The sequence below is a fragment of the Zea mays genome, chromosome 7, assembly GCF_902167145.1.
Source record: "Zea mays cultivar B73 chromosome 7, Zm-B73-REFERENCE-NAM-5.0, whole genome shotgun sequence".
Classification (NCBI taxonomy): domain Eukaryota; kingdom Viridiplantae; phylum Streptophyta; class Magnoliopsida; order Poales; family Poaceae; genus Zea; species Zea mays.
This window is the reverse complement of record NC_050102.1, coordinates 15,685,356-15,756,781: the sequence shown is the minus strand read 5'-3', so window position 1 is coordinate 15,756,781 and position 71,426 is coordinate 15,685,356. Positions and strand designations below refer to the sequence as shown.

Below are 71,426 nucleotides of genomic sequence, written 5' to 3'. Positions count from 1 at the left end.
GAGAAAAGGTAAGGGTATTCCTTCCTCAGAGAGTCCTCACTTTCCCAGGTGGCTTCCTCTTCTCCATCTCTGCTCCACTGAACCTTACAGAGTTTCACTTCTAAGTTGCGGGTCCTTCTGACTGCTGAGTCGAGAATCTTTACTAGCTTTTCCCGGTACTGGAGATCTTTTTGAATCTGAATTGCATCTGCCTCGATGCGGGTTTCTGGTACCTTTAGGCATTTGCGGAGTTGAGACACATGGAACACATTGTGAATATCTGACATGGATTCTGGTAGCTCAAGACGGTATGTCGCGGGCCCTATTCGGGAAATGACGGGGTAGGGACCGACGAAACGTGGTGCCAGTTTTCCTTTCATTTGGAACCTTTTGACACCACGCATCGGGGAGACCTTGAGATAGACGAAATCTCCTTCCTCAAATCTGAGTTCCCTTCGTCTATTGTCTGCGTAACTCTTCTGTCGACTCTGAGCTTCAAGTAGCCTCCTGCGGATTAAAGCGACTTTCTCTTCGGCCTCTTTGACAAAGTCGGGTCCTTCTAGCGTCCTTTCCCCCACATTGGACCACATTAGGGGAGTCTGACATTTTCTTCCGTACAGTGCTTCGAATGGTGACATCTTGATGCTGGCCTGATGGCTGTTGTTGTACGAGAATTCGGCGTACGCCAAACTGGACTCCCAATCTCTGTCGAAAGTTAACACGCAGGCTCTCAGTAAATCTTCAAGGACCTTGTTGACTCTTTCGGTTTGACCATCTGACTGGGGATGATAAGCGGTGCTGAAATCTAGCTTGGTGCCCATTGCTTGCTGAAGGCTCTTCCAAAATTTTGAAGTGAACTGCGTTCCTCTATCTGATACTATCTTCCGTGGAATGCCATGTAGCCTGACTATCTCTTTAAGGTATATTCGGGCAAGGGCGGCTCCTCCAAAAGTGGTCTTTACTGGAACGAAGTGGGCCACCTTGGTGAGACGATCGATTATTACCCGTATGGAATCATTTCCTTTCTGTGATCTGGGCAGTCCGATTACGAAATCCATGCCTATTTTTTCCCACTTCCATTCGGGTATTGGGAGGGGTTGAAGTAGGCCTGCAGGCTTCTGATGTTCGGCCTTTGTTCGCTGACAGGTGTCACATCGGGCCACATACTGTGCTATTTCCTTCTTCATCCCTTTCCACTAGTATCTGGCCTTGAGGTCTAGGTACATTTTGGTGGTCCCTGGGTGGATAGAGTAAGCTGAGTTGTGGGCTTCATTGAGCAGGGTTTCTCGTGCCTCTCCCACTGGCACACATAAGCGGTTCTTGAACCAGAGGACCCCTTGCTCGTCTGTCCTAAGGTCCCGGGAGTTGCTCCTTGCGAGCTCTTCCCATAAGCCTGGCTGTCTCTGCGTCCAGGCGTTGAGCCTTGCATATGAGATCTTCTAGATTTGGCTTGACTTCCAGGCTACCGTTGTCTCCCAGACATGCATTCAGCTGAGCTGATTCTTTCTTCCAATCTTCCAGAAAGTTTGTTCCTTTAACCCCGAAAGGTTTTCAGCTGAGGGCGTCTGCTACCACGTTGGCCTTTCCGGGGTGGTAGTGGATTTCGAGGTCATAATCCTTGATCAATTCAAGCCACCTTCTTTGACGGAGCTTGAGGTCCGGTTGCGTGAAGATATACTTTAGACTCTTGTGATCAGTGAAGATGTGGCATTTGTTCCCGATCAGATAATGCCTCCATATTTTTAGGGCGTGCACTATGGCTGCCAATTCCAGATCGTGGGTAGGGTAGTTCTGCTCGTGCGGCTTGAGTAAGCGGGATGCATAAGCAATGACTTTCTCATTTTGCATTAAGACACACCCTAAGCCTTGCTTGGAAGCATCACAGAAGATGACAAAATCCTGGTGTATATCTGGCAGAGTCAGAACTGGTGCGGTTGTAAGCTTCTCCTTGATGATTTGGAAACTTTCCTCACATTTGGGGGTCCACACAAACTTATTGTCCTTTTTGAGAAGTTCGGTCATGGGTTTTGCTATGCTGGAGAATCCCTTGATAAAGCGGCGGTAATACCCTGCCATTCCCAGAAAGCTTCGTACTTCACTGACGTTGGATGGTTGCTTCCAATTTGAAACAACTTCTACCTTGGATGGGTCCACTTATATCCCTTCTGCAGTCAAGATATGCCCCAGGAAAGCTATCTTCTCTAACCAGAACTCACACTTGTTGAGTTTAGCATAAAGTTGATGTGCTCTGAGTCTTCCGAGGACGATTCGAAGGTGATGCTCATGGTCCTTGCGACTCTTGGAATATATGAGGATGTCGTCGATAAAGACCACGACAAACTTATCCAATTCTTCCATAAATACCTTATTCATGAGGTTCATGAAAAAGGCGGGTGCGTTCGTTAGCCCAAATGGCATCACTGTGAATTCATATTGCCCGTATCTGGTGACGAATGCAGTTTTTTGAATGTCTGCTTCCTTAATCCTTAGTTGGTGATACCCTGACCTGAGGTCTATCTTGGAGAAGTATTTGGCTCCCTGTAGTTGGTCGAAGAGGTCATCGATTCGAGGGAGAGGGTACTTATTCTTGATTGTAACTTCGTTCAAGGATCGATAATCAATACACATCCTCATACTTCCATCCTTTTTGGTAACGAAAAGAATGGGTGCTCCCCAGGGAGACGAACTGGGACGGATGTACCCTTTTTGCTGTAGTTCTGAAATCTGAAGTTTCAATTCTGCCAATTCAGTGGGGGCCATGCGGTATGGTCTCTTTGCGATGGGCGCAGTGCCGGGAATGAGGTCTATATAGAACTCTACTCCTCTTTCTGGTGGCATCCCGGGCAACTCTTCCGGAAATACATCCTCAAACTCCTTGATTACAGACATGCTCTCTGCTGTTAGATTAAACATCATTGGATCGTTTGCGGGCGGTTGGGCTTGACAGGAAACTGCCTTTCCTTGGTGATCTGTGAGGAGAACAGTCTTGCTTGCGCAGCTGATGATACCCTTGTGCTTAGCTAGCCAGTCCATCCCTAGGATTACATCAATTCCTTGGGATGGCAAGATGGTTAAGTCTGCCAGGAACACTACCCCACTTAAGAGAATTCTGACTTGGGAGCACCTGAGTTTGCACAGGAGGTCTGATCCCGGGGTCCGGGTGACCAAAGGGATAGCCAGGGGTGTAGAGGGGATGCCATGCTTTTCCACAAACTTAGCGGCTATAAAAGAATGGGATGCTCCCGAATCAAAAAGCACAGTAGCGGGAGTAAATTCAACAAGGAACTTACCGAGCACTACTCCCGGGGCTTGCTGAGCTTCTTGAGCGTCGACGTGGTTGACCCGGGCTCTGCCCTGATACTGAGTCCTGCTCTGCTGGCTGTTTGAAGGAAGTGCCTTGGAGGTAGGTGTCGATGGAATCTTGGGGCCATTCACCGAGTTGGAGTAGGTTGGTCCGGGTGCCTTCAACTGAGGGCAGTTGTTCTTGAAGTGACTGGGGTCTCCGTAGTGCCAACAGGCGTTTGCTGGTGGCTGGTTGCTTGCAACGGAAGGTGCCTGAAGGGAGCTCTGACTCTGTTGACTGTAGCGTGATGGAGTGGGTCCAGATGGTTTATTGAAGCTTGGTCCCCTGGGTGGAAGCCCAAAGGGTCGAGCTCTCTGGTGACGTTCTTGCTGTTGCGCTCGGAGGACTTGGAATTTCCTCTTGATGTGCCCTTTTTCTTCCTCTTTTGCCCTTTCCACTTGGATAGCTTTGTTGGAGAGGTGAGAGAAGCTGTGGAAGTCTTGACTGGCGAGGATGGTCTTAAGCTCGGGTCTTAATCCTTTTAGAAAACGGGCCATTTTTCTGGCCTCGGTGCTGACATCCTCGGGCGCGTAGCGGGCCAGCTCTGTGAACTTGTGCACATACTCACTGACTGTCCTTCCGCCTTGAGTTAACTCCCGGAATTCATCCTCCTTGAGTTGAACTATCCCCTAGGGTACGTGGTGTTCACGGAAAGCTGCTTCGAATTCTGCCCAGGTAGCATCTCTGACGGCTTCACTGAAAGTGTCCCACCATGCTAAAGCCATTCCTGAAAGCTGATAAGCTGCCAGTTGAACACGCTGATTCTCGGGACAAGCGATGGCTTCCAACTTCCTCTTGATCGTGCGAAGCGAGTCATCTGCATCGAGGGGATTGCTGGACCCCGCGAACGTGGGAGGCTTGAGTCTCAAAAATTCTCCCATCCTGTCCTGTGGCCTTCCACCGCCTGGGCGCTGGTTTTCCAGACTTCGAGTGAGGACTTCAATGAGTCGGGTTTGATTGGCTAGAACTTGGGCTAGGTCTAGTGGTAGTTCCGGAGGTGCGGGGAGGTGGGTTTCACCCCCTTCTCCGCCAGCCTCTCCTTCAGCTCCTAGAGGAAGTCTTGCTCCAATCCCGGAGGCGGTAGGTGTGGTTCTATCTGAAGCCATCTGCCATGGGAAGAGAGTTACTATTATGCACATGCCATTTTTTTACTAGTTATTTTATTCATTACATCAAGCCATTACATAACACAACACCCTGCTACCACAAGCTCATCACACACGAGTGCTATCTAGGGTACTCCCGAACTCCTTCTCTAAGGTGTCCCCAAATTCCTTGAGAAGGTCATCAAGGCTGGCCAGGGACATCTCTTCGGTGTCGGACGGGTTCCTTGGAGGGTTTTCTTCCTTCTGCTCAGTCTGACATCCTTGACTTTTTGTCTTCTTGCGGATTTTCCTTGGGGGGCGAGCTTCTTCAGTTTCTTGTCATAGTCCATTTTTAGGGTGCGGTAGGCTTCCCGGGTATTGGTTTCTTCGCCTTCAGCTATTGAGAGGCTCTCTTGAAGGGACGCCTTTTCTTCTGAAAGTTCCCTGACTTTTTGCTCCAGGCTTTCCACCCGGGAGGTTAGGGAGGTGCAGTGGAGGGCGAGGTCATTATATTGGTTGTCAAGGGTGTGAAGGTATCCGGCCATGTAGACAATGGTGGGATCATTCTCAATAGGATCTCCTCCTGATAGGGCCTGAAGTCTTTTCCTCCAGGTGGGGGTATTCTTGTTGCTGGGTGGAAAGTAGCGAAGGGGGGTTTCAAAGATCACTTTGTTGTAGTTCTGACATAGTTGTCGGAGGGCTTTTCGGGCAACATTTTGGCAAGTATCGGGGAAACGGTATCCGGTAACAGTGACTTGGAAGGAAGGATGGTATGGATAGTTTCGGCTTTCTCCCAGGTAGACTGCCATAGAGCATTTCTCTATTCCGCCTTCGATATGCTCCGTCCAGACGTATTCCGGCTTTTTGCGGATTCCCATGCGAAGCGCACAACTTCGCAAGAGATGCGGGAACCCTTCCACCTCTGAGAAGTAGGATGTCCTAATGGCCAGAGAGTCTTCCATCTGGAATAGGAAAAGAAGGGTCTTGTTAAAATCGGGGAAGAGAAGAGAAAACTTTTCTTGGGGTAAGAGGTATTTTCTTTTTAGGGCAAGTTTTTCAAGGTCAGGGCTGCATCCTACGACCAGTCCTATGGCTCTGATACCACCTGAAGCGTCCCAATCCTTTGGGACTCAAATGTGATACAATTACTAGTCCCAGGAGGCTAGTAAACACATTCCTTACTTCAAATAGCACAGAGTTTAGATAAAAATTATTACAATACCGGGGTACAAGCTCGAGAGAGCCAAATTAAGAAACGCAGTAGGAAAATATACTAGCCCAAGCCACAGGCAGAACTGGGTGCAGACACAGCCCTCTTAATCAAGCATAGCAGAAAAGAAGTCCTCGGCTGCTGAAAAACATAAATAAATCTGGGTGAATACACTAGGTATTCCGCAAGCCCAGCCCGCTCCCGTAGAGAGAAAGAGACCTATGATATACATGCTCAATTCGGTGGAGTTGTGGTCACTCATTTTCTTAGAGAAAGGCAGTTACTTGAAGGTTTTTCCCATAGTCTTAAAAATAACCAAAAACTCAACTGCCACTGAGCTTCCCGCTCCCATGGCCTCAGTTTCTTTCTTAACACCTATTTATTCACACATTCCCCTTTTCATGAAACTCATAGAAAAAGTTCTAATTGCCATACCATACCAGACTCGTCCATACCAGTGGACACGGACTATTCGAATAGGTTTCAACTCTGCGCAGAGGGGTACACTTTACCCACTAGCCCGGTTTCTGCGATCTCACCGTCGCGAGACCCGAATGCCGGATCTCTTTCCTTACTCGTACGTCCTAACCTTAACGGTTATCCGGAAGGAGTCAGGCCACCACCATGTCCAAACCGGACAAAACTTTCCCCCTCCTTATCCTCCCGGTGCTCCCCAGCCTTCTTAACCCTGGGGTTGGACCGCACGAGTTCAGATTGAGTGACTGCCCACACAGTCTCGAGTGGTTGTACGATAAAGGAGTACAGGTAGTGAAAATGACAAGCCGGTCCTTATATGAGGGGACAATCCTTCTGCTCACGCCTAAACCAGCTGAGCCAACACCTTAGGCCCTCCCCTAAACCAGGGAGTCCCTGATCATCCCACTCCCAGGGTGATGAGGGTGAGTACCCTTCATCGCAAAACTTTTCAAAAAGAGACTTTATTTGGAGAAACACATTGCCCTTCTTCCCAATCCACATTTCATATCCAGAATGTATATGTTAATGCGGGCCATCTCTCACTCACAATGCAATATTCCCCCATAGTTCCCGGCCTAGGCAGTGGTAGAGAGAATAGGTAATTTATGCATCAAGGGAAGGATGGACTTGCCTTCGTTGAAGCTCTCCTGGCACAGAAGATCTACTTCCGGAAGTTCGGGCTCCGGCCCTTCTTCCGGAGCTACGGGATCCGGATCTGCGGTCCCCGCTTCTTCTAGGAAACAGGCAATAAAACAATACATCAACAGTGGTTTACCAATTATAGTGTGTCATTTTCTAACATCATTATTGTATGTAACCTTGGAAATCCTTTTTGATAATTTTTGGTGCATAAAATATTGAGAAAACTATTTAAATGGGAAAAAGGGTGGAAAAGGAAAAAGAAAAGGGATTTCTCCTTTCCTGGGCTGGGGACAAGGTTTTTGGCCCACCCTGGGCGCGAGCGCGCGCGCGGGAGCGCTTACGGCCCAGCGGCGGCCCAAGAGCGAGGGGGAGATGGCGCTGCGCGCGAGGGTGACGGCGTCGCTGCGGGCCCACTTGCCAGCGAGAGCGGGGGGGGGGGGGGAACGGCGTTGCGGCCAGACGGCGTGGCGAACCGGCCGAGCGAGGGAGAAGGGCCGGTCGCCGGTGAGCTTGACGGCGGCTTGCCGCCGGTGGCCCGGTTCTTGGTCCAAGGGAGGGTGGTTTAGCACGGGCGGAGGCTGGTAATTCTAAGGGTAGGTTCAATTCGGCTGGAGAGGGTTGGGAGGGGGCTGCCCACGGGGAGGGGGCGGAGTTCCGCGGCGGGGATCGCCGCCGGTGGGCTCTGGGTGGGGAACGGGGGCTGGGAAGTGGTGCTTCGGGTTCGTGGCCTCGTGAGGGAGCTGCTCGGCTCACATAATTTCTCGCTGGACCAACGGAGAGGGAGAGGGAGGAGGGGGAAAGGACTCACCGGAGAGGAGGACGACGACGGTGCTTCGCGAATTGTGCTCGGGGGAGGGGAGGAGAGGGATGGCCGAGGCTGGTGCGAGGGAGAAGGAGCTTGGGGCGAGCCTTTTATAGGCGCGCGAGGGAAGGGGGGGCGGTGGAGCTTCTTGGCTCCGGCGAGCAACACAGTGCCGCCCATAAATGCCGCACAGCGCCGCCGAGGGGACACCACGGCGGGGCGGTACCAGCGAGGATGCTGGTCAAGGGGAGGGGGGGACGGAGCGGTGCCAAACTTCCCTGTGCGGCGAGAAGACGGAGGGGAGGACGGAGGCGATGGCCGGAGGTGACTGCGGTGAAGGGACGGCGGAAGGACGACGAAGCAGCTGACAAGCGGGGCCACTCTGCCAGAGGGAGCGAGCGCGCGAGAGAGAGGGCGGCTGACGGGTGGGGATGCTTTGCCAGAGAGAGGGAGGCGGGGTGCGGAGCGGGCTGGCACGCGCGCGAGGAGGCAGGCCGGAGATGGGCCGAGAGAGGGGGAGCGCGGGCTCGAGGGGGGGAGAGGCCGCGGGTTTGGGCCGGGAGTCGGCCCAGCAGGGGGAGGGGAGGGGTTTTCTCTTTTTCTTTTTACTTTCTAATTCCTATTTCTTTTTTTGCATCTTTTTCTTTTGAACAATTTATTTTGTAGATAGTCTAGGTGTTAGAAAATAGAATCTAAGTGAGGTGCTTGTGATCAAACAAAGTGTATGCATATGATGAAAGAAAATCTAGGGGAGTTCTTGGAATTAGAGGATGAAAAGAGGGGAAAGGGTAGATTAGGGTTTCAAACCTGGGTTAGGATTTTTGGGATGCTACATCCGCACCATTCCATCCTGAACCATCACATGCGTTGACTTTGGCTGAGCGTCTGTTTGGTTATCTGTATGCGAGGAACGGTGGCTGCATGGCATTAGTGGATCCAAAATAAGTCATTCTGAGGCCATTTAACTACATCTGCACATATGCCAGAAATGGTCGTACCTGGTCATTCAGGCTCACGTGGGACTAGGTGTGCGGGCGCAATAAACCAATCAGGCGCTTAGCAAATAAGTTAGTCCAGAGTGATGTGTTGGACATTCAATCACCAAAACAGATATAAATGGCTATCTAGATCATTTTCCTTTCAATCTCCCCCTTTTTGGTGATTTATGCCAACACACCTAAAGCAACTAGTAAATGACTAACTTAAAGCAATATGAGATAAAAGTTGCAATTTGAGACTCATATTCAAACACTCAAAGTATTCAAATAAATTAGCATATTTGGATCATTTAGCCACCACTTTATTTTTATTTTGTAAAACAAAATATTTTTCTTACTTTTTCTTACTACTCAGTCAAAACACTCGAGTTTTGCAAATCAAACCAGCTTGAAAGAAATCCCCTTTTTTCACAAGAATAATTTGTCCCTCCCTTTCTTGTAAGAGAACATTTTTTTCACAATAAGAGGGCTCCTCTTTGCTATCAAGAGACAAGTTTGAAGCTTAAAACTTAAGTGGTGGTTGATCCAATTTTTTTGGCCTCTAATTTCTCCTCTTTTGGCATTAAATACCAAAACGGAGAAACTAAGTGGCCTAACTCCATTGCCTCACTAAAAATAGCGATCGAAAGCCAAAAGAAATGAGAAACCAAGGGAATTTGAATCAAAGAACATTGATACTTTATACAATAGAAGTGTCTCCTTTGTCCAAATTCACCTTTTCCCTTTTAATCCACCTTTGAGACTACACGTCATCAACTCAAGCAAATTGTTAGTCTCAAAAGGTCAAGTTGTAGCATATCCTCCCCCTAAATATGTGCATCATCGCACTTGGACTTGTAAGGTCTTGGGATGACATTCTACAACTTGAACACTAAGGTATGTGTTGTCTCGTGGTTAGCCCCAAAATTTTGGAGCGGGGGGGGGCATGTGTTTGAGTGCTCGCTCTACACTATTTTTTACGAGGTGTGGTAGCTGCGCGAGCGGGGTCGGGTGTTGGGCAGACGTGGTAGCTAGCTGCGCGGGCGCTAGGGGTCCACATGGCAATAACTGAGTGAGCGTTGCACAGGCGCTGGGCGTGGGGCCCTGTAACACCTTAATACCCTATTTTTGGTATTTGGGGAAAATATTTCTATAAGATTTTAAATAGATGACCCTCTTAAAAAGAATTATTAAGATATCCCTTTTTGATAATAAATTTGGAGATATTGTTGAAAAGGAAAACTTAAATTAAAATACCTTTTAATAAGGATTAAACATCAAGAATTATCTTCTTAAAGTGAATAGGTGTCAAATGATTGATTTGTTGAATTATATTCTTATTAGGTCATACATTCAAAGAGTAATTTCATTTACAAGAATTTTTATGTGTGTGCATCACCAATTTGAAGCATCTACTTAAATAAAGAAAATAAGAAAAATATCTCAAACAAGAATATCAATAATAAATATTCATATACTTTACACCATGTTGGACTTTTTGGTATGAGCATATTAGATTTAAATTCAAACTTGAAATTTGGACTTTGAAAATAGAAAATAGGAAAGGAAAAAGGGAACCCTACCTGCGTCACGGGTCGATTCCTCCTTCCCGGTCTAGCTCCCCTTCGCTTCATCTGGCCCAATCTGCATGCGTCGCTCGCCTGATCCGAAGACTGGTGCGTGGGGCCCATCTCTCAGCCACCCGCGTGCGGCCGGCCTAACTTACCTGGGTTCGCTGACATGTGGGCCCCTCTGGTCGGCTTCACGGATACATGCCGCGTCTACCTTGGTTACCGGCCGGTGGGCCCTCGCGGTCAGATTCTTCCCCAACCAAGCTTCGCAACAACCTCCACAGCTTACACTGATTCAGCGTGGGTGTTTCACCAGATCACCGCAGATCTCGCGGCTTGCTCTGTCTTAGACTTTGGGCGCCACCTGGGGTATATAACTGGACCTCCCCCCACACAAGCCAGCGCCAGGGAACTTTACTCCACCACCGGGAGCACCTTGCCACCACGATTCACGCCGTCGCCGCAGTGAGATAGTGTCCTCGTCGTCGCCTCAACCTCGGCTTGTGGCATATGAGCATCACTCGTGTGCACAACACCAATCTGTGGCCTCATCGTGTCCGGATGTGGTTAATCATAAACGAAATTTCTCGCCGGAGCTCTCGCCCAACCTATCACCCTCCCCCTCGCCGTGGCCAGCGTCCGACCCTGCGACAAGACCGGTAAGAAGACTCCCTAGTCATTCGCCTCTACCTGTGCATCGTTTAGCACCGATTGGATTCGAGTTCGAGCGACAGATTCATCGTGCCGCCGCGTGCTGGCAATGGCATTGTCGCGGTGGGCCTGTGCGCCGCCACCGCTGTGCGTTGGGGAGGAGATGAGTGCATGGGCGTAGGATCATGAATGGACGTGCCAGATCGTACGACTCTTACCGGTTTGGGCTAGATGCATTTGATCCGTTGGTTCTCAGATGAACGGCTACGACTGGAACATAGCATCCCAGCTGGGGTGTGGGATGGTGGCCGTCGATCTCGAGATCCGCGGCTCGAGTGTGTTGGCGGGTTTGGATCTAATCCCGACCTTCAATATCTGATCGTGCGGCCAGAATACGAAGATACCCCTTCGCCATGGCATTTTTCCTTAAGAGCCCCTGGTGTATTTGCAATTTGACTCGCACTCCAGTCATAGGTATGGGGGCTCGCGGATTCTGGCAAGACAACCTGATCTTCTTATAAATAATGCCCACCATCTCTGGCTACGGGATAACTAAATAAAATGAATTATATAATCTAAAAAATCCCTAAAAATGAATGGATAATTTTTAGAATAATCCTAGAATCATTGAAAATTCATATATCCTAAGTTTTAGCTCTGATTTGATCCATTCCAGTTGCATTAATCTCATATTAATATTTTTTATCATCTAGTAACTTTATTTTGTCATGGAATCTAGGAAAAATATATGCGCTTAATTTCTTTTGTACTCCCACACTTAAAACCTTCCGAAAATTATAACTTGTCCATTTTAGCTCCGAATGGACCCGTTCAAGTTGCATCAGTTTCATATAAATATTTACTATGCATTAACACACATTAATTAGACATACCACATGGTTTATAATTAGATACTTATTTATCCTATGTATAGTAGGTTAATCCATCTAATTAAAGTAACATGTTGATAATGTGAATAAAAGATAATCTTTAACTAAGATATGACTTATAATTAAAGATTATCCTTAAGGTATATCTCACATGATCTATAAAACCAATATAAGGCCCACTTTTAATTACTTAATCACTAAAATCTTCCGAAAATCATATCATCTTAACCGTAACTCCGATTTTAGTGGTTCTCGAACCTAGGATCTCGTAGCAACGCGTAGAATACTATTATGCAGTTTGTGCTTATGTTTGGTGTGATGTTAATTTTGCATATACCATGTTTGTTTGTATTGCTACGAATAGCAGTGAGGTCCCGAGAATCTGAAGATTATCTTGGTACCTGGAATCTCGAGTCCCGGGCAAGTTGTGCCCTTGATCACTTCTTTTTACCTAATAATGTTCGTTGTTAATCACTATGACATGTTCAGTTTAATTTGATGGGACGTAATAGGTTTCTCTAGCATCATTTATCCCTTGCCTTGCAGACAGATGAATTATTGGGTAGATTTGATATTGCTCTACCTGGTTTTGGGAAGCTACTGGTTTATTATGATCAAGTTCCAATTATGTTGTTGTTTAATTATTATTCATGATAAAATCATATTGTTAATTGGAACATGGAGCGACCACCCAGGAAAACAGTGCTACCATAAGGGTGGTATGGGACGCCTTGGCTGACTAATTAGGAAAGCTAGTGGAGGACTACCTTACCCAAAAGGGGCAAGGGCAGTAGGGAAGTAGTCAGTGTAGGGAGGTTCTCGGACTGATTTTGCTGCGATGGCGGTCAGACGAGGGATCCCTGCATTGGAGCTTCCTAGAAACTGTAGCGAGTTTTATGAAGCTAGTGGAACTTTGTAAATGCCTCGTAATGGTACCCTGTCTCGCTTCCTTGGTAGAGGTGTATGGGGTCCGATCAATCCCGTGGCAAATGGGTAACACGACTTATGGGTATAGATGCACAACCTCTGCAAAGTGTAAAACTTGTATATCAGTCGTGCTCATGGTCATGAGCAGCTCGGATCCTCACATGATTAATTTATAGAATTAAACATAATTTGTCATATGCATTGCATTGTGAGTGTTGTTATCAATTTTGATCTATTACTTATTTGGGTTGGTATCTACTTATACTTAGTAACTGCTAATAAAATTTTGACCAAATTTAAAAGCAATGCTCAACTTTAGCCATCCTCTTTGGTAAGCCTTACACTTCATATGAGCTCCCACCTTTGGTGAGTTCATTCACATTATTCCCCACAACTTTTTGAGCGATGAACGTATGTGAGCTCACCCTTGCTGTCTCACACCCCCCATAGGTCAAGAACAGCTACCTGAAAGGGAAATAGGGTCAAACCTTTTCCTAAATGATTTTGGTGGTTGAATTACCCAACACAAATAATTGGACTAACTAGTTTGCTCTAGATCATAAGTTCTACACGTGCCAAAGGTTCACCACAGACCAATAAAAAGTCCAAGAAAGGGTTCAAAAAGAAAGGAACAAAAGAAACTGAAGGCTGCCCTGGTCTGGCGCACCGGACTGTCCGGTGTGCCACCAGACAGTGTCCGGTGCACCAGGGTGGATCAACTCCAACTCGCTAGCTTCGAGTTTTTGGGGAGCCACTTCACTATAATTCACCGAACTGTCCTGTGTGGCACCGGACTGTCCGGTGTGCCAAGCGGAGCAACGGTCGCCAGTGCAACAGTCGAGTTCAACTGTCGGCTGACAACGCTACAGTGCGCGGACAGAGCGCGCAGAGTCAGAGCAGCGCCATAAGGCGCACCGGACAGTGAACAGTAACTGTCTGGTGGCCCCACCTGTTAGAGCTCCAACGGTCGAACCCTAACGGTTGGGTGACGTGGCTGGCGCACCGAACAGTGTCCGGTGGCACACCGGACTGTCCGGTGCGCCCATCGACAGCAGCCCCTCCCAACGACAATTTTGGTGGTTGGGGCTATAAATACCCCCAACCACCACACTTCAAGGCATCCAAGCTTTTCAGACTTCACATTCAATACAAGAGCTAGTGTAATCAATACAAGACACAAATCAAATAGAATCAAAGCCTCTCCAAGTCCCATTTCCACTCCAAGCAAATAGTGACTAGAGAGAGTTTTTGCTCGTGTTCTTTGAGCTCTTGTTCTTGGATCGCTTTTCTTCTTCCCCATTCTTGTTCTCAACACCTTTGTAATCAAAGCAAGAGACACCAAGTTGTGGTGGTCCTTGTGGGGTCTAAGTGACCCATTTGATTGAGGAGAAAAGCTCACTCAGTCTAGGTGATCATTTGAGAGAGGGAAAGGGTTGAAAAGACCCGGTCTTTGTGACCACCTCAACGGGGAGTAGGTTTGCAAGAACCGAACCTCGGTAAAACAAATCATCGTGTCATCTGCTTTATTTGCTTGTGATTTGTTTTCGCCCTCTCTTTCGGACTCGACTTATTTTCTAACGCTAACCCGACTTGTAGATTGTGCTTAAAGTTTATAAATTTTAGATTTGCATATTCACCCCCTCTAGGCGACTTTCAATTGGTATCGGAGCCCGGTACTTCATTAGAACCTAACTGTTCGGATGCCGGGAGATCACGCCAAGAGGGAGATGGTGACCGGCGAGAAGCCCGCCACAAGCCACGGGAAGGATCCATCAAAGGAGTCTGGCAACAAGAAGAGGGAGGAATCACCTCCCCGCGTGAAGTCACACCGAAGTGGCGACAAGAAGAAGAAAATGAAGAAAGTGGTCTACTACGAGACCGATTCTTCGTCGCCCTCCACCTCCGGCTCCGACACGCCATCTGTCACTTCTAAGCGTCATGAGCGCAAGAAGTTTAATAAGATCCCCTTACGCTATCCTCGCATTTCCAAACGCACTCCTTTACTTTCCATCCCACTAGGCAAACCACCGGTTTTGACGGTGAAGATTATTGTATGTGGAGTAATAAAATGAGGCACCATCTAACCCCACTCCACGCTAGCATTTGGGACATTGTTGAGTTTGGAGCGCAGGAACCATCCGTGGGGGATGAAGACTATGACTCGGGCGAGGTAGCCCAAATCCGGCACTTCAACTCCCAAGCCACTACTATACTCCTCGCCTCTCTAAGTCGAGAGGAGTATAATAAGGTGCAAGGGTTGAATAGTGCCAAAAAGATTTGGGACGTGCTCAAGACCGCACACGAAGGAGATGAGGTGACCAAGATCACCAAGCGGGAAACGATCGAGGGGGAGCTCGGTCGATTCATGCTCAACCAAGGGGAGGAGCCACAAGCCATGTACAACCGGCTCAAGACCTTGGTGAATCAAGTGTGCAACCTCGGGAGCACAAAATGGGATGACCATGAAATTGTCAAGGTTATTCTAAGGTCACTTGTTTTCTTAACCCTACACAAGTTCAATTAATTCGTGGTGATCCTAGATACAAGCTAATGTCTCCCGAGAAGGTTATAGGAAAGTTTGTGAGCTTTGAGTTGATGATCAAAGGCTCAAAACAAATCATCGAGCGAGGCGCCACCTCCACACCCGAGGTGCAACCCGTCGCATTCAAAGCGACGGAGGAGAAGAAAGAAGAGTCTACATCAAGTAGGCTCCCCATCGACGCCTCCAAGCTCGACAACGAGGAGATGGCGCTAATCATCAGAAGCTTTCGCCAAATCCTCAAGCAAAGGAGGGGGAAAGATTACAAGTCCCGCTCCAAGAAAATTTGCTACAAGTGTGGTAAGCCCGTTCATTTTATTGCTAAATGTTCATTATCTAGTGATAGTGACAGGGGCGACGACAAGAAGGGAAAGAGGAAGGAAAAGAAGAGATACTACAAGAAGAAGGGCGGCGATGCCCACGTGTATCGGGAATGGGACTCCGATGAGAGCTTCACTGACTCCTCCTTCGACGAGGACGCCGCCAACATCGCCGTCAACAAAGGCCTCCTCTTCCCCAACATCGACCACAAGTGCCTCATGGCAAAGGACGACAAAAAGAAGAAGGTAAAATCTAGAGCTTCTACTAAATATGCAACATCTAGTGATGAGGCTAGCTCTAGTGATGATGAGGATGATTTGCCTACTCTTTTTGCCAACCTAAACATGCAACAAAAAGAAAAATTGAATGAATTAATTAGTGTTATTCATGAGAAGGATGAACTCTTGGATAGCCAAGATGACTTCCTTATTAAGGAAAACAAGAAGCATGTTAAGGTTAAAAATGCTTATGCTCAGGAGATAGAAAAAATGTGAAAAATTAACTAGTGAGCTAAGCACTTGCCATGACACTATTTCCAACCTTAGATTTGAGAATGCTAAATTGATTGCTAAGGTTGAGAAGTTAAATGTTTGTGATGACTCTTTTTCCAATCTTAAAAATGATAATGCTAGTTTACTTGCTAAGATTGACAAATTGAATGAATCACTCTCTAGCCTTAAGATTGAGAATGATAATTTAATTGCTAAGGCTAAAGATTTAAATGTTTGCAATGATTCTATTTCCAATCTTAGAAATGAGAATGACATGTTACATGCTAAGATTGATGAACTAAATGCTTACAAACCCTCTACATCTACTGTTAGCCCTGTTTCCATTTGTACTAGATGTAGAGACATTAATGTTGATGCTATCCATGATCACCTAGCTTTAATTAAACAACAAAATGATCACATAGCACAACTAACTAGCAAAATTAATGAGTATGAAATGGAAAATGAAAAATTTTAAATTTGCTAGAAGTATGCTTTATAATGGGAGACGCCCTGGGATTAAGGATGGCATTGGCTTCCAACAGGGAGACAATGTCAAGCTTAATGCCCCTAAGAAATTGTCTAACTTTGTTAAGGGCAAAGCTCCCATGGCTCAGGATAACGAGGGCTATATTTTATATCCTGCTGGTTATCCCGAGCACAAAATTAGGAGAATTCATTCTAGGAAGTCTCACTCTGGCTCTCATCATGCTTTTGTGTATAAGAGTGAGGCATCTAGTTCTAGGCAATTCACTCATGTTAAATTGCCTAAGAAGAAAACTCCTATTGCATCAAATGAACCCAATGTTTCATTTAAGACTTTTGATGCATCATATGTTTTAACTATCAAATCAGGCAAAGTAATTGCCAAATATGTTGGGGGCAAACACAAGGGCTCCGAGACTTGTGTTTGGGTACCCAAGGTGCTTGTTTCTAATGTCAAAGGACCCAAGACCGTTTGGGTACCTAAGAACAAGGTCTAAACTTGTTTTGTAGGTTTATGCATCCAGAGGCTCAAGTTGGATCATTGATAGCGAGTGCACAAACCACATGACTGGGGAGAAAAAGGATGTTCTCCTCCTACGAGAAAAATGATGATCCCCAAAGAGCTATCACATTCGGGGATGGAAATCAAGGTTTGGTCAAAGGACTTGGTAAAATTGCTATATCACCTGACCATTCTATTTTCAATGTTTTTCTTGTAGATTCTTTAGATTACAACTTGCTTTCAGTTTCTCAATTATGCAAAATGGGCTACAATTGTCTTTTTACGGATATAGGTGTTACTGTCTTTAGAAGAAGTGATGATTCAGTAGCATTTAAGGGAGTATTAGAGGGTTAGCTATACTTAGTTGATTTTAATAGAGCTGAACTTGATACTTGCTTGATTGCTAAGACTTATATGGGTTGGCTCTGGCATCATCGACTAGCCCACGTTGGGATGAAGAATCTTCACAAGCTTCTAAAGGGAGAATACATTTTGGGACTAACAAAAGTTCATTTTGAGAAAGACAGGGTTTGTAGCGCATGTCAAGCAGGGAAGCAAGTTGGTGTTCATCATCCACACAAGAACATCATGACGACCGACATGCCACTTGAGCTACTCCACATGGACCTATTCGGCCCGATAGCTTACATAAGCATCGACGGGAGTAAGTACTGTCTAGTTATTGTGGATGATTATTCTCGCTTCACTTGGGTGTTCTTTTTGCAGGATAAATCTCAAACCCAAGAGACCTTAAAGGGATTCTTGAGATGGGCTCAAAATGAGTTCGGCTTAAGGATAAAAAAGATTAGAAGCGACAATGGAACGGAGTTCAAGAACTCTCAAATTAAAGGCTTTCTTGAGGACGAGGGCATCAAGCATGAGTTCTCTTCTCCTTACACACCTCAACAAAATGGTGTAGTGGAGAGGAAGAATAGAACTCTACTTGACATGGCGAGGACCATGCTTGATGAGTACAAGACTTCGGACCGGTTTTGGGCGGAAGCAATCAACATCGTTTGCTACGCCATCAACCGTCTCTACCTTCACCGAATCCTCAAGAAGACATCCTATGAACTCCTCACCGGTAAAAAGCCCAATGTTTCATATTTTAGAGTCTTTGGTAGCAAATGTTTTATTCTTGTTAAAAGAGGTAGAAAATCTAAATTTGCTCCTAAGGCTGTAGAAGGCTTTTTACTAGGATATGATTCAAACACAAGGGCATATAGAGTCTTTAACAAATCCACTGGACTAGTTGAAGTTTCTTGTGACATTGTGTTTGATGAGACTAATGGCTCTCAAGTACAGCAAGTTGATCTTGATGAATTAGATGATGAAGAGGCTCTATGCGTTGCGCTAAGGAACATGTCCATTGGGGATATGTGTCCTAAGAAATCCGAAGAACCTCCACAAGCACAAGATCAACCTTCATTTTCCATACAAGCATCTCCACCAACTCGAGATGAGGATCAAGCTCAAGATGATGAAAATGAAGATCAAGAGGAGCCACCTCAAGAGGAGGACAATGATCAAGAGGGAGATGCCAATGATCAAGACAAGGAAGATGATCAGGGTCCAAGACCGCCACACCCAAGAGTCCACCAAGCGATACAACGAGATCACCCCGTGAACTCCATCCTCGGCGATATTCATAAGGGGGTAACCACTCGATCTCGTGTCGCTCATTTTGTGAACATTACTCCTTTATGTCTTCTATTGAGCCATACAGGGTGGAAGACGCATTAAGGGATTCAGATTGGGTGTTGGCAATGCAAGAGGAACTCAACAACTTCACGAGGAATGAGGTATGGCATCTTGTTCCACGTCCTAACCAAAATGTTGTAGGAACCAAGTGGGTCTTCCGCAACAAGCAAGATAAGCATGGTGTGGTGACAAGGAACAAAGCCTGACTTGTAGCCAAGGGATACCCACAAGTCGAAGGTTTGGATTTCGGTGAAACCTATGCACCCGTAGCTAGGCTTGAGTCAATTCGCATATTACTTGCCTATGCTACTTACCATGGCTTTCAGCTTTACCAAATGGACGTGAAAAGTGCCTTCCTCAATGGACCAATCAAGGAGGAGGTCTATGTTGAGCAACCTCCCGGCTTTGAAGATAGTGAGTACCCTAACCATGTGTATAAACTCTTTAAGGCGCTTTATGGGCTCAAGCAAGCCCCAAGAGCATGGTATGAATGTCTAAGAGATTTTCTTATCACTAATGGCTTCAAAGTCGGCAAAGCCGATCGTACTCTCTTTACTAAGACTATTGCAAATGATTTGTTTGCCAAATTTATGTTGATGATATCATATTTGGGTCTACTAATAAATCTACTTGTGAAGAGTTTAGTAGGATTATGATTCAGAAATTCGAGATGTCTATGATGGGGGAGTTGAAGTATTTTCTAGGATTTCAAGTCAAGCAACTCCAAGAGGGCACCTTCATCAGCCAAACTAAGTACATTCAAGACATACTCACCAAGTTTGGAATGAAGGATGCCAAACCCATCAAGACACCCATGGGAACCAATGGGCATCTCGACCTCGACACGGGAGGTCAATCCATAGATCAAAAGGTATACTGGTCGATGATAGGATCTTTACTTTACTTATGTGCATCTCGACCGGATATTATGCTTTCCGTATGCATGTGTGCAAGATTTAAAGTCGATCCCAAGGAAGTTCACCTTAGAGTCATGAAACGAATCTTGAGATATTTAGTTCATACACCTAAGTTTGGTCTTTGGTACCCCAAGGGATCCACCTTTGATTTGATAGGATATTCAGATGCTGATTGGGCAGGGTGTAAGATTGATAGAAAGAGCACATCAGGGACTTGTCAGTTCTTGGGAAGATCCCTGGTGTCTTGGGCTTGAAAGAAACAGAACTCAATAGCTCTTTCCACCGCCGAAGCCGAGTACATTGCCGCAGGCCATTGTTGCGCGCAATTGCTTTGGATGAGGCAAACCCTTCGGGATTATGGTTACAAATTAACCAAAGTCCCTCTCCTATGTGATAATGAGAGTGCAATCCTCATGGCGGATAATCCCGTTGAGCACAGCCACACTAAGCACATAGCTATTCGGTATCACTTTTTGAGGGATCACCAACAAAGGGGGATATCGAGATTGCTTATGTTAGCACCAAAGAACAATTAGCCGATATCTTTACCAAGCCACTAGATGAGAAAACCTTTACCAAACTTAGGCATGAGCTAAACATTCTTGATTCTAAGAACTTTGATTGATTCCTTGCACACATAGCTCATTTATACCTTTGATCATATCTCTTTCATGTGTTATGACTAATGTGTTTTTAAGTGTATTTCATGCTAAGTCATAGATTGAAAGGGAAATGGAGTCTTCGGCGAAGACAAGGCTTCCACTCCACTCCATCGTATTATTTACCCTTCGCCATCACTCCGCATCGCTCTTCACTTTGGTATAATCCTTCACTCATATATTGTTTGCCAAAGGGGGAGAGAATTTACTAAGGGCTCTAAAGACTCCGTTTTTGCGATTAATGCCAAAGGGGGAGAGAGTATTAGCCCAAAGCAAAAGGACCGCACCACCACGCCAATTTGAAAATGTTTCGAAAAGTTGTTTTCAATTGGTATTTTTCAAATTAGTATTTCTCAAAGAAATTCTATCTCATTGGCATATTTTAAAGAAGAGGTTTTCAAAAATTGGTATCTAAAATATTTGATCATTCTTTCAATTTTAAAGAAGAGGAGAATTTCATTAAGGGGAGTTTTGTTTAGTCAAAGGAAAAGCATTTGAAACAGGGGGAGAAAATTTCAAATCTTGAAAATGCTTCTCGAAATCTTATTCATTTACCTTTGACTATTTGCAAAAAGACTTTGAAAAGAATTTCCAAAAGATTTTGCAAAAACAAAACATGTGGTGCAAGCGTGGTCCAAAATGTTAAAAGAAAGAAAGTAATCCATGCATATCTTATGAAAATGTAAATTGGTTTAATTCCAAGCAACCTTTGCACTTACCTTAGGCAAACTAGTTCAATTCTGCACTTATATATTTGTTTTGGTTTGTGTTGGCATCAATCACCAAAAAGGGGGAGATTGAAAGGGAAATAGGGTCAAACCTTTTCCTAAATGATTTTGGTGGTTGAATTGCCCAACACAAATAATTGGACTAACTAGTTTACTCTAGATCATAAGTTCTACAGGTGCCAAAGGTTCAACACAAACCAATAAAAAGTCCAAGATAGGGTTCAAAAAGAAAGGAGCAAAAGAAACCGAAGGCTGCCCTGGTCTCGCGCACCGGACTGTCTGGTGTGCCACCGGACCATCGGACAGTCCGGTGCACCAGGGTGGATCAACTCCAACTCGCTAGCTTCGGGTTTTTGGGGAGCCACTCCGCTATAATTCACCGAACTGTCCAGTGTGGCATCGGACTGTCCAGTGTGCCAAGCGGAGCAACGGTCACCAGCGCAACAGTCAAGTTCAACGGTCGGCTGGCAACGCTACAATGCGCGGACAGAGCGCGCAGACTCAGAGCAGCGCCAGAAGACGCACCAGACAGTGAACAGTAACTGTCCGGTGCACCACCGGACTGTCCGATGGCCCCACCTATCAGAGCTCCAACGGTCGAACCCTAACGGTTGGGTGACGTGGCTGGCGCACCGGACTGTCCGGTGCGCCCATCGACAGCAGCCCCTCCCAACGACCATTTTGGTGGTTGGGGCTATAAATACCCCCCAACCACCACACTTCAAGGCATCCAAGCTTTTCAGACTTCACATTCAATACAAGAGCTAGTGCAATCAATACAAGACACAAATCAAATAGAATCAAAGCCTCTCCAAGTCCCATTTCCACTCCAAGCAAATAGTGACTAGAGAGAGAGTTTTTGCTCGTGTTCTTTGAGCTCTTGTTCTTGGATCGCTTTTCTTCTTCCCCATTCTTGTTCTCAACACCTTTGTAATCAAAGCAAGAGACACCAAGTTGTGGTGGTCCTTGTGGGGTCTAAGTGACCCATTTGATTGATGAGAAAAGCTCACTCGGTCTAGGTGACCGTTTGAGAGAGGGAAATGGTTGAAAGAGACCTGGTCTTTGTGACCACCTCAACAGGGAGTAGGTTTGCAAGAACCGAACCTTGGTAAAATAAATCACCGTGTCATCTGCTTTATTTGCTTGTGATTTGTTTTCGTCCTCTCTTTCGGACTCGACTTTATTTCTAACGCTAACCCGGCTTGTAGATTGTGCTTATAGTTTATAAATTTCAGATTTGTCTATTCACCCCTCTAGGCGACTTTCAGTACCGCAAGATGAGACGCATGAATGATGATGTGATGAGTTCGTGAGAGGTCTAGGCCGTCTTCTCCCAATCAACTTTGGGTTGCTGGATCATTGTCTTCATGTGATGTAATTATTTAATTATTTACAGAACTCCGTTATATATTAATGTTGTGACATTCGTTTCTATACTGTGAGTCATCATATATATAAGACTTGATCCTAGCACACTTGGTGTTTATGTTCGTGCCCGGGTCTTGGTGCCCTGAAACCCGGGTGTGACAGGCCCATAGGGCACGACGCCGAGGCGAGGCGCGTGGGACGGGTCCAAAGTGTCAGGACGGAGGTTGAAGTCGTAGTAGCATAAGACACCATATTAGGTTTTTAATAGAGTAGTATATATATAGATTATATTAAGCCTAAGAAAATCCGTCACTATAGGTTATGCGAAATTTAATAATATTATTTTTTTAATAGATATCAATATCGTTAAAAGCTTCTTTGGAACACGGGATTTCAGAAACACGGGAATAGGAAAACACACAGGAAATATAATGCATGTATTCTCCGATCCTATGGAATTCAAAACCAAAGGAAGTGGATGGAAAATTTGTTTGGCTATGCCACAGGAAAAGTAAAGGAAATAAAAAAATTGATATATAATTTGTAAAGTTTCAAACTAACCTTCGGTCACGTGTGTTCAAGAGGCTGTCTAGCTGTTTTATAATGCTCATCATCTTGTTGCCTCTCACTTATTTTCACAACAGCAAGCACGATCCGTATGGTGGAGAAAGCCAACAAGCAAAGCGGGAGAGCGACAAACAAAGCGTGGGAATTTTTCCATGAGGTCCAACCTCCTTGGAAATAAATCCTACTAGAACATGGGGCACCCCTTCGTGCGCCTTGTCGGACAGTAAATAACACCTAATTATACGACAATAGTCACACACATAAGGCATAATCCAACCATCAAGACTTCTGTCTAAGCACATGCTACACTAACCGTTTGGGGTTCATGGCTGATAGAGCACCATTGCTGCCATTTTTTGAGACAACAGATGCAAAAGCAGCATACACACATAATTCATTTAGAATTTGAACGGATCCAAAAGCAGCATACACACATAGTTCATTAGGAATCTAAGAAACACATAAGCAAGAACTGCTTGCAAACAAAAGCACTGTTTGTCGGGCAGTGATATTAGTACCACAAGTGACATTTTCGTTGTTCACTAAAGCACCAAGTTTTCTCTTTTCTGACTAAACGTCATCTTCGCTAGACCTGCGAAGAAAAGAAGATCTTTAGGAATCCTTTAAAAATGACATACAAACGATAGCTTGGTGATAGTGTGAACATGGTCCACTATTGAAAGAATCAAGAATAAATTACACATATGGCATGTCTAGTGATTTTACATTGCAGAAGTTCATTTTGAAACCTATACTTGTCTCTATAGCTTAACTAATGCAGGACGCGATGAATTTTTGCTTGTTAGAGGCAATTCGGCAATCCAAAATTCACATACACTTGATCTAGGTCTAATACTTGACTACAGAAAATGGCCCTTCTTTTGCAAATAACACTATGTTGGAAATAAATTGGTTTCTGGTTGCATAGGACATAAACATGCACAAGTGAAATATTTCCCATAGTTCGATGTCATAGGGGCAGTTCGGCAATCCAAAATTCACATACACTTGATCTAGGTCTAATACTCGACTACAGAAAATGGCCCTTCTTTTGCAAATAGCACTATGTTGGAAATAAATTGGTTTCTGGTTGCATAGGACATAAACATGCACAAGTGAAATATTTCCCATAGTTCCATGTCATAGGAAGCTGTAAAGAAACAAACAGATAGTTCCAACCATGTTGAATGGGGCAGATTTTGTTTTCAAGAGATCAGGGCACACCTGCATTCAGGAACATTGAACACATCAAGCGCGATTTGATCTATTAATGGTTTTAATTATCCCTTGTCGCATCGATTTCATTAACGCCCAACATGTTTACTTTGGTTGCTGGTGTTTGTTTTAGCAGCGTGAACTGCAGTGGGTGTATACTAATTGCTGGGAGAGAATTAAGGAACATGACAAGCCATTCCCATCCCTCAGCTAAGCCATAAGGATGATGTACACCCTTGATTTTTGTCTGTAAATGAAGTTAGGGAGTTAGTTTTTTATTCAACTGCAATGGACCAATATACTGGGCAAAGGCTTATATCTCATGAAAATTCATCAATTCAGATAGAAGGTATAAAACAAGCACGGAACAAGTTTGTCACGAGCATGTATAAGCTCATTAAGAACACCAATATTTTCATGAGGCTCAAAGTTCCCAATGATATATACTTGTTTTCTAACCTTTAGAAATTTTAAAATAGTTAGATTTACACTTGCACTGGACTAATAATATACAAACGTACTCATTCAATAAATCCAGACAAAAAGTTAGCGGTGACATAAGAAATATAAGAATTGTTCGATGCTATAGAGACATCTTTATCCAATATACAAACTTTGGTACTATGAATATAAGAGACGTTCTGCAAGTGGGAGAAAACTTACTTCCTCATCAGAAATCCATCTTAGTGTTGATGACAGACTTCCTGATTCTGTTACAATCCTCAGGTCCTTTTGCTTCTCAGTGTTCATCTATTTGCTAGTATTAAAATGGGGAGTAGACTTGAAATAATGTTGTATATTCATTGGAATCCATGAAGTTGGATATACAAGCATAGACAATTATTAAGAGCAACATGTAAGATTGTGTTCTTACCATAGGAAGCTAAAGTAAGGTAATTTCAAGCTGTATGTTATGTGTTAATCATCTAGTTGTAATAATAGTTCGAGTGGATAAATAGAGCACCGGCTGTTGGCACAAACGGATGATTACAAAATATTTACACCAGTATATCACGGTTCCTCATGATGCGTATCACAAACAATAGTTATCTATTTTACAAATAGGACTTCAGATAAAGTTAATAGGCACAAAAAATGTAAGTAAGCCAACCTAGGTTGACTGCTACAGAAACCCATTAAACGCTAAGTGCAGTTATCGGTATTACTCTTAGTGAATTGTTTTTTTTCTGATAGTACGCTCATGCTGCTAGCAGCTATTTCCTAACAACAACAAGAAGAAGACGAATAGAAGTTTGCTGCCAATAAGATTAGTTTACAGTGGGTGTGGTAGCCTGATTACGTATTGTCAAACATGAGACTAAAGAGAACAGAAAGAAAATTGTACCTTTTCCTATTCGCGCTTTCAAAAAACTCTAGTGCTCTTGCCTATTGGTTTGCCTAGGGTATTTTAACTTTCCCACAAAACTTATAAGTTACAACTAACATTATATAACTAAGACATAAATCAAAATTAAGCTAGCAACTTACAGGGAAAAGTTTTGTGACTTGTCCACAACAAAGAAACGGAAAAGAGACGCACCAAGTAAGCTAGAGCCCAATACATACATTAGTCAATCACTGCAGCAGGAGATAACTAAATTTCCTTAGCTGTCACTTCCAAAATATAAAGTTCTGACTTGAATGTAACAGGTTTGAGATACTAACCTGTGGCCATCTTGACAGACAATAAGAAAGATGCCACAAAAAATGCAAGTGCAGTGGATGATGTCTGTGCCACACAACAAGTGGAACAGAATACTTTGCACAACTACTGCAAACTGAACCTTATGGCCTTGTCCACCCAGCCATGTCAAACAAAGATAATAATAGGTTCTTTGCAAGTGCCTTTTGTTTTCCACCACGATCCCTGGAAAATGTAAGAATTGCATGTTTAGCTGTTCATGGGAAGCTTATGACATTCAATGTAGAATTGATTGTCTGTTCATACGGTCGATGTGTTTCTATGTTTTTTTCGTATATACAGTATACCATGGTAAATAGGAAGTCTGAATAATCCATAAGACTAAGGAACATCAAGTAATAAGGCCTGGTTCTTTGGATTGAGTCCATGATTCATTTTGAATTTTGAGCTTAATAGTAAATAATGTATATTATTAGCTTTGTCGAGGAAGCAACCCCCATTGTTCTCCAAACACTCATTTGTTTGAACCTCTATATGAGATGAAAATAAGAAAATAAAAGAGTAAGCACGACATCAGATAAGATCTACTAAGACATCTGCAATAAAATGAAAGCTTACAGACCTTGGCTCAAACAAATAGCAGGTTCAGTTGTCTACTCAAATCCTAGACATCGCTTTTGGGACAACTTTAGGGTTGTGCTAATAGCATTCATTGAAGCAGAAAAAGGAGAAGCTTGCCAGTATACCTATAAAAACAACAGGAAAACAACAAGGTGGGGGTGTAAAACAACAGAAAACGTCATCGGGGAAGGGATCAGAGCCGTAGCTGAGGAACTGGTGGGGTATCCAGCTCGCCGTCCCCATACTTCAAACAATTTAAGGCGTATTTATTTTTTAAAAATTGTACAGGAATCTAACAAATAGTTAATCTATGGAGTTTGCATCAACTGATTCACACTTAAGATGATGTTAAGCTGTAGCATTGACAGTGATATAAGAAAATTGAATACAAGCAACAAGAAGGTACATTTGTGTGCTAGATTGTTTCCTCCTCCGTTGTTTTATATTTTCTTTAAAGCTCCTAATAATTCAGTTATGTAAGTAGTTGATCAGAAGGAAGCAACTTCGCTACAAAAGAAGTCTTCCCTGCTTGAGTTCTCTGTTCTGTACACTATACTAATGTTGTCCACTGTTTTGTACACTGTACTGATGTTGTCCATGTGCCAGTGTACGAACCATATTACTCAGATATCACAAGCCAATCTTGAAAATAACCAAAAGGGGCTGCATCTAGGTGTTCAGATCTAGAATTGAAATCCCTTTCTAAAATGGTTATACATTGGTAATTATGGCAATAACTTGGTCATGAACCCATGGGTCTCAAAGGCAAAAAAGTGCAAAACTTCTCTAATGACAGCTAGGTTCGAGGCGCAAAACTTCTCTAATGACGGCTAGGTTCGAGTTTTGCTACTACCGAACAACCGTTGCATAAATCAAAACCGAAATGGATTTATATTATGTGAAGCAGCAGTACGCACCTAGGGACAGCACCGCAACAGCAACAACATTGACATCGAACCTGTCGATGTACGAGCAACTGAATGTCTAAATATATGTTTCAATGACCAAAAATCCAGAGAGATGGTTGAGATGTTAGCATCCCCAAATATATACTACTATACCTAATTTGAGGGTCGTACTCCCACCTGTCCTCGCCACCGGGATCGTCCTCTGGCACCTACAACGACGGTGAGTTGGAGTCCTCCTCCGCGTCACGTTCCCCAGCACCTGATCCGGCGGCGCCCGCCTCCTGCCGCCGCTCAGATCCGGCTCCCACCTGTCCCCGCCGACGGAGCCGTCCCCCGACATATGCGACAGCGACGAGTCAGAGTTAGATTCGGGGCCGTCCTTCGATATCCTCGACGACGACAACGAGTCGGAGTCGGGGCCGTCCTTCGACATCTACGACGACGGCGGCTCCCACCTGTCCAGCTTGTGGGAGCGGAGAAGTTGTGGGGCGAGTGGGGAGCGTGAGGGGACGAGTGATGTGACGAAGAGGGAGAGGCGGACGTGATGAAGGTCGACGCGCACGGCGAACGAAAATTTTGGGTCCAAGCTGCTGGGCACACGAACGCGGAGCGCGTGATATTGAATAAAAACATCGGGTCCGGAGCAGCCGCACGTGTCGCGATGCTGGCTGTCCGTAGACCGGAAACGCGGGCAGCATCCCAAACGCCTTCAGGGTTTAGGCCTCCTTTGGAATGGAGGATTAGTAAAACATAGGGATGGAAAAAATGTAGGAATAGAGTTGCATGTCACCTTCAATTCCACAGGAAAATTTTCAAGAGGTTGGACCTCATGTTAAAAAACCTCCAAAATCTCACTACAATGCTCAATTCCATAGAAATTTTATAGGATTTATTGCAACTCAATCATTTGTTCTAAAGGACCACATAGGAAAACTTTCCATAGGGTTTTAATCCTTTAAAATTCCTTCACTTTTCCCTTGTTCCAAAGGAGGCCTTAAGGAACCAGATGAAAATTTTCCTATCAACCAAAGGAGTCTTATACGATTTTTTCCTGATTCCGTTACAATCCTTTAAAATTCCTATAAAACTCCCTCAATCCAAATGAGGCCGAAACTCATTACGGTCTCTATACCCAACTGATCCCAAACGGGCCTGCCAACTCCCCGGGCCGGACTTCAATGCCTCTCACGTTGACGGCTTGACGCCACGGCCCCGCTGGTCGCCTTTCCCATCCTGCCCCTCTCCTCTCACCTCTACCACGCGGAATCCCATCTTTGCCCTTCTCACCTCCTCCGCTGCCTCCCATGGCCTCCGCCTCCCTGCACCCCGCTTCTCCCTCCCACCCAAACCCTAACCATAGCCCCGACGCAGATCTCCGATCTGATCGCCCCATGCCCGACGCCGACGCCGTAAGCGGAGGCGCCTCGCCCACTTCCCCGGAGAAGCGGGAGGAGGAGGAAGAGGAGGCGCCGGGGAAGGAGGCGAAGCCGGCGGCGGCGGCGGAGGAGCAGCCGACCCCACGGAAGACGCGCCTTCCGCGCGCTTGCAACAATAAGCCCAAACCCCCGCCGCCGCCGCCGTCCGAGCGTCCGCGCCGCCGTGCCGCGGCGGCGTCGGGCGCCGGCGGCGCGGACGAGACGCCACAATGCCGCGTGGTCACGCCTCTCGTGTCGGAGCCCGAGGCGCCTGCTGAGCTTCCCCGCTGGCGGCTCCGCTGCATGTGGGAGCTCGGCTCCGTGCTCAACTTCCTCCACGTGCGTGCTCTGCCCTTAACACTCTCGCGCTCCGGCGGTGGACGGTCGCCGTGCCCTGGAGTTCGGGGGTTTAGGCTTCTGTGTCGTGGTTTGGACTTGGCAGCTAGGGTTTCAGTTTGACGCCGCCGTTGCACTGTCTTTTTGGTGGGCGCAGGTGTTCCGACCTCTGCTGAACATCACTGGGGAGTTCACGGCTGAGGACGTCGAGGCGGCGCTTATCACTCCCAACGAGATTCTAGATGATGTGCATATGCCACTGCTAAAGGTGGGCTCCTTGGTTGTTCGGCTTGAGCTTGTTTTCCCTTTCCTTCATCTCGCTGTGGTGTGGAACGAGGTGTATGTGTGTGTGCTCTTCCTCTTAGTCTACTTTTTTTATTTGCTGCATGGTGCATGCTGTTAATTGCTTCATGAACAAATACTGAAATGTGTTTAATTTTTTTTTCTGCAATGACCAAATTTGTTCATTTTTTAGGCTTGCCTGTATTGTGTTACCAAGTTTGGAATGGGATGCTGCCTTCAGTTTATAGAAGCTTGCGGTTGTTTTTTCTGCTTAACTGGCCACATGCAATATTGGTATCATGTACCATTATTATTGTTTTGTGATTTTGTCACTCAATAAATTCATGACCCCAAATTACATCTTTGTAACTGATCATACATACTAGCTGCTTGCTTAGAGCCCTTTAGACAGTTTTGTACAGTACATTTTTTGCCATGCAAACATTTTCCTTGATTCTCATGCTTATTGGTCATATCTGCAGTCAATTCCTCCTGTAACTCGCATGGCTATGGGACGTGGAACCTGGGTGACCGTCCTATGCAGAAAGCTGAAGGATTGGTGGCATTGGGTACACAATATATCTCATATTGCAAACAACTTTAGATAGATATGAATAACAGTATTCCATTTGGTTTGGACCTAATAAGATCCTAAACTGCAGGTTGCAGAAGGTGATCTGCCAATTGTTGCATCTCATGGGTTAGCCTCGCACATAGGACATTCTTGAGTAAAGCTTGCACTGCAGCTTCACATTGATAAAAATTTCCAATCGTTTCATCTTGCAGAACTGAAATTGAGACATACAAAACACTAGAACCAGCTATTCGTTTATTAATTTTGAAAGCGATATGTGATATCCGTGTTGAGGTATGTACTGATTTTATTTTAATTTAACGATGAACCAAAAGAACTTTGGCAGAATGGATACTTCAGCCTTTCCATCTGTATACTCTTGTCTCATTTCTTGAAGTGTAGTACAGTCATAATTGTGTATATCAATTTTGATTGAGTCTCAGCCTCCCAGTGTCTCATATTCAGTTTTTCGGGAAGCTTATTTCTATATAATGGGTAAATATCAACATGGTGAATATCCATACGTTTTCATTGTTTTCAAAATTATTTAACAGTTTAGCCTAAACAACAACAGCAACAACAAAGCCTTTAGTCCCAAGATAAGTTGGGGTAGGCTAGAGTTGAAACCCAACAGGAGCCACAAATCAAGGTTCAGGCATGTGCATAGCTGTTTTTTATTTATTGGAATTTCAACAATATTTGCTGTCTATTGCTGTTTGTGCCTGTGTTACGAACTTGTGTTTGAAGAGAAGATGTCTTTAGAAAGTGTTTATAGCAAGCATAAATTTTGAAGCATGTGTATTAAGTGCGTTTGACATTAGCTGATTGATATGTGTATGAACATAGGAAAATTTATATTTGACATTACCTGCACGTTGAATTTGGCAACATTACTTATTATGAATGGATTTTGCAGCAAGAGGATATTCGGAACTTCATTGACAGTTCCCTTAAGCATGGTCATGACCTTTCTACTTTTCGTAAAGAACGGATTGGAGGGGATTCCCTTGGAATCTCATACTGGTACTACTTTATTTATCTTGAATGTAAAGAATTTCCATTATTTCATTTTCATGCAAGGCCATGCAAAACAGGTATGAAGATGATGAGATTCTCGGGCATAGATTGTATCGTGAAATTAGACGAGTAGAACAGGTTAAGAAGGAGCCTGGAAAGAGGTCCAGGGGAAAAGGAGGATCTTCAGCTATTTCAGTTGTGTCCTACCAATGGGAAACTGTTGCGTCCACCTTTGATGAGTTTGATGATGTGGCAGTAAGTTTTGCCATTTGAGTTCCTCATATCTGCTCCCGTAGAGTGCTATTTGTTTTTCTGCTTAATACAGTATTACTACTACTGTGGAAATCTTGGAGGTGACCAATATAGAGGAACAATAGTGGAGGTAGACCTTGCTGTGTTAGCCAAAATTCACATTTTAGAGTTAGTCTGCATGAACACTAATAAAGCAATTCAGAGGGCAGACTCAATGTGGGAGGCTCCCACATGAGGATCTGGGGAAGGGATAAACTGAGGCAAGCCTTCCCCTGCAAATGTTGAGAGGCTGCTTCAAAGACAGCTCTCACCACTGCACTAGGGCTGCCTTCTAATAAAACAATTCATAGGAAATACAATAATTGACTAAAATATGCGAGTATTTATCTTGCTGGAGTGTTCATTTGTTCTATTTCTTTCTTGTATTGAACTAGAGCAGTTCTTTTCTATTGTGCTTAGATCTTATCAATGCCCACTTGACCACTTCAGCTGGTTGACATCTCTGTATTATTCACATGCAGCATTTTTTAGCACAAATGGATTACATATGCTCCAACCATTATTTATATGCAAGTAAAAATGGGAATTTTTTTGGTTGTGACTGATTTATAACACATTTTAGTAGCGCATGGAAATGGTACATGCATGACTATTTTGTGAAACTGCTACCTTAATAGTTGACCTTATTGGAACCATTTCTCATGGTGCCATCAAGTGTTTCACTGTCTACACAACACTTATTTTTAAGACTTCATGCCAGCTACATTATAACCATGTCCTGCAGCCCATCCATCCACATATATGATGTGTCAATAACTCGGTCGGGGAGGGTAAGACCACCCTCGCGGTATTTTTTTTTCGAACACGCAGGAGAGCTGTGTATCATTGGATTAAGAAAAGAAGGGTCTAAAAATAGACCAAATACAAACACAACAAAGAAAAGAAATAAAGAAAGAAAAAGAAGAAAAAATAAACAGGGCCATCCGGCCACAACAAAACAAGAAGACCACCTAAAAAGGGCACCACATCCAGCCCCAGACTAAAAAAACATCCTTCCTTTATGAAGCTAACAACTGAACTCTCAACTAGATCACTAAAGGACACCTGGAATGGGAGCTGTAATAAGGGCAAGGTGTTTGGCCCCCGCAAACTTCCATATAATAATTTCTTCTTCAGCTCTTCTAATAGCACCCTCCAGACTGGGTTTTACTTTGTCAAAAACGCACCCATTTCTATGGTTCTAGAGAGTCCAAAGCCCAAGGGTAATCAAGGAATTGAGCCCTTTTTAGCAATCCCCTGCAGCTGCTCACTGATTCTGCTCCACCATTCCATCGTTTTAGCTTCTCCCACGTTAGGAGCAAAGGCAGACAGGTTGACCTGTCTCAGCAGCTGAAACCAAAAGCTCCTAGCGAAGACACAACCCACCAAAATGTGGTCTATGGTTTCTTGATCTTGGTCACACACAACACATTTGTCAGGATGGCTTAAGCCTCTCTTCTGCAGACGGTCTGCTGTCCAGCATCTTCCAAGATCAGCAAGCCATAAAAAGAATTTACATTTGGGAGGGGACCAAGTTTTCCAAATTAATTCCCAATACTGAGCCATGGTCGACCCGATGAAGAGGCCATCATAAGCTGCTTTAGCTGAATAAATTCCATCAGTAGCGAACCTGAAAATATGCTTGTCCTCCCAGCTGGATATTTTGAAGTTCGTCCCAAAGATCAAGGAGGTCGGAAAAGACACCTACTGTCAAGGCCCCTTTAATATCAATTAACCATTTTCTGTCTGCCCACCCTCGCGGTATTATCTCAATAGAAGGCCGTGGCAATGGTCCTAGCCGAGAAACCCCTAAACTCTGTCCTCCCATCACTAACGGGCTGGTTCAAGCTGCCCACTCTGCAAAGGTCCACCCAGGCTCGAGGTTGGCACACAACCGAGCTGTAACCCGAGACCGGGCGAGGAACAGCAAGGTTTTTTTGGGTGCAGAGCCAGGGGTTGAACCCGTGACCTGGTGAAAGGGATCCTGCCACCTTCATTATTGGGGTATTACCCCATCTGCTAAATGATGTGTCAATAACACACCAACTTCTAGTTTTAAGCTTCAATCAACTAACAATAGGTTGGCTACTGAATATAATGTGCTTGGAAGAAAATGCTGGTGTGGAATGTTACTCGGTTGTTTGCATTCTTATCTGTTTTTTATTAAATAGCTACTTTTATGTCCTTTGCTGTGTAGGAAAAACTCTTTTCAAGTCGGAACAGGACAGAGGTTTCTCTTGGAAAGAAGTTGAAGATTGAATATCTTCCAGAGATAGAAAAGCTCCATAAAGTGTGTAACTCTATTGCACAGCCTGATAGATTTGTTTTGCCAGAGAATTAATTGTTTTGAGCTTCTTAATCAACCGTTTCTGATTCATGCAGAAGAAAGAGAGGTTGCTCAAAAAGCAACAGAGAGAAGCTCTTCTTCTTGATAGCTACTTGGCATCAGATGGACTTACCACCGGCCGCTCTCTCCGTGATAGAAAGCCCGTGACTTATACATTTGGTAAGCTTAAATACTGAATTAAGCATTTTTTTTTGGGGGGGGGGGGCAAATTGCTAAGTATTGCCATGGGCTATCGTGTGGGAAATAACATAAATGCTTCACTGGCATGTGACTCTAGGTCTTATTTCAGCCTCACAATGGATGACATTTTTTATGTAGCATCTTGGTGGTGGCACTGATATCTTTCTTCCTTGTGTTAAACACAATGTCACCTAAGTTCTTATCATCGATCAACCTCTGTTTCTTAATTAATAATAATTTATTGTTATATCAAATGCTCTTATCAGCACCTTAAGCATAGTTACTTGTTAGTATGAGACTATGAGTCATTGATCCTTACAGCAGATTGATCTCTGAATTGTAATTTAACCTTTGTGGTTCTTGGTAGTATAAAAAGGTTGTGCTTCTCTAATCAGAAGGCTGCAATTTAAAGTTAGGCACTTCTGAGTACAAATTTAATAGTGAATCTATGTTGGCCCAACATCCAAATCCAACTGAATTCTGGTTATGGTCAAATACAAACTTATCTACATAGTAAAGAGAAGTGCTTTTTGTACTACTCAAGTACTGCCATGTATCTAAATCATCGGTTACAATTATGATCATTCTGTCCAAGTGATTTCAAGTTTCAACCGTTAGATTATTGTGTTAAGAAGAAAAAGAGTATAAATACAATGCAGTCACGCCACACACATCCTCAGCTACGTGTAGCAGCACTCATAAAGTGAACTTCAAAACTTTTTGCTGTAACTTATTGGAAAGATAATACAACAATTGTATAAGTATGGTGGAATGATCCTAAATTTTCCTGGTTCTGAACCCTTTTCCGCTGGTATCTGAAATCTAGTGTGAGCATACACTTCAGTTTGTGATGATTGGAATATGTCTTTTTGTTTTTATCATTTTGATTATTTGGTCAATTTCATCATCTGTTATAATTACAAGGATTGAATTTGTTTACAATGCAGATGACTATGATCGCTCAATAAATGAAGCCATCAAAATTACGAAGTATGCTAGCCATTCCTTTCTTGACAATCCTTATTCAGAAGGAATATACTATAATGTAATCATCTCTTTAACATTTTTGTATAGGAAAAGAGAGAACTCAGCTGAGCCTGTTGCTACTACTGCCAATAGAAGGGTGCTTCCTCCAAGATCGGAGGCACCAAGCAATGGGAAGTTAAATAATGGTCCCTCACCAACAACCAATGACTCATCTGATGGAAATTCTTCAAAGTCAGATGACTACCGAGACAGCGATGGTGAACAAGAAAATGAGGCACTTGATCGCAGGTACTCTTAGCGTGTGGTTTTTATCATTACCCTACTCAAGGTAGCAGGTGGCTCATGTGCATTTGTGTTTTGTGTGGTTGTGTCACAGCAACCGGCGGAGGAAAAGATCTCAGAGATACACACAAGACTTTGTTGAGGCTGTCTCAGATGTTGATCCTAACTTTGACAGTGACGACGATATCATGGGAGAGGCAGTGTATGATGACGAATACCTGAGAAGTCGCAAACAGAATAAGCCATCAAGTGCTTCTGAAGAGGATGAAGAGTTCCGGTTGGAAGAAGATGCCGAAGATGATGATGAAGAGGAATATTCATTGAGTACCAGTGAAGATCTAGAGGAGCCACAACGGCATAAAAAGCTGGAAACTCGTGGCCGGCGAGGTACGAAGCTGAGATCAGTTGGTGAAATCCAAGCAGGTCTTAGACGCAGCAAGCGTTCTTCTCGTCCTCGTATTAACTATCGCCAATATGATTTTTCGGACTCGGATACGGAGCCTCGAAAGGCAAGGAAATCTGACGCATCAGATCCTGATGCTGGCTCCGATGCCGAGAATGATATGGAGCTCTCGACATCGAGTCAAGAGCAAGAGGAGGAAGAGGATGATAGTCATGATGAAGAAAATGGTAATAATGCGAATGATAAAATGGAGGAGGACCACACTGCAGAAGAAAATAAAATAGAACCAGAGGAGGAGAAGGAGCAGCCACAGCAGCAGCCTGTAGAGAAGATGGATGCTCCCAGCAGGGAAAGTAAAAGTGTAGGAAGAACATTCCTAGATCTAAACGAGCTTGCACCTGGAGGTGGCTTTGATGATGGCCCAAGCTTGACAGTGAGAGATGACATGGACAACATCTAGGGAATAAAGTTTTGTTTTGATACATTTCGGGTGCTGTTGGCCAGTTTTCTGACTTCCAGGCAAGGGCAGATCCATGGTCCTGATGGCCTGTGATGAATGGTGCAACTATGGTTTGGCGGTGTGAGCTTATGGTTATGGCTGCTTCACTGATTTGCAGCAGCAGGACAGGCGATGTTCCACTTGAAGCGACTTTGAGCTTCTCCGGTGCTTATGTTATACGTGGAGACCATGAGGAGGTAGTTTTATGTATACTACATGAAGGTCGCAATCGATCATAGCTGTATTGCGGCCAGGCTGCTGCTGCGTTGCGGCCGGTCTCTAGGATATAAATTTATTGCCTCCATTTATTTAGTCTTAGGCATTGTGATGTCAATGAGAACATGGAGGGAAACCTGTACACCGAGTGCGGTCCGTCGGCATTCGCCCGACCTTTTCCACTTGTAGATTGTAGGTTTTTTAAAGTCCGGGCGGGATTAGTTCTGTATCTATACCTGACAGTCTGTTTTTTTCTGTCACACCTGTGTAGCTGACATTGAGCTTGTCCCTGAATGCACACCGGCAATGCCTCTCGTTCGCTCTATATGGAGAAGATGCTGCATGTATTCAGCTGATGTTGTAGCCTATGGACATGTCCATTACTCAGAGTGGCTGGCCTGGTGATTGCTAATTTGATGTATGGTTTATAAAACCAAATTCCTGTGTGCGTATTGGTTAGTTGCAAAACTTTGCAAAGATAAATAATTTGGGGGTGTTCTGTTCCATTAAACATTGCAAAATTATGTGAAATGTTTGGTGAATTGGGCTTCATGTCCCCAGTTGTGCTTCGGAGAGGCTACTCATTTCTTACAAAGTAGCCTCATGGTGGATGTTTGATGACTTGTAGTGTTCCTGTAAAATAAAAGGGAAAGTACCAACATTTTATAACGATATATACGTATTTTGGTGAAATTTACTCCCAACTCAAATAGCTGTAGTTTTGTGGAATTTGCTCCCAGCTGTTAATCGTTGTTTCCCTCTTGAACTGGGACAAAGATTGTCAAAGAATTACCAGAACAAATCAAATGCTATTTGCTGCACATTTAATTATGATACATTCATACGCACGTACATGTCTCAGCAGGACCATCTGAAAATCAACAAATCGCTGTCAACCCCCAAAACAGAACACGCTCCTCAAAAGCTGAAGCAGAGGAAGCCGAGCAGCACGCCCGCGAGCAGCGTGGCCAACGCCGGCGCGCGTGCCCTGAGCGCCGAACTCGGGGCAGCACCGGGCGGCGGCGTGCCGGCGCCCGGGGCCGAGCTCTTGACGGGGCACGCGTAGTCGCACTCGGCAGGGTCGACCACCCGGTACACGCCCTTGCTGGTGAGCAGGTAGACGTCCTTGGCGTTGTCCTCGCCGAAGGAGAAGATGTAGCCCAGCGACGGCAGCGAGCTCCCGGCGGCGAAGTCGCACGGGATGGGCGAGCTCTTGGAGCAGCCGAACGCCATCGTCGACACGTTGTACACGCCGCTGCCCTCCGGCGTCTCGGTCCCCGCCCACATCGACTTGGCGTACAGGTCGGCGTACAGGTACCTGCCGTTGAGGCATGGGTCCGTCATGGAGCGGTAGACGTAGCCGCCGGTGATGGAGGCGGAGCCGACGTTGCTGTTGACGGAGCTGTGGGCGTAGCCCATGACGGGGGCGATGGCGTCGATGGAGTCGGCGGAGGTGTTGCCGCCGGGGGTGGACGGCGGGTTGAACGGCAGGGGGCCCTCGAACACGCGCCACCCGTAGTTGCCGCCCTTCATCACCAGGTCCACCTCCTCGTACGCCGCCTGGAAATCCACACGGATGGCCGCGATCAGACGCTTCAGTCGATCAAATGAGCGGGAACTTTCTTGCCGGTGAGGGAGGATTCGTGGATTTCGTGAGAAATCGTCAGGGATTTTGCACTGAATGAATCGAATGCACAAGAGTTGCCTACCTGGCCGACATCGGCGCAGTACATGTAGGACGGCTTGCCGGAGTCGAAGCTGCACCGCCAGGGGTTCTTGAAGCCGAGAGCGAAGACCTCCGGCGCGAAGCTAGGATCAGCGGAGGCGGGGTTGTCCTTGGGGATGGCGTAGTTGCCCCAGCCAGCCGTGGTGTTGCCACCTGCAGATGACATGGCACGCCTCTCTCGTCAGATCCAGATTCAGAGCTTGCCACCACATCATTCATGTCATTGCACAATAGACTAGATTGTAGATTCTTCAGGGCTTGAATATGCATGATGATCTACTTACTTTAGGATTGGTCAGTGCTACCAAAAACTGATTTCAAAGTACTGCGTCACTCTTTTGAACCATTTCCTTTATTTTATCGTCAGTTTCGTGTCTTTATTAGTTGTTGGGTCTACTGTGATTTGTCACTGCGAACCAAACACTTGATGCAGTAGTAAGTCGAGTGGATTTACTCGGCATGGTGTTGACGTCGACCCGGAGGATCTTGCCGAGCAGCGACTTCTTGTTCTGCGCGAAGTTCCAGGGGTCGCCGACGCTGCCGCCGTCGCCCATGGCGAAGTACATGTAGCCGTCGGCCGGGCTGAAGAGGATCTGCCCGCCGTGGTGCGTCGTGAACGGCAGCCCCAGCGTGATGATCCTCTTCACCTCCGCCGGGTTCGCCGAGGTCGCCTGAGTGATCGCCAGCAGATCAAACAAAAGTGGCACGTTAGCGCGCGGTGGTGGTGGTGCCGGCCGGCGGCGATGGTTTAGCAGTCAGTGGACAAGAAGTCGGCCAGCCGAGGATAGATACCGTCGCCGGCGTTCCGGAGGTGGAGTTGGCGCTGTACTCGGCGACGACGCTGTGGTACTGGCACGGCTGCTTGCCGTTGTCGGCGCCGAGCTTGGACGGGTCGCAGCCGACGTCGGAGTTGCAGGCGCAGCGGCCGGCGCACGTGGCCTGCTGCGTCTTGTCGCAATTGTAGGAGACGAAGAAGCGGCCGTTGGCAGCGAAATCCGGGTGGAAGGCGAGGCCCATGAGGCCGAACTCGTTGTCCATGTGCACCTCGTCGGTGATGTCGAGGAACGGGTTGGCCGCGTCCATCTGCAGTGCCCGCCCGGAGCCCTGCGGCGGCACGGCGGCCAGGAAGACCTTGCCGGCCTGGGTGCTGAGGAACACGCGGGCGGACCCGTCCGGGTGCGCCGCCATGTTGAGGTAGGAGCCGTTGCCGACGCGCTCCAGGCACATGCCGCGGAGCGGCAGCGCCGCCGGGCGGGTGGAGTTGAACGCCGCGCCGCCGCCGTCCAGGCACGGCGACCTGCCGGCGCCGCCCAGCGAGCCGCAGAACTCGCCCGCGGACTGCCACAGGTCGGTCAGCCGCGGCGCCGGGGACGGCGCCGTGCCCCTGGGCGCCTGGAACGGCGACCCCGGCACGCGCACGTCCTTGCAGGTGTCCCACACCTGCGTGCAGTAGTCCGTCGTTGCCGTTGCCGCCGCCGCCGCGGGCTTGGCGGCGCTGCTCAGGCGGCTCGACGCGCCGGTGGTGCTGCACAGCAGCGGCACCGTCCGCGGGGCCGTCGTCACGGTGAACAGCTCGCCGGCGTACGGGCTGCATCTCTGTACGTGCGCGCAGGGAACCTTAGCGGCCGGCAGAGCACTCCCTCAAAGAAGCCGTCCGAAAACAACAAACCGGCCGTACGTACCGCGCAGAGGACGTTCTTGACGACGTCGCCGCACGGCGTGCCGGAGATGTTCATGGCCGCGAACTGCTTCTGGACGGCGGCGTCGTCCGTGGCGTTGCAGCAGGAGGTGCCGTTGTAGCCGCAGAAGGAGAGGGACGCGTTGGTCGCCCGCGGGAACGCTGCTCCATCACCATGACCACACACACACAACGACAGATGAACACATCAATTAGGAGAGACTGTCAGACCGACTGCAAATGCAATAGATTCCAAGAAGTGTAGCGTGCTCTACTTGAGTCCATGCACAGTTGCGCGCAGTGGCCGTCCCGGACGGCGACGACGAGCAGCAGCGTGGCGGCGACGAGGATCGCCCCAGCCATCGTCGACGCCCTCATGGCGCCTCACACAGGAGGAGGAGGAAGAAGAGAAGAGGTGTGGAATCGTTGAGAGGCAGGAAAATGGCGTGCGACAAGTTGGCCCTTTATGCAATGGCGGGCAAGCTGCAAGCAGCTAGCAGGCGTTGACCAAGGATTGGGATCATCAACAAGGGTACAAGACAACCGAGTGGCTGTTTGAGTAAGATTAAAAATTTGAGCTACACATGCCGGGTGGCGACAACTACTGCGTGTACATGTATATATAATGCCATCTCTGAGATGGCCCAGATGGGCATTGGTGTATGCTCAACCACGTGATTAAACAAACCCGAAAGAGTCCCGTGCATCAGAGGGGGAGGAGGCGAACAATGTACTACGTGTGCAGATTGCGAAAGCGACAAGGGTGAAAGTGAAACCGATGGCAGGATTGTCAACGGGTGAACCGAACTTTCGGTTAGGAGTGGATTGGAGGAATTTAATCCCGTTTAAATTGACCACAATCCATGTCTGTTGGGGTAGATTGGAGTGTAAATTAGTTTAAGTTATTTCTTAAATCTCAATACATATGGATTGAGTTCAATACTAGAGTATTCAAGAACTCAAACTTTGTTTGGATACTTTAGTATTGGTCCCGATCCACGTATAGATTGAGATATAAATTAGTTTAAGTTACATCCCTAATCCATCTTAGTATATATGGATTGAGCTCAATAAATACTAAACTAGGCGTCAGGCTTTGTTTGGTTACTTTAGTATTGATCTCAACCCTGTGTTGAGTTACATCTCGATACATATGGATTGAGATCAATATTAAGCATCAATGCATTCAAAGCGAACCAGCCCTCACTGTTCTCCACATCTTAAACGCCGGATCCGAAGGATTTTTAACTCGCCAATGTGCGACACAAAAGACGTGAGTATTGCCGTTTGCGGAAGTTTCGTGCTGTGCATGCAAGTGTATACAAATAATGTGCTTACCCTAAACCTGTCAGTTTCTTCAGGTCGCCGCACTCCATGCCCTGATTTGGACCAGCGGATTACTGGGGCGTCCAGAACACTCACACGGGTGGTTGATCTGCTGATCCAGCTCAGCTGCACTAGTTGACCTTGGGAGAGAAAAAAAGATAGCTTGAAGTCGTCGCGTTGTAGATTGCTGGATTAATTGAAGGAACAAAAGGTGGTGGTTACTTTGGATACTGCATGCATCCTGTGCTCTTTTATTAATTTAGGGCGTCAAGGGAGGTTTGTTTATTTTTTTAAGAAACATTTAAGTACATGGGAAATGCTCAAGTCAACGAGGATGCTAATATAGGTGCTAAAGAAAAGTAAGCGATAATGTGCTGTTATATGTGCCAATTACTGCCCACATAAGTGTAAGACTCATAGTCTATCATTCTCCTACATAAGTATCGTGTGACACCTAGGTCAAGACAAACTTATTGTCTACCCTAAGCTCCACCGCTTTAGCGTCTCCACCAAAGAGATTACCTAGTAGTTGAGCCAGCCAAAGAATCTGAGTAGAGGCAAAAGTGACGGCGATATATTTTGCCTCGCAACCGGACAGAGCCATCACATGTTGCTTGATCGACTGTCAGCTAATCAAGCACTTGCTGAGGAAGAATGGGGTCCTGCTCGTGTAAATATCGTCAGTGTGATCCTCCATCAGAGTGTAGGATGAGGTTGTAGACTCTTGTAGTTGATGAGCCCGCCTAGCTCGACGATATGCTAGGTATAGGCGGCCTGGTAGAGCGAGATGGCAGAGCTGTCCTGGTGGACCTCGATCCCTAGGTAGGACAGTGACCCTAGGTCACACATCTAGAAAGCGACCTTCATCTCAGCCTTGAACACCTTCACCTCTTCTTCCTTGGTGCCAATGAACACCAAATTATCAACGTAGACACCACCAGCAGGGCACAACCTTCCTTGTTCCATTGACAGATAGCAACCACGTGAGCTCTCTGTTGGAACCGGGAACCCCATTTGTTTATGGGTTCTAGCTTGGTGTTCAAAGCTTGTGGTGCCTGCCACAGGCTATAGAAGGCCTTGCGTATACGTAGATGAAGAACCTTGTTCTCATTGCCAAAAGAATGACAAATCATGTCGACTGGTAGATGCAGACCTTCCTATTCAAATCACCTTTTAGGAAGGGAGACTTTGACATCCATGTGATGGATGCACTAGCCCTCCTAGGCTACTAGTCCAAGGAGGACACAGACATACTCCATTTGTGCAACTAGTGCAAAGCGTCATCAAATCAACTCCCTCGTATTGAATGAACCCACACGCCACTAGACATGCCTTGTGGTTGATCACCACCCTAGACTAATCCTTCTTGAGCTTGAAGACCCACTTAAGAGTGATGGCATGATGGCCAAGAGGAAGATCATTCAGCTTCGATGTCCAATTTCACTCCACGACATGCATCTCCTGCTGCATCATGACACGTCGGACCTTATCTCCCTCTACCTCAATGAAGGAATGAGGTTCATTGTTGTCGTGCTTGAGGTGGAGCTTTTCTTATAGTCACGGTGCACTAGCCTAGGGACGGACTGCTCGCTAAGGATTTTTTTCCATTATGCGGAAGCATAGAGCTCATCGAATCATCATAGTAGGCTTCAATGTGGTCCTCATTGACCATACACTTCTCATCATGGACCAAAATTTCTGGTGCTGACCCCGGAGGTGTGAGCACCATTGCAGGAGTGGGATGTGGTCGACGGCGTTGGTGGTGGACTCATCGAAGTTGGTTCCAAACTAAGTGCTAGGGTAGGCGAGCTCGGTGAAGAAGATCTGCTAGTTCACTTCTTCCTCAAAGTGGACATAGTCGATGATGAGGTCTTTGGTCGTTGAAGTCAAGCCATCATGTACCATCCTGCCCCATGTCTAGCCTTGCTCTTCGTCGAACACGATGTCGTGCATGATGCACACGCAATGTGTTGCAGGGTTGAGGATGCGGTAGGCCTTGATGTTGTCAACGTACCCGATGAATACTCCTAACGTACTCCAATAGTCTAGTTGTACTCCAATAGTCTAGCTTGTTGGCGTGGTTGAGCAGGTGGATGGTTTGGAGACAAAGTACCAAGAGATATTATATGGTGGGCTTATGACAAAATGGCAAAGAATATTATATGGCGAGTTTTCATTGACTTGGAGAAGACTTATAATAAAATACCAAGAAATGTTATATTATGGGCTTTGGACAAACATAAAGTTCCAATAAAATACCTTTCTTAGAAAATAAAATGGACAATTATGATTATACCCTTCGTTGGCCTTGCAATTATGATTTTACCATCCACTTTTCAACTTTGTGATTTTACCCTCTATTTTGATAACGAAGCTCAGTCATACACTTGTGATGTTATGTGCAGTTGACTGTGTTAAATCTGATGTGAAAAGACAAATATGTGCATTCAAATTATTTTGATTTTACCCTTCATTTAGATGACAAGATAAAAGTAGGGGTAAAATCACAATTACATAATATAACGAGGAATAAAATCACATTTTTTTTGTGTTTTAGCATCGGATTTAGCACTATCAACTGCACATAACGGCGCAAAGGTATGATAGACCTTCGTTTTTAAAATGGAGGGGTAAAATCACAAAGTTGAAAAACAAGGAGTAAAATCACAAAGTTAAAAAACAAGGAGTAAAATCACAATTGCAAGATCCAAGAGTGGTATAAGCACAATTGCACCCCACCCACCCCAAAAGAAGTCCTAAACTAAAAAATAAGCGACTTCTATATCTCACAAATTGGAAATGCAGTTGTAAACTGCTTACAGCACAGCTCTCTTGCTGTCCCATCCCATGAGCGTTTCGCCCGGTGGCTGTAAAATACCTAGCAACTTTGCGACACAAATATGTTATGGATTGACTTGTCTAGGTTCAATTCATATGAAGGTGCCTAGAAAAATTTAATCATGCAATGCAGGAGCTCTGTCTATCTCCATGCTCCCTTGCACAAGGTTAGGGAACCAAGGAATATTTTTCGGTTGCTCGTGGTCTAGATAAAGTCAAACTGGTGTACAGAACGTGAGTGAAAAAGATCAGTCTGGATATGCTCGGTTCAAACTTCAAATCGTCCTTGTGGCGCGATATAAAAGTCAACTGATCGGATGCCTTCTGCTGCTGGTGTTGTTGTTTAGCAATGTCAACCCGGCTTTGTTCGTTTCAACTTATAGATTATATAATTTAGATTATATAATCTGGATTATTTACTCTGAATTAAACAAGCTAGGTGTTGCTGTTTGTTAGCTCAGATTATTTGGACTTGGCTTATTATTCATATGCATACAAATACAACAATACTCTTGACTGTTTTACTTGTCTCGTGGGTGGGAACGTCTACGGATAGGTGGATGGCAATTGAAAGTAATTTTAATCAACTTGCCATGAGTAGTGAGTCTTTCATAAAAAATAAGCTAAAATAAACACCTTTTGATGAGCTTATAGGATTATCATAATCTCAAGTGCTAGATTATATAATCTTATCAGATAAGTTGTTTTTTTGTTTTCTCACTAGCTTATTTACATTGGATTATATAATCTACATAGATTATAATCTCAAATAAACAGGGCCTATGACTACCATTTGCACCCTAAATCATGCAACCAGAGCTCCCCCTTTTTACATTGCAGTTGCAGCATTTCAATATCAGGAAATTGCGACATTGTGACTATACTCGTGGAAATAAGGGAGTGTTTGGTTTATAGAGACTAATTTTTAGTCCATTTATTTTATTCTATTTTATTCACTAAATTATTAAATATGAAAACTAAAATAGAGTTTTCGTTTCCATATTTGATAATTTAGGAAATAAAATAAAATAAATGAAGGGACTGAAAATTAGTCCCAAGAAACAAAACACCCCCTAAGTTGTTACCTCCGTCCAGAAAAAGGTGCAATTCTAGCTCTAGCCTTAGCCAAATTTTCTGAAGCTTAACCAATATCATATATAAAAAGGATATCAAGATTTACAGCACAAAATATGTGAGTGCTTGAAAGCCAAGCTGTTTGATTGTTGATAAGGAATTGAATCGTAATAATGTACTATAGGTTAAGTTAGCGATGGCCTAATCTGCCCAGATTCATGCCAGCCCGAGTTTAGTTGATTGTGATATTCCCACACAGTTAAGACGATAATGTTTGAACTGACAAATTCTTCGACGATTCCTTCAGAAGACGTGGAGGCCTGAAACATGAATCTGCCATAGACTCATCATATGTTAGTGCGACTCACGTACAAAGATGGCCAGATGAGGCCACTTTGCAGGCATATCGCATCATACGTTACACAGTTTGCAAACAGATATTCCCATCTGGCCAAATAAAAAACTGTTAATTTCAGATTTCAGCACAGAAAGCACGAAACTTTTATATAGAAGCCGTGGCTCGTATCCAGTAATGTCGCCGGACTATAGTCTATAGAACCAATACCGACATTTGTGAATGTCACAAGTTTACATGGGGTCCCAGGACAGCAACTCCGTCATGGTTTTCAAGGCAAATGCACCATACAAAAATTAAGGCACAACAGTAGTCCTCCCCACGACTGGTGTAATGGTATTATCTGCAAATCAGCCAGTGCAATCATGAATCATAAAGAGCACCTGTAAGATATCCTTCGCTAGAGCCAGCAGCTATTCAAGTTCCAAATATCTCAAACGTGTACAGTTGGGCCACAAAGAGCCTTTAGGTCTCCAGCTTGTACAGCTATTCAAGTGTGCAAAAGGTCTCCAGCTATTCAAGTTGGGCCACAAATATCTCCCAGCTTGAGCTTGTACAGCTTGTTCAGACATCTCCAGCCAGACTACAATCGTTTTCCCGGGTTTTCAATTAAACTACTGCATGATTTTCTTTCTCCGCGGCAGCTCCGGTTGACTGAGCAGAGACTATCCATTTACCACATTGCAAAAAAAAAAGGTCCCATGTCCAGGTTTTCCATGAATTAAGCTGTTAAGTGCACTCAGGCAGTTACTCTATGAGTTACCCATCAAGTGCCCCTAGTTCCTTCATATCTTCCAAGAATGCCAAGTAGGAGTCGTCCATACTTGGCGGCTTGGGTGCCGCTGAAGAAGGCCGAGCATCACTTCTTATGAGGGTCACTGAAGGCCTTGAAATGGATGCTGTTGATAGCTGCTGCTGCTGCTGCACCTTTGGTTTTGGTTTGGGGAGCGCAGATTCTCTCTTGACACGAACTGATGCAGGAACCTGTAATGATTCAAGGCAGAATGAGCAATCCTACTACAGATATGTGGGAAAAAAACAGGCAAAAACATGAAGGCAGCTGGCATACCATAGCCGTCAGCTCAGGAGTGTGCTGTGCTAATGGTCTCTTAACAACTGTTGGGGCAGCCGACTTTACATATGATGGCTGCTGAGGTAACTGAGGCCTTGGGGCAAAGGCAGCAAGCTCATCTAGTTGCATAGAGGGTCCTAGCAAAAATGGAGGCCTAAGCATCGGTGGCGGACCAGGGAGGACACCATGTCCCTGTTTGTTTCGGTTTTTCGCAGCTTCTGACCACCAAAAGCTGCTGCGGACTGCTAAACACTCAGCTTTTCAGCCAGCTTCTATAAAATTCGTTTGGGTAAAAACCATTCAAAATCAACATAAACATATAATCGGTTGAGTCGTCGCAATAGTAGTAATCTGTCACTGTATAGATCCTGAGCCACATGGACAACTTTATCTTCCTCCGCACATAATCCTAATAATACTCAGATTCTCTACACAGCCAGATTCTCCCCACAGCTAGATTCTCGGAAAAGCTAGTCAAAAAAAAAGCTGAACCAAACAGGATGCATATGGTGGTATTGGCATTTGAGACGGGGGAATCCTGGAGGAGGTGGAGGGGGCCTGCTAACACCAGGAGCCATAAGCGATGGCCTTGAATCTGGTGGTGGCGGAGGTGGTGGTAATCTCATGACTCCAGGAGATAGCATATCAGATTGCATTGGAGGTAAAGGCGGCAAACTAGGTGGAGGCGGTGGTGGTAAGACTCTCGCTGCAGTATCTTCTTTAAGTCCAGGAGTGTCCTTTGAAGTGCCAGCAGCCTCCATGTCATATGATTTTGGTGACAACCCAGGTGGCGGGGGTGGTGGAGGCAACACAACTAAGGGCTGCAAACAAGGTTACATCAGACAAAGTCACAAAGGCCAGTATCCAAACATTTGAACAATAGGGAAAGGGGTTTGATGCATTAACAAATGGATTAGAAGCACTAGTAAATATGCAAAAGAGATCCAAAGTAGATACCCAAGCAGAATCTGTTTTGCTTTCATTCGCACTAGATGCTGGTGGTGGATTTGAAGACCTCTGTGATGGAGGCAGTGGCGGCGGAAGTACTGTATGACCTGATACAGATTCTCTCAGAGGTGGACCAGGAGGAGGCAGAGGTAAGCCTGGCAATGCTGCGTCACTGTTAGGTTTAGGTGGTGGTGGGGGCAGTGGCGGGAGTGGAGGCAAAGGGAAAGGAGGAGCAGGTGGATCAATGGACTCTGAGGTGTCTGGCAATGGCGGTGGTGGTGGAGGGGGTGGCAGGGTCGTTGGACCTGCTTCAGACTCTGACATGGAAGATGAGGCCCCAGTGCTGGATGAGGAAGGCGGTGGGATCCTTGGCCCTGCATGTCAACCAAGAAATGAAACTGAGAAAAAGCTAGTGATGATTACTAACTGTAACTGTAAAGAGATAATTTATGTGAACTTGAACTTTTTAAAAGAATAACATATTTACAAGCAAAAGAGAGATGAATATAGGAACCTATAGATGATTTGTACATCGGAGGTTTTCCAGGTGGCGGTGCTCCAGATGGATTTAAGGTTGGATGATAGTAAACAGAGTCCTGTAGTATAAACATGAGAAGTATCTGTTCAAATATGCAATAACCTTTACAAATAATTCTACGTCTTATAAACAACATACCATACCTCGGGCTTAGGATTAGCTCTACCATCTTCATCTCCTGTAGGCCGCCTCTTTGGTGGTGCAAGATGGCTACGAGGAAAAAAACATATTGGCTGAGAAGGTCAGTAACATATCAATCTAATAGAATCAAAGCATAGTATATCAGTAAACCTCACCTGAACATAATCGGTTGTTCACCCTTCTCTTTCATTTTCTGTTCATATTCCTGGAGAAGATCGTGATTAAGTTATGAAGTTCTATGCCTGAATAAGAATCAAAATTTATGGCTACGTTGCCTACACAGAAGTTTCCTACAAATTATAGAACTCCAAAATAGACTTTAGTGCATAACTTGTGTCGAACTCAAATCCAACAGTTAATAAATCACTCACTTTTATTATGCAACAGTGTGTAATTAGTCGACAATTGCTTCACCATGAGTGCAAAACAGATTCGGGGCAAATAACTTCAGACTTATAATCAAAATCCTTCGAGTTTCAAATCATCCAATGTTGTCGAATCAAAACATTCGGTCAAGATAATTGAAAGCATAAAGTGGAACAAAATCCTTATCATAGTTCATAGCAAAAGAGTGTATTTTACTAAAATCATTCAAGATACCACTTTCCTATATCATGGCAAACTTTTACATAGAAAATTGTATGGCACAAAAAGTCAGAGTGGGTAGCTGCCTTATAGGTTGGGATAAAATTGTTAGACCCTTTGAGCTTGGAGGTCTGGGCGTTCCTGATCTTCTCACCATGAGTTGGGCTCTACAGTTAAGATGGTTGTGGCTCCAGAAGACGGAGCCTTCTAAAGCTTGGGCTGGTTTAAACCTCAACATTTCCTCTCAAGCAAGAGCTCTCTTTCAGGCTGCAGTGACTACCAATATTGGCAATGGAGCTACAACGTTGTTTTGGGAGGACAGGTGGATTCATGGCAGCTCTATTGCTGAGATTGCACCTTTGATTGCTGCTGGGGTAGCAAAATGATTAAAAAGTGCAGAACTGTTCAGCAGGCCGTTCCTTCTCTCGCCTGGGTGCAAGATATCGAAGGGAACCTGTCGCTGGCTGGCATTCTGGAATTTTTGAAGCTGGGGGAGATTCTGGAAGAATTCCAGCTACAAGATAGAGCTGACAAACATGTTTGGAGGTCCTCCAATTCTGGGCTGTTTACATCTAAGTTGGCTTACAGAGCTTTTCTACATTGGTGTTGTAGTGTTTGAGCCTTGGAAGATGGTATGGAAGAGCTGGGCGCCCCCTAAATGCAAGTTTTTTATTTGGCTAGCTATCAATAACAAGTGCTGGACTGCAGACATGCTGAAAAAAAGAGGGCTTGACTTCCCGGAGTGTTGCGTGCTTTGTGATCAAGAAGAGGAAACCGTGCAGCATATCATCTCCAGCTGTGTGCCTGTATGTTTGCAAGGCAATTTTGGCACTCTATTCTCTCCCCTATTGGTTTTTCGGTTGTAGTCCCCAAGAGAAGTGATACTTGTTTTGTTGACTGGTGGAGGGAAGCCATGTCCTTAATTCGCAAAGGCGAGAAAAAGGGCTTCAACAGCATTGTCCAGGTTGAGGGGGAGGAGATCCTGTCTGAGTTGTTTTATTTTGTTCTTAGGCGGGCGAGAGTGTTCTGGGCGTGTTGTGTTGGGGGGTGCGTGTGGGTGCCTCGGTTGTCTGTTCTGAGTGGGCTTTTGCCCCTCACCTACTTTCTTCTCCTTTAATATAATGATATGCAGCTCTCCTGCGTATTCGGGGGGGGGGGGGGGGGGGGGGATTTAAAATAGAACACCAACATTACATTGCACAGCAAATTGCCATGGCACTGCCCAAAAACATGTCCAAGCGAATGAAACATTTATGAAAAGGGAACAGTTTACAAATTATTACATTGTTATGAGTAGGATAGGTTGAAAAAACATAAAATATTTAAAAAAATGCAAGTCTGGATTCCTGAAATCAAAATACCTTACGTTTCTTAACAATAAGATTGTATGTATCCTCAAGCTGTCTTTTCTTATGCTTCCTAGCCTTGTCCAGAGCACCATCAGCCTCTGCACCAACAGAAAAAAAAATCAAGTTTGACAAGCCCTCGAACAGCCAAAAGTAATCATCAGTGCTACACTTCCACAGTCCCCACATGCACGCAGATGTTTGAAAATATAAAATAAAATCAACAACATTGCAAATTTACTAGCTCAACTACAAGAGGCATGGAGTTATTATTCAAAAATGAAGTACTCATGATGAATTCCAAACAAAAAATCTGACCTAATAATCAACATAATATAAATTGTTGTAGCTCAGCCCTATAGTCGTACTGAGCTACTGATTAGAATGTTCAAGAATGAACCATTAGATTTCCTGTGCTAAAATGAGGATTGATCATAAGACTGATGGCGATCAAGACTATCAAGGCCCCTACAAACAAAGCTCATGGGAAATTAGAAAGTGAAATGAAATACCATGTTGAAAACAGGGCCAAAGTAGCTAGCAATTCAAAGAGGCAAAGTGCTGCAAAATATAATGCTTCATGAGGTCAGTACATACATATTTGGTAATCCCATGCTAATACACTGATATTTTAAGATGCCTGAGACATACAGTTGTTTCAACAATAGGGTCATACTAGAAAGACCAGACCAGAGAGATAATTAGCCAACTGCAAGAGTCAAATCAACTAAAATTTGCATTCAAACTAAGTTAGGGGAAAAACAATAGTGTATGAGTGTTTAGCAAATGTTGACGAACAATGTGCAAATAATGCTATGGCTACAGATCAAATGAACTATGTTGTCATAACTAAAGCAGAACAAGTAAGTAACATGATCTCTTGATATATGCATAATTGTATATAGAACTTAAGGTTTATGAAAGTGACTATAAACTTCTTACAAAGATCACTTCATCACTTTCTGATTCGTTTTTCCCAATGCAGCTAGTTTACTTACTCATCTTCTCCAATTTCTCAATCTGCTCCCATATAGCCTCCGGATCCTTTTTCAAAATGCCAACATCCCGCACTTTCTTCCTTTCCTTTTTGTTCTGGAAGATACAAGATAGGTGACAAAGTTGAGCAGACTGAATCTAAAAAAGCATACAACAAAGCTTGCTCGCTATGCTAAACTAGTTTGATCCTCTAGTGCCAAGTGTCAACCAACATGACTTTGCTACTTGTACACATAGATACACATTCTACCAACAGAAAATATGCCTCAAAACTTTTTATTTTTCATAAGACAAAACTTATAGAACTCCAACCACCCTGCTGTATTCTAGGCACAACATCCTTGGAGCAAATACTGACGCCGTTTGGAGGGCATACCATAGCAAAAGTTTCTACACAGGCACATGGTTTGCATTTTCATGATAAATATTGTTGAGTATGACATTTACCTAACCCCAAGGATGAACCAAATCTAGCAGTCACTAATAGACCCTATAAATAAAATCAAGGAACTTCTCCTATAAGATAGCCCCAAATCCTTCTAAAATAAACTGACAACAATGCTAAATAAAAATTCAATGTCAGAACACCACACAATTCCAGTCAAGCTGTCAAAATACTAGCTCTAGTCACTAGCTATGGTTATTTATCTGGTGCTTGTACCGCATTTAAGATCTTCGATTCAACATGGTTTGATGGGATATGACATTTCCCATATCGAATTACTGTGTGATGCTTGAGTCCACGGTAATAGACAATAAAGCAGACAAATTTCGTTGAGATCGCCATAATCAGACGAACCAATCTCCACTCCCGCCCCGGATAACCGTAATCCACCAGAACAAAGCCTAGGAGTGAAGCCCCCAGCGTCATCATCGTGACTAAGAAGCGAATGTAACCCCAGGACAGAACCGACAGGCGTCGCGGGGAGCGACGAAACCCTAGGGTTGGAGAGGTACTCGCCCGCTTGAGCTCCTTCTTCCGCTGCTCCTTGCGGAACGCGTCTGTGGGGTTCATCGCCTTGCCCCCCTTGGTCGTCTTCATCTTGCCCTCTTCTTTCTCGTCCCTCTCGCCCTCCGGCAACGGGACTGCGACGGCGGCGAGGGGTTCACGCGCCCGGCCCGAGCGTGGGAGGATGCGTCCGGCGTGGAACCAAACGAGGAATTTGGCAAAACAGGCGCTCTGCGAAATACACCGCCTCTCGGTGAACTCGTAAAAATGGGTCATTTAATCGAGCGGCGTTCGTCAAAATAGGTTACGAGTAGATTGAGGTGTACTGGCAGGTGGGGCCACGATGCGTCGTGCCTACTATGCCTTTACGGTCTCATGACGTCGTCTCCATTTCAGACTCTTCCTCCTCTGTCTTCTCTGGAGGTGTCTCTATGTCCGCGGCCGCCGTTCTGTCCTCTATGTGTTCGCGGCGGCCGTCGGAGCCGAACTGGCCGGCGACGGCGACGACTACCCCCACTCCTCTACAGGTGATCTTCCTCCTTCCCTCTTTCCCTGTCCGCTGCCCTATCCCCTACCATCTGTAACCTTTACGTACCCAGGCGGACGTGCGGCGGCCGGCTGTGACTGGGTTCATGCAAGCCATTGGAGGAGAACTGTGACGACGTCTGCCACTCCCCTTTGCAGGTAACTTTTGCCCACCCCTCTGTCGCGGCGTCGCGGTGCTCAATCATGGCCGTAAGGCTTGCAAGTTCTATCGCCGCCGCGGCAGCGCCATATATTCAAAATATGTTTTATCATTATGTGTAATAATCTGTGCTAACACTAGACATAGGTGGTGACAATTTCGTGCTCGCATCATGGATGGTAATGATGATGACACCATATTTATTGACTGGAGTAGCTTTATTATTAAGAATGCTGAAAATAAGGATAATGGGGAGACAGGTGATATGTTTAGAATCTGTGATGAGGATGAAATGTATGCGTTCTTGGGACTTGGAGATGAGGATGAGGAGATGAATCGAACCCACCCGGAATCAAGTAACTTTGCATCTCTTTTTTCATCGGAAAGTAATAGTTTTGATCCAAGTGATCTAGATGCTGTCATGCCAGTTGATGATGAAAATGCAGAAATAGTCAATATATTGCACGATGTTGATCACCCTGATCTGAAGTTGGGTACCCTCTATCCATCGATGAAAGAGTTTAGGCTAGCTGTGAGGCAATATGCTATAAATGAGGAGTTTGAGCTTGGCATAACAAAGTCAGATAGAAATAGATATAGAGTGTACTGCAAAGGGAATGATTGCACATGCCTTTGGAAACTGAATGGTTCTACAAGACCGGATTCTAGTGTTATGGTACTAACCTTTCTTTTGTTTGCTCATTCCCATAATTTTGTTCACAAATGTTGGTGTTACTTACATCTTTATTTTGTTTTATAGGTTACCGTCCTAGTGAATGAGCATAAATGTGCTTCAAGCAGCCGGATTAGTTATGAGAATGTCAATCAAGCATGGGTAGCACAGAAGGCCTTGCCTTTACTAAGAAATGAGCCTTCACTTGGTGCTAAGTCTTTGCAAAAGAGGTTAGAAGACACTTACAATTGTAGGGTCAGTTATGATGTGACATGGAAAGGAATGCAAGAAGCTCTAAAAGAGATGTATGGCAATTGGGACGATAGTTTCAGTATGTTGTATAGGTGGAAGGAAGAAATTTTGATAAAATCCCCTCATAGTGTGGTGGAGATAGACACCCAAGTTGTAGATGAAAAGGTCTACTTCCATAGATTTTTCTGTGCACTTGAGCCTTGTATAGAAGGGTTTTGTGCTGCGTGTAGGCCTTACCTTAGAGTGGATTCAACTACACTCAATGGTAGATGGAATGGTCACCTAGCAACTACAACAGCGTTAGATGGACACAATTGGATGTACCCGGTCGCGTTTGGGTTCATGGATTATGAGAGCAAGGATAATTGGGTTTGGTTTATGACACAGCTTCGAAGGGACCATAGGGAATATGGAGAAACTAGCTATTTGTACTGATGTCGGCAAGGGTTTGATGACTGTTGTGGAACTAGTTTTCCCACAAGTTGATAAGAGAGAATGTTTCAGACATCTGATGCAAAATTTCATCAAAAGATTCCATGGAAATAGTTACAGAGGAATGTATCCTACCGCGAGAGCATATAGACAAGCTGAATTTGATAGACATATTGGGCCCATTTTGCATTCTGACCCTGAAGTGATTACCTGGCTAAATAGAGATCACAAGTTCAAGTGGATGATGAGTACTTTTGACCCAGACATAAAATGCGACTACATCAACAATAATTTAGCAGAGTGTTTCAACAACTGGGTTAAAGACCACAAAGACCTGCCAGTAGTTCAACTAGCAGACAAGATTAGAGAGCTTATTATAGTCTTTGGGAGAAAAGGAGGAGAATTGGTGGCAAACTTTGTGGAACTATCTTGCCTGCTATAGTACATCAATTGCATATAAGATCTAGAGGACTTGGTCATTTAAAAGTTGTAAATGCTGGAAATGGTCATGCTGAAGTTTTTGATAATAGCCCCAAACAAGAAAGACATATTGTTGATCTAAGAGCGCAGGAGTGCTCATGTCTGGAGTGGCAGCATACTGGGAAGCCTTATGACCATGCCATAGTTGTCATCACTAGTTTTCAAAGTGAAAGGATCGAAAACTATGTGCATGATTTTTATTCAGTACAAAAGTTCAGAGAAGCATATTGTAGAGTCATCTATCCTATAAGGGATCGTTCACAGTGGCCTCAAGTTGATATGGACTCAGTTGTCAAAGGACCTTTAGCAAAACGAGGTGTTAGTAGGCAAAGGAAATTACGAATCAAAGGTTGTCTGGAAGGTGGGAGTAGACCTAAGACAACCACTAAAGAAGGTGGTAGGCAAATGAAAAGAGGTCTTATACGATGCAAAAAATGTGGAGAGCTTGGTCACAGACAAACAAGTTATAAGTGCCCACTAAACGGTACCAAAAAAAGAAATAGGAAACAGAGGAGCCGCAAGTATGCGGGTGCAAATGAACCTTCACAGACCGACAATCAGTCTCCGAAGTCTATATATGATAGGTACATTTCACTTACAACTCCTTTGCTTCAAATGTCGTCATATAATTACTAATTACAATTATATTTTGTAGTGGCCTTGTACTTGTGTCAGTTAGTGGCATCCAATCTTCAAGTGTGCCAAGTGGAGATGCGAAAGGGAATGTGCCCTTGGGCCATTTCTATAATGTTTTGGTGATTAAGTGTCCAACACACAGTGAGTGAGTTGTTATGTGCCAAACAAACAAGAAGTGCAAATCATGTAACAAGCTATGTTTCTAGACTTAGTACATTGGTTTTTGAATACTAATGAAGTTATCTAAGTGCTAGAAACAGTGAGAAAAGAAGAAGAAAAGAAACCAAAAAGACTTGGCTCGGAGCAGCCAAAACTCAGCTCAGTCTGGCACACCGGACTGTCCGGTGGTGCACCGGACAGTGTCCGGTGCGCCAGGCTGGTCTCCGGTGAAAAGGTCGCTCTCGAGAAAAGATCAGCGGCGTACGGCTATAATTTACCGGACAGTCCGGTGGTGCATCGGACTGTCCGGTGAGCCAACGGTCGACTGCGCCTGTTTTGGAAAGCAATTGCGCACCGGACAACTACAGTGACTGTCCGGTGGTGCACCGGACTGTCCGGTGCACCACACGACAGAAGGCAAGATTAGCCTTCCAAGATTGTTTTCAACGGTTCCTAGCTGCCTTGGGGCTATAAAAGGGACCCCTAGGCGCATGGAGGAGTCACCCAAGCATTATCTGAGTATTCTAAAGCATCTAGACTCCTCTCCCACACATTTGATTCTCTGTGTTAGCAATTTGAGCTTCATTTGAGTTGCGAACTCCGTGTGTTGTACTTTGAGCTCAAGTTGTGACTTGTGTGCGTGGTTGTGCTGTGGATTTGAGTCTTGTGTGTGTTGCTCTCCCCTCCCTTACTTCCGTGCTTCTTTTGTGATCATCATTGTAAGGGCGAGAGGCTCCAAGTTGTGGAGATTCCTCACAAATGGGAGAAAGACTAAGGAAGAAAGCTGTGGTATTCAAGTTGATCATTGGATCACTTGAAAGGGGTTGAGTGCAACCCTCGTCCATTGGGACGCCACAACGTGGAAGTAGGAAAGTGCTACTTGGCCGAACCACGGAATAAAAATCACGTGTCTCGTGTGCTGCTTATTGTGATTGCTTTGTTCGCACGAGAACGTTTATTAGCCACTTGACTACACTAACACTTATAACTAAGTTTTGTGGCTATTAGTGTTTGATTTTTATAGGATCACCTATTCACCCCCCCTCTAGGTGCTCTCAAGATGTTGGACCATCCACTGTTTTAGAAACACAAGGTGCAGCGTCAAGTGGAGAAGGTGGACCATCCACTGTTTTAGAAACACAAGGTGGTGTGCCAAGTGGAGAAGGTGGACCAGGAAAAGATGGAAGACCTCTTTTATTACTAGGACCATCCAGTGTAGCGCCAAGTCTTCCAACTACTCCATCATCATGGCATCCTGGTGGGCATGGCACTGGTCCTAGAATGCTTAAAAAGAAACTAACACAAAAAAGGAAGGCATGGGTACCTGATATGTAATCCTATCAGGATGGCATCTGTTGTGAACTATCTGTATGACACTCTATTAGAAACTATCTGTTGTATGCTATCAGTTGTATGCTATCTATTGTATGCTATCAGTTGTATGTTATCCTCATTAAACCCAGAATCTGTGAACTGAATATGTCTATTGTCATGTGTTTATTTGCTGTAACCTATTTTCACTGTATGCTATCAGGATGGCATCTATTGTTTCAGTCTGTGAACTGAATCTATTGTTTCACGATATGCTCAGTTTCAGTCTGTCTATTGGCAACTGAATCTGTCTATTGTCAACTGAATCTATTGTTTTCAGTGAATGCTCGGTTTCAGTCTGTCTATTGGCCACTGAATCTGTCTATTGGCAATTGGAGTGGTTGTTTTCAGTGAATCTATTGTTTCACACAGAATCTGTTATGTGCAGTGAATTCTGTTATTGAGTCTGTTTATTGTTATGTTTTTAGATGTGTCGTTGCTCGGTTTTAGTGAATCTGTGAAAACATAACATCTGTTGCTCGGTTTCAGCATAACAGATTCTGTAACTATTGTCTGAATAGACCATCTGGAGCGACCAAGCAAGCAGCAATGCTCTGTTATGCTAGGCCACACACAAAATTCACTGCACATGTACAACCAGCCTAATGTTCAGATGGTCTGTTCACTTACAAAAGAATGCAATGCACATCTACATGGCATCTGATTCCATGTATGTGAGGCTGGCTATAACTGAATGTGCAAGGTACAGTTGACAATTAAACCAAGAATGTCAGTTCACATAGACATCCGAACATACCATTACACCAGACACAATACATTCAGTTCACCATTACAACCACACATCCAGAATTCAAGTTCACATACACATCTAAAATAGGATTACATCCACACATCCAGAATTTGAGTACACCATAAACCCTTAACCTAGTCAGAGTAGCTAGGCATCTGGTCTGAGTTGTAATCAACACCCCAAAACTTCTCAATGTGCTCTTCAAGGGATAGGAAGCAGTCTGAATCAGGAGAAGGTAGTGGGCTTTCAATCCTCTCTAAAGCCACCTTCTCGTCATGCTCCAATTGTTCCTCCTTAATAGTTGTATCCAATTCCTCTTGGCAAAAAAGGGAGTCATGGTCCAATCCTTCGGCGGCGAATTCAAGTGCTTCGCGAAGTTCTTTAACCTCAAATGCAGTCAACCCCTTACTGAAGGGTAGCTTCTCATTGCAAATACGAAGAATATGCTTGGCATGATCCTGCATCAAGATGATTGCTTTATCTGCGATTTCAGTGCTCTTTGACATCCCTGCATCCATCATTCACAACTGCAAATAAACAGTACAACCTAAAACCGTAAACAGTAAACCCTAACCCTAAAACCTAAACTACAGGGGGCACAAGCATGCCTAAGCGTAAAAAATGGTGGGGAAAGGGCAAGGGTCAGTTAACAAAGGGAAGGGGGAAGATCACCTGCAGAGGGGAGTGTTGGTCGTCGTCACCGTCGTCGCGCAACCCAGTTCGCCTCCGACGGCCGTCGCGGAGAAAGTAAAGACCGAACGGAGAGGAGAGGCAGAGTTTGAAATGGAGACGGCGTCACAAGGTCGTAAGGGCATAGTAGGCATGACGCATCGCGACCCCACCTGCCAGTACACCCCAATCTACTCGTGACCTGTTTTGACGAACACGCTCGATTAAACGACCCATTTTTACAAGTTCACCGAGAGGCGGTGTATTTCGTAGAGCGGCAACTTACAACGACCTGTTTTGCCAAATTCCTCTGAACCAAACGGTACCTAATCATTTGTTGTATTCGCTAGTTTATATTGGATCTATAAATTATAGACATAGATGATCTAATAAGTAATAAACACATGGCGATATAATAGAGAGATAAAAATGAGAATGATAAAATACCAATTTTTCATCAACTCTTACTTCATTTTTTATTCTTATCATCTGAAAGTCGCCAAAAGGGGGGTGAATAGGGCGAATATGAAATTTACAAACTTTAAGCACAACTACAAGCCGGGGTTAGCGTTAGAATTAAATTCGAGTCTGAAAGAGAGGACGAAAAAAAATCACAAGCAAATAAGATGGATGACACGGTGATTTGTTTTACCGAGGTTCGGTTCTTGCAAACCTACTCCCCGTTGAGGTGGTCACGAAGACCGGGTCTCTTTCAACCCTTTCCCTCTCTCAAACGGTCACTTAGACCGAGTGAGCTTCTCTTCTCAATCAAACGGGACACTAAGTCCACACAAGGACCACCACACAATTGGTGTCTCTTGCCTTGGTTACAATTGAGTTGGAATCAAGAAAGAATGAAGAAGAAAAGCAATCCAAGCGCAAGAGCTCAAATGAACACAAATGTCTCTCTCTCTCTAGTCACTAATTTGGTTGGAGTGATTCCGGACTTGGGAGAGGATTTGATCTCTTTGTTTGAACCCTTTCTTGGTCCTTTTATTTGAACCCTTTCTTGGTCTTTTTTATTGGTTTGTTGTGAACCTTTGGCACCTGTAGAACTCATAATCTAGAGCAAACTAGTTAGTCCAATTTATTTGTGTTGGGCAATTCAACCACCAAAATAAATTAGGAAAAGGTGTAAGCCTATTTCCCTTTCAATCTTCCCTTTTTTGGTGATTTATGCCAACACTAACCAAAGCAAATATAAAAGTGCAGGATCGAACTAGTTTGCATAATGTAAGTGCAAAGGTTGCTTGGAATGAAACCAATAATTATTTCTACTCTAGATATGCATGGATGGCTTTCTTCTTATTTAAGATTTTGGACCACGCTTGCACCACTTGTTTTGTTTTTGCAAAGTTTTTGGAAATTCTTTTTAAAGTCTTTTTGCAAATAGTCAAAGGTATATGAATAGGATTTTGAGAAGCATTTTCAAGATTTGAAATTTTCTCCCCCTGTTTCAAATGTTTTTCCTTTGACTAAACAAAACTCCCCCTTAAGAAAATCCTCCTCTTAGTGTTCAAGAGGGTTTTAGATATTAATTTTGAAGAGGGTATACCAATTTGAAATTATATCAAAAATAAGATACTAATAGAAAAAATCTTTTCTTAACACAAATTTGAAGGACTACATTTTTGAAATTGGTGGTGGTGCGGTCCTTTTGCTTTGGGCTAATGCTTTCTCCCCCTTTGGCATGAATCGCCAAAAACGGATACTTTGAGTGAAATATAAGCCCTTCTACTTTCTCCTCCTATGGTAAATAATAGATGAGTGAAGATTATACCAAATTGGAGAGCGGTGTGGAGCGACGGCGAAGGATGAATGATTCGATGGAGTGGAGCTGAAGCCTTGTCTTCGCCGAAGACTCCAATTCCCTTTCAATCTATGACTTAGCATGAAATGCACTTGAATAACACATTAGTCATAGCAAATGAAAGAGATATGATCAAAGGTATATAAATGAGCCATGTGTGCAAAATATCAATCAAAATTCCTAGAATCAAGAATATTTAGCTCATGCCTAAGTTTGGTAAAAGTTTGCTCATCTAATGGCTTGGTAAAGATATCGGCTAATTGTTCTTTGGTGTTAATATAAGAAATCTCGATATCCCCTTTTGTTGGTGATCCCTCAAAAAATGATACCGAATGGCTATGTGTTTAGTGCGGCTATGCTCAACGGGATTATCCGCCATGCGGATTGCACTCTCATTATCACATAGAAGAGGAACTTTGGTTAATTTGTAACCATAGTCCCTGAGGGTTTGCCTCATCCAAAGCAATTGCGCGCAACAATGGCCTGCGGCAATATACTCGGCTTCGGCGGTAGAAAGAGCCACAAAATTTTGCTTCTTTGAAGCCCAAGACACCAGAGATCTTCCCAAGAACTGGCAAGTCCCTGATGTGCTCTTTCTATTAATTTTACACCCTGCCCAATCAGCATCAGAATACCCAATTAAATCAAAAGTGGATCCCCTGGGGTACCAAAGGCCAAACTTAGGAGTATAAACTAAATATCTCAAGATTCGTTTTACGGCCCTAAGGTGAACTTCCTTAGGATCGGCTTGGAATCTTGCACACATGCATACGGAAAGCATAATATCCGGTCGAGATGCACATAAGTAGAGTAAAGAACCTATCATTGACCGGTATACCTTTTGATCTACGGATTTACCTCCCGTGTCTAGGTCGAGATGCCCATTAGTTCCCATGAGTGTCTTGATGGGCTTGGCATCCTTCATCCCAAACTTTGTGAGTATGTCTTGAATGTACTTCGTTTGGCTAATGAAGGTGCCCTCTTGGAGTTGCTTCACTTGAAATCCTAAGAAATACTTCAACTCCCCCATCATAGACATCTCGAATTTTTGAGTCATGATCCTACTAAACTCTTCACATGTAGATTCGTTAGTAGACCCAAATATGATATCATCAACATAAATTTGGCATACAAACAAATCATTTGCAAGTGTTTTAGTAAAGAGAGTATGATCAGCTTTTCCGACTTTGAATCCATTAGTGATAAGAAAATCTCTTAGGCATTCATACCATGCTCTTGGGGCTTGCTTGAGCCCATAGAGCGCCTTAGAGAGTTTATAAACATGGTTAGGGTACTCACTATCTTCAAAACCGGGAGGTTGCTCAACATAGACCTCTTCCTTGATTGGTCCATTGAGGAAGGCACTCTTCACGTCCATTTGATAAAGCTTGAAGCCATGGTAAGTAGCGTAGGCAAGTAAAATGCGAATTGACTCAAGCCTAGCTACGGGTGCATAGGTTTCACCGAAATCCAAACCTTCGACTTGTGAATATCCCTTGGCCACAAGTCGGGCTTTGTTCCTTGTCACCACACCATGCTAATCTTGTTTGTTGCAGAAGACCCATTTGGTTCCTACAACATTTTGGTTAGGACATGGAACTAAATGCCATACCTCATTCCTTGTGAAGTTGTTGAGCTCCTCTTGCATCGCCAGCACCCAATCTGAATCTTGAAGTGCTTCCTCTACCCTGTGTGGCTCAATAGAGGAAACAAAAGAGTAATGTTCACAAAAATGAGCAACACGAGATCGAGTAGTTACCCCCTTATGAATATCGTCGAGGATGGAATTCACGGGGTGATCTTGTTGTATTGCTTGGTGGACTCTTGGGTGTGGCGGTCTTGGACCCTCATCATCTTCGTTGTCTTGATCATTAGCATCTCCCCCTTGATCATTGTCCTCCTCTTGAGGTGGCTCCTCTTGATCTTCATCATCATCATCTTGAGCTTGATCCTCATCTTGAGTTGCTGGAGATGCTTGCATTGAGGAAGATGATTGATCTTGAGCATGTGGAGGCTCTTCGGATTCCTTAGTGATAGTCGCCTAGAGGGGGGGTGAATAGGGCGAAACTGAAATTCACAAATATAAACACAACTACAAGCCGGGTTAGCGTTAGAAATATAAACGAGTCCGCGAGAGAGGGCGCAAAACAAATCGCAAGCAAATGAAGAGTGTGACACGCGGATTTGTTTTACCGAGGTTCGGTTCTCGCAAACCTACTCCCCGTTGAGGAGGCCACAAAGGCCGGGTCTCTTTCAACCCTTCCCTCTCTCAAACGATCCCTCCGACCGAGTGAGTTTCTCTTCTCAAATCAAAGCCGGGAACAAAACTTCCCCGCAAGGGCCACCACACAATTGGTGCCTCTTGCCTTGATTACAATTGAGTGTTGATCACAAGAGCAAGTGAGAAAGAAAAGAAGCAATCCAAGCGCAAGAGCTCAAAAGAACACGGCAAATCTCTCTCGCTAATCACTAAAGCCTTTTGTGGAATTGGAGAGGATTTGATCTCTTTGGTGTGTCTAGAATTGAATGCTAGAGCTCTTGTAGTAGTTGGGAAGTGGAAAACTTGGATGCAATTAATGGTGGGGTGGTTGGGGTATTTATAGCCCCAACCACCAACTTGACCGTTGGTGGAGGCTGTCTGTTCGATGGCGCACCGGACAGTCCGGTGCACACCGGACATGTCCGGTGCCCCCGCCACGTCATCACTGCCGTTGGATTCTGACCGTTGGAGCTTCTGACTTGTGGGCCCGCCTGGGTGTCCGGTGCACACCGGACATGTACTGTTTACTGTCCGGTGTGCCAGTATGGGCACGCCTGACTTCTGCGCGCGCTGCGCGCGCATTTAATGTGCGGCAGGTAGCCGTTGGCGCGGAGATAGTCGTTGCTCCGGAGTTGCACCGGACAGTCCGGTGCACACCGGACAGTCCGGTGAATTATAGCGGACTAGCCGTTGGAGTTTCCCGAAGCTGGCGAGTTCCTGAGGCCGCTCTTCCTTGGCGCACCGGACACTGTCCGGTGTACACTGGACAGTCCGGTGAATTATAGCGCGAGTGCCTCTGGAAATTCCCGAAGGTGGCGAGTTCGAGTTGGAATCCTCTGGTGCACCGGACACTGTCTGGTGGCGCACCGGACACTGTCCGGTGTACTCCGGACAGTCCGGTGCCTCCAGACCAGAGGGCCTTCGGTTGCTTCTTTGCTCCTTCGTTGAATCCAAAACTTGGTCTTTTTATTGGCTGAGTGTGAACCTTTTACACCTGTATAATCTATACACTTGGCCAAACTAGTTAGTCCAATTATTTGTGTTAGGCAATTCAACCACCAAAATTAATTAGGGACTAGGTGTAAGCCTAATTCCCTTTCAATCTCCCCCTTTTTGGTGATTGATGCCAACACAAACCAAAGCAAATATAGAAGTGCATAATTTGAACTAGTTTGCATAATATAAGTGCAAAGGTTGCTTGAATTTGAGCCAATATAAATACTTACAAGATATGCATGGATTGTTTCTTTCTTATATAACATTTTGGACCACGTTTGCACCACATGTTTTGTTTTTGCAAATTCTTTTGTAAATCCATTTCAAAGTTTTTTTGCAAATAGTCAAAGGCAAATGAATAAGATTTTGAGAAGCATTTTCAAGATTTGAAATTTTCTCCCCCTGTTTCAAATGCTTTTCCTTTGACTAAACAAAACTCCCCCTAAGTGAGATCCTCCTCTTAGTATTCAAGAGGGTTTTGATATATCATTTTTGAAATACTACTTTCTCCCCCTTTTGAACACAAAAGGATACTAATTGAAAATATTCAACACTAAGTTTTTGAAATTGGAAATTGGTGGTGGTGCGGTCCTTTTGCTTTGGGCTCATACTTTCTCCCCTTTGGCATGAATCGCCAAAAACGGAATCATTAGAGCCCTCGAAATGCTATCCTTCCCTTTGGTCATAAATAAATGAGTGAAGATTATACCAAAGATGAAGTCCTTTTGCTCTCTCTCCCCCAAAGATGGAGAGTCTCTTGGAGCAACGGCGAAGGATGAGTTGCGGAGTGGAAGCCTTTGTCTTCGCCGAAGACTCCAATTCCCTTTCAATACACCTATGACTTGGTTTGAGATAGACTTGAAAAACACATTAGTCATAGCATATGAAAGAGACATGATCAAAGGTATATAGAAGAGCAATGTGTGCAATTTAACAAAAGAAGTTCCTAGAATCAAGAATATTGAGCTCATGCCTAAGTTTGTTAAAAGATTGTTCATCAAGAGGCTTGGTAAAGATATCGGCTAATTGATCTTTAGTATTAATGTATGAAATCTCGATATCTCCCTTTTGTTGGTGATCCCTAAGAAAATGATACTGAATGGCTATGTGTTTAGTGCGGCTATGTTCGACGGGATTATCCGCCATCTTGATTGCACTCTCATTATCACATAGCAAAGGGACTTTAGTTAATTTGTAACCGTAGTCCCGCAGGGTTTGCCTCATCCAAAGCAATTGCGCGCAACAGTGACCTGCGGCAATATACTCGGCTTCGGCGGTGGAAAGAGCGACCGAATTTTGCTTCTTTGAAGCCCAAGGCACCAAGGATCTTCCCAAGAACTGGCAAGTCCCCGATGTGCTCTTCCTATTAATTTTACACCCCGCCCAATCGGCATCCGAATAACCAATTAAATCAAATGTGGATCCCCTAGGATACCAAAGCCCAAACTTAGGAGTATAGACCAAATATCTCAAGATTCGTTTTACGGCCGTAAGGTGAGCTTCCTTAGGGTCGGCTTGGAATCTTGCACACATGCATACGGAAAGCATAATATCCGGTCGAGATGCACATAAATAGAGTAAAGAACCTATCATCGACCGGTATACCTTTTGATCCACGGACTTACCTCCCGTGTCGAGGTCGAGATGCCCAGTAGTTCCCATGGGTGTCTTGATGGGCTTGGCATCCTTCATCCCAAACTTGTTTAGAATGTCTTGAGTGTACTTCGTTTGGCTAATGAAGGTGCCCTCTTGGAGTTGCTTTACTTGAAATCCTAGAAAATACTTCAACTCCCCCATCATAGACATCTCGAACTTTTGTGTCATGATCCTACTAAACTCTTCACATGTAGACTCGTTAGTAGACCCAAATATAATATCATCAACATAAATTTGGCATACAAACAAGTCATTTTCAAGAGTTTTAGTAAAAAGTGTAGGATCGGCCTTTCCGACTTTGAATCCATTTGCAATAAGAAAATCTCTAAGGCATTCATACCATGCTCTTGGGGCTTGCTTGAGCCCATAAAGCGCCTTAGAGAGCTTATAGACATGGTTAGGATACTCACTGTCTTCAAAGCCGGGAGGTTGCTCAACATAGACCTCTTCTTTGATTGGTCCATTGAGGAAGGCACTTTTCACGTCCATTTGATAGAGCTTAAAGCCATGGTAAGTAGCATAGGCCAATAATATGCGAATTGACTCAAGCCTAGCTACGGGTGCATAGGTTTCACCGAAATCCAAACCTTCGACTTGGGAGTATCCTTTGGCCACAAGTCGAGCTTTGTTCCTTGTCACCACACCATGCTCGTCTTGCTTGTTGCGGAAGACCCATTTGGTTCCTACAACATTTTGGTTAGGACGTGGAACTAAATGCCATACCTCATTCCTAATGAAGTTGTTGAGCTCCTCTTGCATCGCCACCACCCAATCCGAATCTTGGAGTGCTTCCTCTACCCTGTGTGGCTCAATAGAGGAAACAAAAGAGTAATGTTCACAAAAATGTGCAACACGAGATCTAGTAGTTACCCCCTTATGAATGTCGCCGAGGATGGTGTCGACGGGGTGATCTCGTTGGATTGCTTGGTGGACTCTTGGGTGTGGCGGCCTTTGTTCCTCATCCTCCTTGTCTTCCTCATTTGCATCTCCCCCTTGATCATTGCCATCGTCTTGAGGTGGCTCATTTGCTTGATCTTCTACTTCATCAACTTGAGCCTCATCCTCATTTTGAGTTGGTGGAGATGCTTGCGTGGAGGAGGATGGTTGATCTTGTGTTCTTGGAGGCTCTTCGAATTCCTTAGGACACACATCCCCAATGGACATGTTCCTTAGCGCTATGCATGGAGCCTCTTCATCACCTATCTCATCAAGATCAACTTGCTCTACTTGAGAGCCGTTAGTTTCATCAAACACAACGTCACATGAGACTTCGACTAGTCCAGTGGACTTGTTAAAGACCCTATATGCCCTTGTGTTTGAGTCATAACCAAGTAAAAAGCCTTCTACAGTCTTAGGAGCAAATTTAGATTTTCTACCTCTTTTAACAAGAATAAAGCATTTGCTACCAAAAACTCTAAAATATGAAATATTGGGCTTTTTACCGGTTAGGAGTTCATATGATGTCTTCTTGAGGATTCAGTGCAGATACAACCGGTTGATGGCGTAGCAGGCGGTGTTGACCGCCTCGGCCCAAAACCGATCCGAAGTCTTGTACTCATCAAGCATGGTCCTTGCCATGTCCAATAGAGTTCGATTCTTCCTCTCCACTACACCATTTTGTTGTGGCGTGTAGGGAGAAGAGAACTCATGCTTGATGCCCTCCTCCTCAAGGAAGCCTTCGATTTGAGAGTTCTTGAACTCCGTTCCGTTGTCGCTTCTAATTTTCTTGATCCTTAAGCCGAACTCATTTTGAGCCCGTCTCAAGAATCCCTTTAAGGTCTCTTGGGTTTGAGATTTTTCCTGTAGAAAGAATACCCAAGTGAAGCGAGAATAATCATCCACTATTACAAGACAATACTTACTCCCGCCGATGCTTATGTAAGCAATCGGGTCGAATAGATCCATGTGGAGTAGCTCAAGCGGCCTGTCGGTCGTCATGATGTTCTTGTGTGGATGATGGGCTCCAACTTGCTTTCCTGCCTGACATGCGCTACAAATCCTGTCTTTCTCAAAACGAACATTTGTTAGTCCTAAAATGTGTTCTCCCTTTAGAAGCTTATGAAGATTCTTCATCCCAACATGAGCTAGTCGGCGGTGCCAGAGCCAACTCATGTTAGTCTTAGCAATTAAGCATGTGTCGAGTTCAGCTCTATCAAAATCTACTAAGTATAGCTGACCCTCTAACACACCCTTAAATGCTATTGAATCATCACTTCTTCTAAAGACAGTGACACCTATATCAGTGAAAAGACAGTTGTAGCCCATTTTGCATAATTGAGATACAGAAAGCAAATTGTAATCTAATGAATCTACAAGAAAAACATTGGAAATAGAATGGTCAGGAGATATAGCTATTTTACCAAGACCTTTGACCAAACCTTGATTTCCATCCCCGAATGTGATAGCTCGTTGGGGATCTTGGTTTTTCTCATATGAGGAGAACATCTTCTTCTCCCCTGTCATGTGGTTTGTGCACCCGCTGTCGAGTATCCAACTTGAGCCCCCGGATGCATAAACCTACAAAACAAGTTTAGTTCTTGACTTTAGGTACCCAAATGGTTTTGGGTCCTTTGGCATTAGACACAAGAACTTTGGGTACCCAAACACAAGTCATTGACCCCTTGTGCTTGCCCCCAACATATTTGGCAACTACCTTGCCGGATTTGTTAGTTAAAACATAAGATGCATCAAAAGTTTTGAATGAAATATCATGATCATTTGATGCACTAGGAGTTTTCTTTCTAGGCAACTTAGCACGGGTTGGTTGCCTAGAGCTAGATGTCTCACCCTTATACATGAAAGAATGATTAGGGCCAGAGTGAGACTTCCTAGAATGAATTCTCCTAATTTTGCTCTCGGGATAACCGGCAGGGTACAAAATGTAACCCTCGTTATCCTGAGGCATGGGAGCCTTGCCCTTAACAAAATTGGACAATCTTTTAGGAGGGGCACTAAGTTTGACATTGTCTCCCCTTTGGAAGCCAATGCCATCCTTGATGCCAGGGCGTCTCCCATTATAGAGCATACTTCTTGCAAATTTAAATTTTTCATTCTCTAAGTTATGCTCGGCAATTTTAGCATCTAATTTTGCTATATGATCATTTTGTTGTTTAATTAAAGTCATGTGATCATGTATAGCATCAATGTTAATATCTCTACATCTAGTACAAATAGATACATGCTCAACAGTAGATGTAGAGGGTTTGCAAGATTTTAGTTCTACAACCTTAGCATGCAATATTTCATTTTTACTTCTAAGGTCGGAAATAGTAGCATTGCAAACATCAAAATCTTTAGCCTTAGCAAGCAATTTTTCATTTTCATTTCTAAGGCTAGCAAGAGATAAGTTTAATTCTTCAATCCTAGCAAGCAAATCATCATTATTATCTCTAGGGTTTGGAATTGAAACATTGCAAACATGAGAATCAACCTTAGCTAACAAATTAGCATTTTCATTTCTAAGGTTGTCTATTGTTTCATGGCAAGTGCTTAGCTCACTAGATAATTTTTGACATTTCTCAATTTCTAGAGCATAAGCATTTTTAACCTTAACATGCTTCTTATTTTCTTTAATAAGGAAGTCCTCTTGGGTGTCCAAGAGATCATCCTTTTCATGGATGGCACTAATCAATTCATTAAGTTTTTCCTTTTGTTGCATGTTGAGGTTGGCAAAAAGGGTACGCAAATTATCCTCCTCATCACTAGCATTATCATCACTAGAAGACTCATATTTAGTGGAGGAGTTGGATTTAACCTTCTTCCATTTGCCGTCCTTTGCCATGAGGCACTTGTGGCCGACGTTGGGGAAGAGAAGTCCCTTGGTGACGGCGATGTTGGCGGCGTCCTCGTCGTCGGAGGAGTCGCTTGAGCTTTCGTCGGAATCCCATTCCCGACAAACATGGGCATCGCCACCTTTCTTCTTGTAGTACCTCTTCTTCTCCTTTCTTCTCCCCTTCTTGTCATCGCCCCTGTCACTATCACTTGATAATGAACATTTAGCAATAAAATGACCGGGCTTACCACACTTGTAGCAAACCTTCTTGGAGCGGGACTTGTAGTCTTTCCCTCTCCTTTGCTTGAGGATTTGGCGGAAGCTCTTGATGACGAGCGCCATTTCCTCATTGTCGAGTTTGGAGGCGTCTATTGGTTGTCAACTTGGTGTAGACTCCTCCTTCTTGTCCTCCATCGCCTTGAATGCGACGGGTTGAGCTTCGGATGTGGAGGGATCATCAAGCTCGTTGATCTTCCTCGAGCCTTCGATCATGCACTCAAAACTTACAAAATGCCCGATTACTTCCTCGGGGGTCATTTTAGTATATCTAGGATTACCACGAATTAATTGAACTTGAGTAGGGTTAAGGAAAATAAGAGATCTTAGAATAACCTTAACCACTTCATGGTCATCCCACTTTATGCTCCCGAGGTTGCGCACTTGGTTCACCAAGGTCTTGAGCCGGTTGTACATGTGTTGTGGCTCCTCCCCTTTGCGAAGCCGGAACCGACCGAGCTCCCCCTCGATCGTTTCCCGCTTGGTGATCTTTGTAAGCTCATCTCCCTCGTGCGCGGTTTTGAGCACATCCCAAACCTCCTTGGCGCTCTTCAACCCTTGAACCTTGTTATACTCCTCTCTACTTAAAGAGGCGAGGAGTATCGTTGTTGCTTGTGAGTTGAAGTGCTCGATTTGGGCCACCTCATCCTCATCATAATCCTTATCCCCTACGGATGGTACCTGTGCACCAAACTCAACAACATCCCATATACTTTTGTGGAGTGAGGTTAGATGAAATCGCATTAAATCACTCCACCTAGCATAATCTTCACCATCAAAAGTTGGTGGTTTGCCTAATGGGACGGAAAGTAGAGGTGCATGTTTAGAGATGCGAGGATAGTGTAGGGGGATCTTACTAAACTTCTTACGCTCTTGGCGTTTAGAAGTTACGGAGGGCGCATCGGAGCCGGAGGTCGATGTTGATGAAGTGTCGGTCTCGTAGTAGACCACTTTCCTCATCCTCTTTGGCTTGTCCTCACTCCGATGCGGCTTGTGGGAAGAAGATTTTTCCTTCTTCTCTTTGTGGTGAGAAGAAGATTTCTTCTCCTTCCCTTTGTTGGAGGAGCTCTTCTTCTCCCTCCTCTTGGTGCGGGATTCTTCCGATGAAGTGCTCCCGTGGCTTGTAGTGGGCTTTTTGCCGGTCTCCATCTCCTTCTTGGCGTGATCTCCCGACATCACTTCGAGCGGTTAGGCTCTAATGAAGCACCGGGCTCTGATACCAATTGATAGTCGCCTAGAGGGGGGGTGAATAGGGCAAAACTGAAATTCACAAATATAAACACAACTACAAGCCGGGTTAGCGTTAGAAATATAAACGAGTCCGCGAGAGAGGGCGCAAAACAAATCGCAAGCAAATGAAGAGTGTGACACGCGGATTTGTTTTACCGAGGTTCGGTTCTCGCAAACCTACTCCCCGTTGAGGAGGCCACAAAGGTCGGGTCTCTTTCAACCCTTCCCTCTCTCAAACGATCCCTCCGACCGAGTGAGTTTCTCTTCTCAAATCAAAGCCGGGAACAAAACTTCCCCGCAAGGGCCACCACACAATTGGTGCCTCTTGCCTTGATTACAATTGAGTGTTGATCACAAGAGCAAGTGAGAAAGAAAAGAAGCAATCCAAGCGCAAGAGCTCAAAAGAACACGGCAAATCTCTCTCGCTAATCACTAAAGCCTTTTGTGGAATTGGAGAGGATTTGATCTCTTTGGTGTGTCTAGAATTGAATGCTAGAGCTCTTGTAGTAGTTGGGAAGTGGAAAACTTGGATGCAATGAATGGTGGGGTGGTTGGGGTATTTATAGCCCCAACCACCAACTTGACCGTTGGTGGAGGCTGTCTGTTCGATGGCGCACCGGACAGTCCGGTGCACACCGGACATGTCCGGTGCCCCCGCCACGTCATCACTGTCGTTGGATTCTGACCGTTGGAGCTTCTGACTTGTGGGCCCGCCTGGGTGTCCGGTGCACACCGGACATGTACTGTTTACTGTCCGGTGTGCCAGTATGGGCACGCCTGACTTCTGCGCGCGCTGCGCGCGCATTTAATGCGCGGCAGGTAGCCGTTGGCGCGGAGATAGCCGTTGCTCCGGAGTTGCACCGGACAGTCCGGTGCACACCGGACAGTCCGGTGAATTATAGCGGACTAGCCGTTGGAGTTTCCTGAAGCTGGCGAGTTCCTGAGGCCGCTCTTCCTTGGCGCACCGGACACTGTGTACTCCGGACAGTCCGGTGCCTCCAGACCAGAGGGCCTTCGGTTGCTTCTTTGCTCCTTCGTTGAATCCAAAACTTGGTCTTTTTATTGGCTGAGTGTGAACCTTTTACACCTGTATAATCTATACACTTGGCCAAACTAGTTAGTCCAATTATTTGTGTTGGGCAATTCAACCACCAAAATTAATTAGGGACTAGGTGTAAGCCTAATTCCCTTTCACTTAGGACACACATCCCCAATGGACATGTTCCTTAGCGCGACACATGGAGCCTCTTCATCATCTAGCTCATCAAGATCAACTTGCTCTACTTGAGAGCCATTAGTCTCATCAAACACAATGTCACAAGAAACTTCAACTAGTCCAGTGGACTTATTAAAGACTCTATATGCCCTTGTGTTTGAATCATATCCTAGTAAAAAGTCTTCTACAGCCTTAGGAGAAAATTTAGATTTTCTACCTCTTTTAACAAGAATAAAGCATTTGCTACCAAAGACTCTAAAATACGAAACATTGGGCTTTTTACCGGTTAGGAGTTCATACGATGTCTTCTTGAGGATTCAGTGTAGATATAACCGGTTGATGGCGTAGCAAGCGTTGTTAACCGCCTCGGCCCAAAACCGATCCAAAGTCTTGTACTCATCAAGCATGGTTCTTGCCATGTCCAATAGAGTTCTATTCTTCCTCTCCACTACACCATTTTGTTGTGGTGTGTAGGGAGAAGA

General features: G+C 44.7%; 3 protein-coding genes and 1 pseudogene across 3 annotated transcripts; 1 reads left to right on the top strand and 3 right to left on the bottom strand.

Moving 5' to 3' along the window:
* Positions 1 to 28,470: 28,470 nt before the first annotated feature.
* On the top strand, positions 28,471 to 36,600 carry LOC103632089 (DDT domain-containing protein DDR4). Its single transcript, XM_008653940.3, has 12 exons — positions 28,471 to 28,973; positions 29,128 to 29,238; positions 29,735 to 29,821; positions 29,915 to 29,952; positions 30,039 to 30,120; positions 30,743 to 30,849; positions 30,921 to 31,098; positions 33,332 to 33,424; positions 33,517 to 33,640; positions 34,609 to 34,651; positions 34,736 to 34,936; positions 35,025 to 36,600. The coding sequence occupies exons 1-12, from the start codon at positions 28,524 to 28,526 to the stop codon at positions 35,791 to 35,793; spliced, it is 2,283 nt and encodes a 760-aa protein (XP_008652162.1). The 5' UTR covers positions 28,471 to 28,523; the 3' UTR covers positions 35,794 to 36,600.
* Positions 36,601 to 36,839: 239 nt separating this feature from the next.
* On the bottom strand, positions 36,840 to 39,878 carry LOC100382082 (HIPL1 protein). The gene is made up of 6 exons (NM_001361616.1): positions 39,728 to 39,878; positions 39,457 to 39,614; positions 38,567 to 39,370; positions 38,229 to 38,445; positions 37,758 to 37,927; positions 36,840 to 37,608 (listed from the first exon to the last, which is right to left on the bottom strand). The coding sequence occupies exons 1-6, from the start codon at positions 39,828 to 39,830 to the stop codon at positions 36,967 to 36,969; spliced, it is 2,094 nt and encodes a 697-aa protein (NP_001348545.1). The 5' UTR covers positions 39,831 to 39,878; the 3' UTR covers positions 36,840 to 36,966.
* A 5,258-nt stretch (positions 39,879 to 45,136) lies between these two features.
* LOC103632088 (protein EARLY FLOWERING 5) lies at positions 45,137 to 51,912 on the bottom strand. Its single transcript, XM_035960852.1, is given in 11 exon segments — positions 45,137 to 46,029; positions 46,115 to 46,305; positions 46,624 to 46,653; positions 46,656 to 46,938; positions 47,075 to 47,439; positions 47,580 to 47,661; positions 47,747 to 47,813; positions 47,900 to 47,949; positions 49,691 to 49,776; positions 50,674 to 50,767; positions 51,633 to 51,912. Coding segments are annotated over 11 exon segments (1,737 nt in total). The 5' UTR covers positions 51,897 to 51,912; the 3' UTR covers positions 45,137 to 45,804.
* A 5,175-nt stretch (positions 51,913 to 57,087) lies between these two features.
* LOC109940867 (uncharacterized) lies at positions 57,088 to 57,565 on the bottom strand (annotated as a pseudogene).
* Positions 57,566 to 71,426: the final 13,861 nt, after the last annotated feature.

What these genes read in the sequence shown, in the direction of transcription:
- LOC103632089 (XM_008653940.3), top strand. Translation starts at nt 28,524, where the DNA reads ATGGCCTCCGCCTCCCTGCACCCCGCTTCTCCCTCCCACCCAAACCCT. An exon ending in TATGTGATATCCGTGTTGAG is followed by an intron (nt 30,121 to 30,742) that starts GTATGTACTGAT and finishes TGGATTTTGCAG; the next exon opens with CAAGAGGATATTCGGAACTT. An exon ending in ATGAGTTTGATGATGTGGCA is followed by an intron (nt 31,099 to 33,331) that starts GTAAGTTTTGCC and finishes TTTGCTGTGTAG; the next exon opens with GAAAAACTCTTTTCAAGTCG.
- LOC100382082 (NM_001361616.1), bottom strand. Translation starts at nt 39,830, where the DNA reads ATGAGGGCGTCGACGATGGCTGGGGCGATCCTCGTCGCCGCCACGCTG. An exon ending in GCAACTGTGCATGGACTCAA is followed by an intron (nt 39,615 to 39,727) that starts GTAGAGCACGCT and finishes GTGATGGAGCAG; the next exon opens with CGTTCCCGCGGGCGACCAAC. An exon ending in ACTGCGCCGATGTCGGCCAG is followed by an intron (nt 37,609 to 37,757) that starts GTAGGCAACTCT and finishes GTGGATTTCCAG; the next exon opens with GCGGCGTACGAGGAGGTGGA.